The sequence below is a fragment of the Chiloscyllium punctatum genome, chromosome 28 (assembly GCF_047496795.1).
Source record: "Chiloscyllium punctatum isolate Juve2018m chromosome 28, sChiPun1.3, whole genome shotgun sequence".
Lineage (NCBI taxonomy): Eukaryota > Metazoa > Chordata > Chondrichthyes > Orectolobiformes > Hemiscylliidae > Chiloscyllium > Chiloscyllium punctatum.
In genome coordinates this window covers 2,005,913-2,078,001 of record NC_092766.1, presented here as the reverse complement: position 1 = coordinate 2,078,001, position 72,089 = coordinate 2,005,913, and positions in this window count along the sequence as shown.

The following is a 72,089-nucleotide window of genomic DNA, read 5'->3' as shown; positions in this document are numbered from 1 at the left end:
ACACCGACACTGACAGAGACACACTCACATTCACACTCACACACACAGATACTCACATTGACACAGAGACACACTCACATTCACACTCACACACACAGATACTCACATCGACACAGACAGAGACACACTCACATTCACACTCACACACACAGATACTCACATTGACACAGAGACACACTCACATTCACACACTCACACACACAGATACTCACATCGACACAGACAGAGACACACTCAAATTCACACTCACACACACACAGATACGCACATCGACACTTACAGAGACACACTCACATTCACACTCACACACACAGATACTCACATTGACACAGAGACACACTCACATTCACGCTCACACACACACAGATACTCACATCGACACACACAGAGGCACACTCACATTCACACTCACACACACAGATACTCACACCGACACAGACAGAGACACACTCACATTCACACTCACACACACAGATACTCACACCGACACAGACAGAGACACACTCACATTCACACTCACACACACACAGATACTCACATTGACACAGACAGAGACACTCACATTCACACTCACACACACAGATACTCACATCGACACAGACAGAGACACACTCACATTCACACTCACAGACACAGATACTCACATTGACACAGACAGAGACACACTCACTTTCACACTCACACACACAGATACTCACATTGACACAGACAGACAGAGACACACACACATTCACACTCACACACACAGATACTCACATTGACACAGACAGAGACACACTCACATTCACACTCACACACACAGATACTCACATTGACACAGACAGAGACACACTCACATTCACACTCACACACACAGACACTCCCATTGACACAGACAGACAGAGACACACTCACATTCACACTCACACACACAGATACTCACACCGACACAGACAGAGACACACACACATTCACACTCACACACACAGATACTCACACCGACACAGACAGAGACACACCCACATTCACACTCACCCACAGATACTCACACCGACACAGACAGAAACACACTCACATTCACACTCACACACACAGATACTCACATCGACACAGAGACACACTCACATTCACACTCACACATACAGATACTCACATCAACACAGACAGAGACACACTCACATTCACACTCACACACACAGATACTCACACCGACACAGACAGAGACACACACACATTCACACTCACACACACAGATACTCACACCGACACAGACAGAGACACACTCACATTCACACTCACACACACAGATACTCACACCGACACAGACAGAGACACACTCACATTCACACTCACACACACACAGATACTCACATTGACACAGACAGAGACACTCACATTCACACTCACACACACAGATACTCACATCGACACAGACAGAGACACACTCACATTCACACTCACAGACACAGATACTCACATTGACACAGACAGAGACACACTCACTTTCACACTCACACACACAGATACTCACATTGACACAGACAGACAGAGACACACACACATTCACACTCACACACACAGATACTCACATTGACACAGACAGAGACACACTCACATTCACACTCACACACACAGATACTCACATTGACACAGACAGAGACACACTCACATTCACACTCACACACATAGACACTCCCATTGACACAGACAGACAGAGACACACTCACATTCACACTCACACACACAGATACTCACACCGACACAGACAGAGACACACACACATTCACACTCACACACACAGATACTCACACCGACACAGACAGAGACACACCCACATTCACACTCACCCACAGATACTCACACCGACACAGACAGAAACACACTCACATTCACACTCACACACACAGATACTCACATCGACACAGAGACACACTCACATTCACACTCACACATACAGATACTCACATCAACACAGACAGAGACACACTCACATTCACACTCACACACACAGATACTCACACCGACACAGACAGAGACACACACACATTCACACTCACACACACAGATACTCACACCGACACAGACAGAGACACACCCACATTCACACTCACCCACAGATACTCACACCGACACAGACAGAAACACACTCACATTCACACTCACACACACAGATACTCACATTGACACAGAGACACACTCACATTCACACTCACACACACACAGATACTCACATCGACACAGACAGAGACACACTCACATTCACACTCACACACACAGATACTCACATTGACACAGAGACACACGCACATTCACACACTCACACACACAGATACTCACATCGACACAGACAGAGACACACTCACATTCACACTCACAAACACAGATACGCACATCGACACTTACAGAGACACACTCACATTCACACTCACACACACAGATACTCACATTGACACAGAGACACACTCACATTCACACTCACACACACACAGATACTCACATCGACACAGGCAGAGACACACTCACTTTCACACTCACACACACAGATACTCACATTGACACAGAGACACACTCACATTCACACTCACACACAGATACTCACATCGACACAGACAGACAGAGACACACTCACATTCACACTCACACACACAGATACTCACACCGACACAGAGACACACTCACATTCACACTCACACACACACAGATACTCACATCGACACAGACAGAGACACACTCACATTCACACTCACACACACAGATACTCACACCGACACAGAGACACACTCACATTCACACTCACACACACACAGATACTCACACCGACACAGACAGAGACACACTCACATTCACACTCACACACACACAGATACTCACATTATAACAGACAGACAGAGACACACTCACATTGACACTCACACACACAGATACTCACATTGACACAGACAGAGATACCCTCACATTCACACTCACACACACAGATACTCACACCGACACAGAGACACACTCACATTCACACTCACACACACACAGATACTCACACCGACACAGACAGAGACACACTCACATTCACACTCACACACACACAGATACTCACATTATAACAGACAGACAGAGACACACTCACATTGACACTCACACACACAGATACTCACATTGACACAGACAGAGATACCCTCACATTCACACTCACACACACAGATACTCACACCGACACAGACAGAGACACACTCACATTCACACTCACACACACAGATACTCACATTGACACAGAGACACACTCACATTCACACTCACACACACAGATACTCACATCGACACAGACAGAGACACACTCACATTCACACTCACACACACAGATACTCACATTGACACAGAGACATACTCACATTCACACACTCACACACACAGATACTCACATCGACACAGACAGAGGCACACTCACATTCACACTCACACACACACAGATACGCACATCGACACTTACAGAGACACACTCACATTCACACTCACACACACAGATACTCACATTGACACAGAGACACACTCACATTCACACTCACACACACACAGATACTCACATCGACACACACAGAGGCACACTCACATTCACACTCACACACACAGATACTCACACCGACACAGACAGAGACACACTCACATTCACACTCACACACACAGATACTCACACCGACACAGACCGAGACACACTCACATTCACACTCACACACACACAGATACTCACATTGACACAGACAGAGACACTCACATTCACACTCACACACACAGATACTCACATCGACACAGACAGAGACACACTCACATTCACACTCACACACACAGATACTCACATTGACACAGACAGAGACACACTCACATTCACACTCACACACACAGATACTCACATTGACACAGACAGACAGAGACACACACACATTGACACTCACACACACAGATACTCACATTGACACAGACAGAGACACACTCACATTCACACTCACACACACAGATACTCACATTGACACAGACAGAGACACACTCACATTCACACTCACACACACACAGATACTCACATTGACACAGACAGAGACACTCACATTCACACTCACACACACAGATACTCACATCGACACAGACAGAGACACACTCACATTAACACTCACACACACACAGATACTCACATTATAACAGACAGACAGAGACACACTCACATTCACACTCACACACACAGATACTCACATTGACACAGACAGAGACACCCTCACATTGACACTCACACACACAGATACTCACACCGACACTGACAGAGACACACTCACATTCACACTCACACACACAGATACTCACATTGACACAGAGACACACTCACATTCACACTCACACACACAGATACTCACATCGACACAGACAGAGACACACTCACATTCACACTCACACACACAGATACTCACATTGACACAGAGACACACTCACATTCACACACTCACACACACAGATACTCACATCGACACAGACAGAGACACACTCAAATTCACACTCACACACACACAGATACGCACATCGACACTTACAGAGACACACTCACATTCACACTCACACACACAGATACTCACATTGACACAGAGACACACTCACATTCACGCTCACACACACACAGATACTCACATCGACACACACAGAGGCACACTCACATTCACACTCACACACACAGATACTCACACCGACACAGACAGAGACACACTCACATTCACACTCACACACACAGATACTCACACCGACACAGACAGAGACACACTCACATTCACACTCACACACACACAGATACTCACATTGACACAGACAGAGACACTCACATTCACACTCACACACACAGATACTCACATCGACACAGACAGAGACACACTCACATTCACACTCACAGACACAGATACTCACATTGACACAGACAGAGACACACTCACTTTCACACTCACACACACAGATACTCACATTGACACAGACAGACAGAGACACACACACATTCACACTCACACACACAGATACTCACATTGACACAGACAGAGACACACTCACATTCACACTCACACACACAGATACTCACATTGACACAGACAGAGACACACTCACATTCACACTCACACACACAGACACTCCCATTGACACAGACAGACAGAGACACACTCACATTCACACTCACACACACAGATACTCACACCGACACAGACAGAGACACACACACATTCACACTCACACACACAGATACTCACACCGACACAGACAGAGACACACCCACATTCACACTCACCCACAGATACTCACACCGACACAGACAGAAACACACTCACATTCACACTCACACACACAGATACTCACATCGACACAGAGACACACTCACATTCACACTCACACATACAGATACTCACATCAACACAGACAGAGACACACTCACATTCACACTCACACACACAGATACTCACACCGACACAGACAGAGACACACACACATTCACACTCACACACACAGATACTCACACCGACACAGACAGAGACACACCCACATTCACACTCACCCACAGATACTCACACACCGACACAGACAGAAACACACTCACATTCACACTCACACACACAGATACTCACATTGACACAGAGACACACTCACATTCACACTCACACACACACAGATACTCACACCGACACAGACAGAGACACACTCACATTCACACTCACACACACAGATACTCACATTGACACAGAGACACACTCACATTCACACACTCACACACACAGATACTCACATCGACACAGACAGAGACACACTCACATTCACACTCACACACACAGATACTCACATTGACACAGAGACACACGCACATTCACACACTCACACACACAGATACTCACATCGACACAGACAGAGACACACTCACATTCACACTCACAAACACAGATACGCACATCGACACTTACAGAGACACACTCACATTCACACTCACACACACAGATACTCACATTGACACAGAGACACACTCACATTCACACTCACACACACACAGATACTCACATCGACACAGGCAGAGACACACTCACTTTCACACTCACACACACAGATACTCACATTGACACAGAGACACACTCACATTCACACTCACACACAGATACTCACATCGACACAGACAGACAGAGACACACGCACATTCACACTCACACACACACAGATACTCACATTGGCACAGACAGAGACACACTCACATTCACACTCACACACACAGATACTCACACCGACACAGAGACACACTCACATTCACACTCACACACACACAGATACTCACATCGACACAGACAGAGACACACTCACATTCACACTCACACACACAGATACTCACACCGACACAGAGACACACTCACATTCACACTCACACACACACAGATACTCACACCGACACAGACAGAGACACACTCACATTCACACTCACACACACACAGATACTCACATTATAACAGACAGACAGAGACACACTCACATTCACACTCACACACACAGATACTCACATTGACACAGACAGAGATACCCTCACATTCACACTCACACACACAGATACTCACACCGACACAGACAGAGACACACTCACATTCACACTCACACACACAGATACTCACATTGACACAGAGACACACTCACATTCACACTCACACACACAGATACTCACATCGACACAGACAGAGACACACTCACATTCACACTCACACACACAGATACTCACATTGACACAGAGACACACTCACATTCACACACTCACACACACAGATACTCACATCGACACAGACAGAGACACACTCACATTCACACTCACACACACACAGATACGCACATCGACACTTACAGAGACACACTCACATTCACACTCACACACACAGATACTCACATTGACACAGAGACACACTCACATTCACACTCACACACACACAGATACTCACATCGACACACACAGAGGCACACTCACATTCACACTCACACACACAGATACTCACACCGACACAGACAGAGACACACTCACATTCACACTCACACACACAGATACTCACACCGACACAGACCGAGACACACTCACATTCACACTCACACACACACAGATACTCACATTGACACAGACAGAGACACTCACATTCACACTCACACACACAGATACTCACATCGACACAGACAGAGACACACTCACATTCACACTCACACACACAGATACTCACATTGACACAGACAGAGACACACTCACATTCACACTCACACACACAGATACTCACATTGACACAGACAGACAGAGACACACACACATTGACACTCACACACACAGATACTCACATTGACACAGACAGAGACACACTCACATTCACACTCACACACACAGATACTCACATTGACACAGACGGAGACACACTCACATTCACACTCACACACACACAGATACTCACATTGACACAGACAGAGACACTCACATTCACACTCACACACACAGATACTCACATCGACACAGACAGAGACACACTCACATTAACACTCACAGACACAGATACTCACATTGACACAGACAGAGACACACTCACTTTCACACTCACACACACAGATACTCACATTGACACAGACAGACAGAGACACACAAACATTCACACTCACACACACAGATACTCACATCAACACAGACAGAGACACACTCACATTCACACTCACACACACAGATACTCACATTGACACAGACAGAGACACACTCACATTCACACTCACACACACAGACACTCACATTGACACAGACAGACAGAGACACACTCACATTCACACTCACACACACAGATACTCACACCGACACAGACAGAGACACACACACATTCACACTCTCACACACAGATACTCACACCGACACAGACAGAGACACACCCACATTCACACTCACCCACAGATACTCACACCGACACAGACAGAAACACACTCACATTCAGACTCACACACACAGATACTCACATTGACACAGAGACACACTCACATTCACACACTCACACACACAGATACTCACATCGACACAGAGACACACTCACATTCACACTCACACATACAGATACTCACATCAACACAGACAGAGACACACTCACATTCACACTCACACACACAGATACTCACACCGACACAGACAGAGACACACACACATTCACACTCACACACACAGATACTCACACCGACACAGACAGAGACACACCCACATTCACACTCACCCACAGATACTCACACCGACACAGACAGAAACACACTCACATTCACACTCACACACACAGATACTCACATTGACACAGAGACCCACTCACATTCACACTCACACACTCACAGATACTCACACCGACACAGACAGAGACACACTCACATTCACACTCACACACACAGATACTCACATTGACACAGAGACACACTCACATTCACACACTCACACACACAGATACTCACATCGACACAGACAGAGACACACTCACATTCACACTCACACACACAGATACTCACATTGACACAGAGACACACGCACATTCACACACTCACACACACAGATACTCACATCGACACAGACAGAGACACACGCATATTCACACTCACAAACACAGATACGCACATCGACACTTACAGAGACACACTCACATTCACACTCACACACACAGATACTCACATTGACACAGAGACACACTCACATTCACACTCACACACACACAGATACTCACATCGACACAGGCAGAGACACACTCACTTTCACACTCACACACACAGATACTCACATTGACACAGAGACACACTCACATTCACACTCACACACAGATACTCACATCGAAACAGACAGACAGAGACACACGCACATTCACACTCACACACACACAGATACTCACATTGGCACAGACAGAGACACACTCACATTCACACTCACACACACAGATACTCACACCGACACAGAGACACACTCACATTCACACTCACACACACACAGATACTCACATCGACACAGACAGAGACACACTCACATTCACACTCACACACACAGATACTCACACCGACACTGACAGAGACACACTCACATTCACACTCACACACACACAGATACTCACACCGACAGAGACAGAGACACACTCACATTCACACTCACACACACAGATACTCACATTGACACAGACAGGGACACACTCACATTCACACTCACACACACGGATACTCACATTGACACAGACAGAGACACACTCACATTCACACACTCACACTCACAGAGATATTCACATCAACACAGACAGAGACACACTCACATTCACACTCACACACACAGATACTCACACCGACACAGACAGAGACACACTCACATTCACACTCACCCACACAGATACTCACATCAACACAGACAGAGGCACACTCACATTCACACTCACACACAGATACTCACATTGACACACACAGAGACACACTCACATTCACACTCACACACACAGATACTCACATCGACACAGACAGAGACACACTCACATTCACACTCACACACACACAGATACTCACACCGACACAGACAGAGACACACTCAGATTCACACTCACACACACACAGATACTCACATCGACACAGACAGAGACACACTCAGATTCACACTCACACACACAGATACTCACATCGACACAGACAGAGACACACTCACATTCACACTCACACACACAGATACTCACATCGACACAGACAGAGACACACTCACATTCACACACTCACACACACAGATACTCACATCGACACAGACAGAGACACACTCACATTCACACTCACACACACAGATACTCACATTGACACAGAGACACACTCACATTCACACTCACACACACACAGATACTCACACCAACACAGACAGAGACACACTCACATTCACACTCACACACACAGATACTCACATTGACACAGACAGAGACACACTCACATTCACACACTCACATACACAGATACTCACATCGACACAGAGACACACTCACATTCACACTCACACACACAGATACTCACATCAACACAGACAGAGACACATTCACATTTACACTCACACACACAGATACTCACATTGACACAGAGACACACTCACATTCACACTCACACACACAGATACTCACATCGACACAGACAGAGACACACTCACATTCACACTCACACACACAGATACTCACATTGACACAGAGACACACTCACATTCACACACTCACACACACAGATACTCACATCGACACAGACAGAGACACACTCACATTCACACTCACACACACACAGATACGCACATCGACACTTACAGAGACACACTCACATTCACACTCACACACACAGATACTCACATTGACACAGAGACACACTCACATTCACACTCACACACACACAGATACTCACATCGACACACACAGAGGCACACTCACATTCACACTCACACACACACAGATACTCACATTGACACAGACAGAGAAACTCACATTCACACTCACACACACAGATACTCACATCGACACAGACAGAGACACACTCACATTCACACTCACAGACACAGATACTCACATTGACACAGACAGAGACACACTCACTTTCACACTCACACACACAGATACTCACATTGACACTGACAGACAGAGACACACACACATTCACACTCACACACACAGATACTCACATTGACACAGACAGAGACACACTCACATTCACACTCACACACACAGATACTCACATTGACACAGACAGAGACACACTCACATTCACACTCACACACACAGACACTCACATTGACACAGACAGACAGAGACACACTCACATTCACACTCACACACACAGATACTCACACCGACACAGACAGAGACACACTCACATTCACACTCACACACACAGATACTCACACCGACACAGACAGAGACACACCCACATTCACACTCACCCACAGATAATCACACCGACACAGACAGAAACACACTCACATTCACACTCACACACACAGATACTCACATTGACACAGAGACACACTCACATTCACACACTCACACACAAGGATACTCACATCGACACAGAGACACACTCACATTCACACTCACACATACAGATACTCACATCGACACAGACAGAGACACACTCACATTCACACTCACACACACAGATACTCACATTGACACAGACAGAGACACACTCACATTCACACTCACACACACAGATACTCACATCGACACAGACAGAGACACACTCACATTCACACTCACACACACAGATACTCACATTCACACAGAGACACACTCACATTCACACTCACACACACACAGATACTCACACCGACACAGACAGAGACACACTCACATTCACACTCACACACACAGATACTCACATTGACACAGAGACACACTCACATTCACACACTCACACACACAGATACTCACATCGACACAGACAGAGACACACTCACATTCACACTCACACACATAGATACTCACATTGACACAGAGACACACTCACATTCACACACTCACACACACAGATACTCACATCGACACAGACAGAGACACACTCACATTCACACTCACAAACACAGATACGCACATCGACACTTACAGAGACACACTCACATTCACACTCACACACACAGATACTCACATTGACACAGAGACACACTCACATTCACACTCACACACACACAGATACTCACATCGACACAGGCAGAGACACACTCACTTTCACAATCACACACACAGATACTCACATTGACACAGAGACACACTCACATTCACACTCACACACAAATACTCACATCGACACAGATAGACAGAGACACACGCACATTCACACTCACTCACACACAGATACTCACATTGGCACAGACAGAGACAAACTCACATTCACACTCACACACACAGATACTCACACCGACACAGAGACACACTCACATTCACACTCACACACATACAGATACTCACATCGACACAGACAGAGACACACTCACATTCACACTCACACACACAGATACTCACACCGACACAGAGACACACTCACATTCACACTCACACACACACAGATACTCACACCGACAGAGACAGAGACACACTCACATTCACACTCACACACACAGATACTCATATTGACACAGACAGCGACACACTCACATTCACACTCACACACACAGATACTCACATTGACACAGACAGAGACACACTCACATTCACACACTCACACTCACAGAGATATTCACATCAACACAGACAGAGACACACTCACATTCACACTCACACACACAGATACTCACACCGACACAGACAGAGACACACTCACATTCACACTCACCCACACAGATACTCACATCAACACAGACAGAGGCACACTCACATTCACACTCACACACAGATACTCACATTGACACACACAGAGACACACTCACATTCACACTCATACACACAGATACTCACATTGACACAGACAGAGACACACTCACATTCACACTCACACACACAGATACTCACATCAACACAGACAGAGACACACTCACATTCACACTCGCACACACAGAGACTCACATTGACACACACAGAGACACACTCACATTCACACTCACACACACAGATACTCACATCGACACAGACAGAGACACACTCACATTCACACTCACACACACAGATACTCACATTGACACAGACAGAGACACACTCACATTCACACTCACACACACAGATACTCACATTGACACAGACAGAGACACACTCACATTCACACTCACACACACTGATACTCACATTGACACAGACAGACAGAGACACACTCACATTCACAGTCACACACACAGATACTCACACCGACACAGACAGAGACACACTCACATTCACACTCACACACACACAGATACTGACACCGACACAGACAGAGCCACACTCACATTCACACTCACACACACAGATACTCACATCGACACAGACAGAGACACACTCACATTCACATTCACACGCACAGATACTCACATTGACACAGAGACACACTCACATTCACACTCACACACACAGATACTCACATCGACACAGACAGAGACACACTCACATTCACACTCACACACACACAGATACTCACACCGACACAGACAGAGACACACTCAGATTCACACTCACACACACACAGATACTCACATCGACACAGACAGAGACACACTCAGATTCACACTCACACACACAGATACTCACATCGACACAGACAGAGACACACTCACATTCACACTCACACACACAGATACTCACATCGACACAGACAGAGACACACTCACATTCACACACTCACACACACAGATACTCACATCGACACAGACAGAGACACACTCACATTCACACTCACACACACAGATACTCACATTGACACAGAGACACACTCACATTCACACTCACACACACACAGACACTCACACCAACACAGACAGAGACACACTCACATTCACACTCACACACACAGATACTCACATTGACACAGACAGAGACACACTCACATTCACACACTCACATACACAGATACTCACATCGACACAGAGACACACTCACATTCACACTCACACACACAGATACTCACATCAACACAGACAGAGACACACTCACATTCACACTCACACACACAGATACTCACATTGACACAGAGACACACTCACATACACACACTCACACACACAGATACTCACATCGACACAGACAGAGACACACTCACATTCACACTCACACACACAGATACTCACATTGACACAGAGACACACTCAAATTCACACACTCACACACACAGATACTCACATCGACACAGAGACACACTCACATTCACACTCACACACACACAGATACTCACATCGACACAGACAGAGACATACTCACATTCACACTCACACACACAGATACTCACATTGACACAGAGACACACTCACATTCACACTCACACACACACAGATACTCACTTCGACACAGACAGAGATACACTAACATTCACACTCACACACACACAGATACTCACATCGACACAGACAGAGACACACTCACATTCACACTCACACACACACATACTCACACCGACACAGAGACACACTCACATTCACACTCACACACACACAGATACTCACACCGACACAGACAGAGACACACTCACATTCACACTCACACACACACAGATACTCACATTATAACAGACAGACAGAGACACACTCACATTCACACTCACACACACAGATACTCACATTGACACAGACAGAGACACACTCACATTCACACTCACACACACAGATACTCACACCGACACAGACAGACACACTCACATTCACACTCACACACACAGATACTCACATTGACACAGAGACACACTCACATTCACACTCACACACACAGATACTCACATCGACACAGACAGAGACACACTCACATTCACACTCACACACACAGATACTCACATTGACACAGAGACACACTCACATTCACACACTCACACACACAGATACTCACATCGACACAGACAGAGACACACTCACATTCACACTCACACACACACAGATACGCACATCGACACTTACAGAGACACACTCACATTCATACTCACACACACAGATACTCACATTGACACAGAGACACACTCACATTCACACTCACACACACACAGATACTCACATCGACACACACAGAGGCACACTCACATTCACACTCAGACACACAGATACTCACACCGACACAGACAGAGACACACTCACATTCACACTCACACACACAGATACTCACACCGACACAGACAGAGACACACTCACATTCACACTCACACACACACAGATACTCACATTGACACAGACAGAGAAACTCACATTCACACTCACACACACAGATACTCACATCGACACAGACAGAGACACACTCACATTCACACTCACAGACACAGATACTCACATTGACACAGACAGAGACACACTCACTTTCACACTCACACACACAGATACTCACATTGACACTGAAAGACAGAGACACACACACATTCACACTCACACACACAGATACTCACATTGACACAGACAGAGACACACTCACATTCACACTCACACACACAGATACTCACATTGACACAGACAGAGACACACTCACATTCACACTCACACACACAGACACTCACATTGACACAGACAGACAGAGACACACTCACATTCACACTCACACACACAGATACTCACACCGACACAGACAGAGACACACTCACATTCACACTCACACACACAGATACTCACACCGACACAGACAGAGACACACCCACATTCACACTCACCCACAGATAATCACACCGACACAGACAGAAACACACTCACATTCACACTCACACACACAGATACTCACATTGACACAGAGACACACTCACATTCACACACTCACACACACAGATACTCACATCGACACAGAGACACACTCACATTCACACTCACACATACAGATACTCACATCGACACAGACAGAGACACACTCACATTCACACTCACACACACAGATACTCACATTGACACAGACAGAGACACACTCACATTCACACTCACACACACAGATACTCACATCGACACAGACAGAGACACACTCACATTCACACTCACACACACAGATACTCACACCGACACAGACCGAGACACACTCACATTCACACTCACACACACACAGATACTCACACCGACACAGACAGAGACACACTCACATTCACACTCACACACACAGATACTCACATTGACACAGAGACACACTCACATTCACACACTCACACACACAGATACTCACATCGACACAGACAGAGACACACTCACATTCACACTCACACACACAGATACTCACATTGACACAGAGACACACTCACATTCACACACTCACACACACAGATACTCACATCGACACAGACAGAGACACACTCACATTCACACTCACAAACACAGATACGCACATCGACACTTACAGAGACACACTCACATTCACACTCACACACACAGATACTCACATTGACACAGAGACACACTCACATTCACACTCACACACACACAGATACTCACATCGACACAGGCAGAGACACACTCACTTTCACACTCACACACACACAGATACTCACATTGGCACAGACAGAGACAAACTCACATTCACACTCACACACACAGATACTCACACCGACACAGAGACACACTCACATTCACACTCACACACATACAGATACTCACATCGACACAGACAGAGACACACTCACATTCACACTCACACACACAGATACTCACACCGCCACAGAGACACACTCACATTCACACTCACACACACACAGATACTCACACCGACAGAGACAGAGACACACTCACATTCACACTCACACACACAGATACTCATATTGACACAGACAGGGACACACTCACATTAACACTCACACACACAGATACTCACATTGACACAGACAGAGACACACTCACATTCACACACTCACACTCACAGAGATATTCACATCAACACAGACAGAGACACACTCACATTCACACTCACACACACAGATACTCACACCGACACAGACAGAGACACACTCACATTCACACTCACACACACAGATACTCACATCAACACAGACAGAGACACACTCACATTCACACTCACACACAGATACTCACATTGAAACACACAGTGACACACTCACATTCACACTCACACACACAGATACTCACATTGACACAGACAGAGACACACTCACATTCACACTCACACACACAGATACTCACATCAACACAGACAGAGACACACTCACATTCACACTCGCACACACAGAGACTCACATTGACACACACAGAGACACACTCACATTCACACTCACACACACAGATACTCACATCGACACAGACAGAGACACACTCACATTCACACTCACACACACAGATACTCACATTGACACAGACAGAGACACACTCACATTCACACTCACACACACAGATACTCACATTGACACAGACAGAGACACACTCACATTCACACTCACACACACAGATACTCACATTGACACAGACAGACAGAGATACACTCACATTCACAGTCACACACACAGATACTCACACCGACACAGACAGAGACACACTCACATTCACACTCACACACACAGATACTCACACCGACCCAGACAGAGACACACTCACATTCACACTCACACACACACAGATACTGACATCGACACAGACACAGCCACACTCACATTCACACTCACACACACAGATACTCACATCGACACAGACAGAGACACACTCACATTCACATTCACACACACAGATACTCACATTGACACAGAGACACACTCACATTCACACTCATACACACAGATACTCACATCGACACAGACAGAGACACACTCCCATTCACACTCACACACACACAGATACTCACACCGACACAGACAGAGACACACTCACATTCACACTCACACACACACAGATACTCACATCGACACAGACAGAGACACACTCAGATTCACACTCACACACACAGATACTCACATCGACACAGACAGAGACACACTCACATTCACACTCACACACACAGATACTCACATCGACACAGACAGAGACACACTCACATTCACACACTCACACACACAGATACTCACATCGACACAGACAGAGACACACTCACATTCACACTCACACACACAGATACTCACACCGACACAGAGACACACTCACATTCACACTCACACACACACAGATACTCACACCGACAGAGACAGAGACACACTCACATTCACACTCACACACACAGATACTCATATTGACACAGACAGCGACACACTCACATTCACACTCACACACACAGATACTCACATTGACACAGACAGAGACACACTCACATTCACACACTCACACTCACAGAGATATTCACATCAACACAGACAGAGACACACTCACATTCACACTCACACACACAGATACTCACACCGACACAGACAGAGACACACTCACATTCACACTCACCCACACAGATACTCACATCAACACAGACAGAGGCACACTCACATTCACACTCACACACAGATACTCACATTGACACACACAGAGACACACTCACATTCACACTCATACACACAGATACTCACATTGACACAGACAGAGACACACTCACATTCACACTCACACACACAGATACTCACATCAACACAGACAGAGACACACTCACATTCACACTCGCACACACAGAGACTCACATTGACACACACAGAGACACACTCACATTCACACTCACACACACAGATACTCACATCGACACAGACAGAGACACACTCACATTCACACTCACACACACAGATACTCACATTGACACAGACAGAGACACACTCACATTCACACTCACACACACAGATACTCACATTGACACAGACAGAGACACACTCACATTCACACTCACACACACTGATACTCACATTGACACAGACAGACAGAGACACACTCACATTCACAGTCACACACACAGATACTCACACCGACACAGACAGAGACACACTCACATTCACACTCACACACACACAGATACTGACACCGACACAGACAGAGCCACACTCACATTCACACTCACACACACAGATACTCACATCGACACAGACAGAGACACACTCACATTCACATTCACACGCACAGATACTCACATTGACACAGAGACACACTCACATTCACACTCACACACACAGATACTCACATCGACACAGACAGAGACACACTCACATTCACACTCACACACACACAGATACTCACACCGACACAGACAGAGACACACTCAGATTCACACTCACACACACACAGATACTCACATCGACACAGACAGAGACACACTCAGATTCACACTCACACACACAGATACTCACATCGACACAGACAGAGACACACTCACATTCACACTCACACACACAGATACTCACATCGACACAGACAGAGACACACTCACATTCACACACTCACACACACAGATACTCACATCGACACAGACAGAGACACACTCACATTCACACTCACACACACAGATACTCACATTGACACAGAGACACACTCACATTCACACTCACACACACACAGACACTCACACCAACACAGACAGAGACACACTCACATTCACACTCACACACACAGATACTCACATTGACACAGACAGAGACACACTCACATTCACACACTCACATACACAGATACTCACATCGACACAGAGACACACTCACATTCACACTCACACACACAGATACTCACATCAACACAGACAGAGACACACTCACATTCACACTCACACACACAGATACTCACATTGACACAGAGACACACTCACATACACACACTCACACACACAGATACTCACATCGACACAGACAGAGACACACTCACATTCACACTCACACACACAGATACTCACATTGACACAGAGACACACTCAAATTCACACACTCACACACACAGATACTCACATCGACACAGAGACACACTCACATTCACACTCACACACACACAGATACTCACATCGACACAGACAGAGACATACTCACATTCACACTCACACACACAGATACTCACATTGACACAGAGACACACTCACATTCACACTCACACACACACAGATACTCACTTCGACACAGACAGAGATACACTAACATTCACACTCACACACACACAGATACTCACATCGACACAGACAGAGACACACTCACATTCACACTCACACACACACATACTCACACCGACACAGAGACACACTCACATTCACACTCACACACACACAGATACTCACACCGACACAGACAGAGACACACTCACATTCACACTCACACACACACAGATACTCACATTATAACAGACAGACAGAGACACACTCACATTCACACTCACACACACAGATACTCACATTGACACAGACAGAGACACACTCACATTCACACTCACACACACAGATACTCACACCGACACAGACAGACACACTCACATTCACACTCACACACACAGATACTCACATTGACACAGAGACACACTCACATTCACACTCACACACACAGATACTCACATCGACACAGACAGAGACACACTCACATTCACACTCACACACACAGATACTCACATTGACACAGAGACACACTCACATTCACACACTCACACACACAGATACTCACATCGACACAGACAGAGACACACTCACATTCACACTCACACACACACAGATACGCACATCGACACTTACAGAGACACACTCACATTCATACTCACACACACAGATACTCACATTGACACAGAGACACACTCACATTCACACTCACACACACACAGATACTCACATCGACACACACAGAGGCACACTCACATTCACACTCAGACACACAGATACTCACACCGACACAGACAGAGACACACTCACATTCACACTCACACACACAGATACTCACACCGACACAGACAGAGACACACTCACATTCACACTCACACACACACAGATACTCACATTGACACAGACAGAGAAACTCACATTCACACTCACACACACAGATACTCACATCGACACAGACAGAGACACACTCACATTCACACTCACAGACACAGATACTCACATTGACACAGACAGAGACACACTCACTTTCACACTCACACACACAGATACTCACATTGACACTGAAAGACAGAGACACACACACATTCACACTCACACACACAGATACTCACATTGACACAGACAGAGACACACTCACATTCACACTCACACACACAGATACTCACATTGACACAGACAGAGACACACTCACATTCACACTCACACACACAGACACTCACATTGACACAGACAGACAGAGACACACTCACATTCACACTCACACACACAGATACTCACACCGACACAGACAGAGACACACTCACATTCACACTCACACACACAGATACTCACACCGACACAGACAGAGACACACCCACATTCACACTCACCCACAGATAATCACACCGACACAGACAGAAACACACTCACATTCACACTCACACACACAGATACTCACATTGACACAGAGACACACTCACATTCACACACTCACACACACAGATACTCACATCGACACAGAGACACACTCACATTCACACTCACACATACAGATACTCACATCGACACAGACAGAGACACACTCACATTCACACTCACACACACAGATACTCACATTGACACAGACAGAGACACACTCACATTCACACTCACACACACAGATACTCACATCGACACAGACAGAGACACACTCACATTCACACTCACACACACAGATACTCACACCGACACAGACCGAGACACACTCACATTCACACTCACACACACACAGATACTCACACCGACACAGACAGAGACACACTCACATTCACACTCACACACACAGATACTCACATTGACACAGAGACACACTCACATTCACACACTCACACACACAGATACTCACATCGACACAGACAGAGACACACTCACATTCACACTCACACACACAGATACTCACATTGACACAGAGACACACTCACATTCACACACTCACACACACAGATACTCACATCGACACAGACAGAGACACACTCACATTCACACTCACAAACACAGATACGCACATCGACACTTACAGAGACACACTCACATTCACACTCACACACACAGATACTCACATTGACACAGAGACACACTCACATTCACACTCACACACACACAGATACTCACATCGACACAGGCAGAGACACACTCACTTTCACACTCACACACACACAGATACTCACATTGGCACAGACAGAGACAAACTCACATTCACACTCACACACACAGATACTCACACCGACACAGAGACACACTCACATTCACACTCACACACATACAGATACTCACATCGACACAGACAGAGACACACTCACATTCACACTCACACACACAGATACTCACACCGCCACAGAGACACACTCACATTCACACTCACACACACACAGATACTCACACCGACAGAGACAGAGACACACTCACATTCACACTCACACACACAGATACTCATATTGACACAGACAGGGACACACTCACATTAACACTCACACACACAGATACTCACATTGACACAGACAGAGACACACTCACATTCACACACTCACACTCACAGAGATATTCACATCAACACAGACAGAGACACACTCACATTCACACTCACACACACAGATACTCACACCGACACAGACAGAGACACACTCACATTCACACTCACACACACAGATACTCACATCAACACAGACAGAGACACACTCACATTCACACTCACACACAGATACTCACATTGACACACACAGAGACACACTCACATTCACACTCACACACACAGATACTCACATTGACACAGACAGAGACACACTCACATTCACACTCACACACACAGATACTCACATCAACACAGACAGAGACACACTCACATTCACACTCGCACACACAGAGACTCACATTGACACACACAGAGACACACTCACATTCACACTCACACACACAGATACTCACATCGACACAGACAGAGACACACTCACATTCACACTCACACACACAGATACTCACATTGACACAGACAGAGACACACTCACATTCACACTCACACACACAGATACTCACATTGACACAGACAGAGACACACTCACATTCACACTCACACACACAGATACTCACATTGACACAGACAGACAGAGATACACTCACATTCACAGTCACACACACAGATACTCACACCGACACAGACAGAGACACACTCACATTCACACTCACACACACAGATACTCACACCGACCCAGACAGAGACACACTCACATTCACACTCACACACACACAGATACTGACATCGACACAGACACAGCCACACTCACATTCACACTCACACACACAGATACTCACATCGACACAGACAGAGACACACTCACATTCACATTCACACACACAGATACTCACATTGACACAGAGACACACTCACATTCACACTCATACACACAGATACTCACATCGACACAGACAGAGACACACTCCCATTCACACTCACACACACACAGATACTCACACCGACACAGACAGAGACACACTCACATTCACACTCACACACACACAGATACTCACATCGACACAGACAGAGACACACTCAGATTCACACTCACACACACAGATACTCACATCGACACAGACAGAGACACACTCACATTCACACTCACACACACAGATACTCACATCGACACAGACAGAGACACACTCACATTCACACACTCACACACACAGATACTCACATCGACACAGACAGAGACACACTCACATTCACACTCACACACACAGATACTCACATTGACACAGAGACACACTCACATTCACACTCACACACACACAGATACTCACACCAACACAGACAGAGACACACTCACATTCACACTCACACACACAGATACTCACATTGACACAGACAGAGACACACTCACATTCACACACTCACATATACAGATACTCACATCGACACAGAGACACACTCACATTCACACTCACACACACAGATACTCACATCAACACAGACAGAGACACACTCACATTCACACTCACACACACAGATACTCACATTGACACAGAGACACACTCACATACACACACTCACACACACAGATACTCACATCGACACAGACAGAGACACACTCACATTCACACTCACACACACAGATACTCACATTGACACAGAGACACACTCAAATTCACACACTCACACACACAGATACTCACATCGACACAGAGACACACTCACATTCACACTCACACACACACAGATACTCACATCGACACAGACAGAGACACACTCACATTCACACTCACACACACAGATACTCACATTGACACAGAGACACACTCACATTCACACTCACACACACACAGATACTCACTTCGACACAGACAGAGACACACTCACATTCACACTCACACACACGGATACTCACATTGACACAGAGACACACTTACATTCACACTCACACACAGATACTCACATCGACACAGACAGACAGAGACACACTCACATTCACACTCACACAGATACTCACATTGTCACAGACAGAGACACACTCACATTCACACTCACACACACAGATACTCACACCGACACACAGACACACTCACATTCACACTCACACACACATAGATACTCACATCGACACAGACAGAGACACACTCACGTTCACACTCACACACACAGATACTCACACCGACACAGAGACACACTCACATTCACACTCACACACACACAGATACTCACACCGACACAGACAGAGACACACTCACATTCACACTCACACACACACAGATACTCACATTGACACAGACAGACAGAGACACACTCACATTCACACTCACACACACAGATACTCACATTGACACAGACAGAGACACACTCACATTCACACTCACACACAGATACTCACATTGACACAGAGACACACTCACATTCACACTCACACACACAGATACTCACATCGACACAGACAGAGACACACTCACATTCACACTCACACACACAGATACTCACATTGACACAGAGACACACTCACATTCACACACTCACACACACAGATACTCACATCGACACAGACAGAGACACACTCAAATTCACACTCACACACTCACAGATACGCACATCGACACTTACAGAGACACACTCACATTCACACTCACACACACAGATACTCACATTGACACAGAGACACACTCACATTTACACTCACACACACACAGATACTCACATTGACACAGACAGACAGAGACACACTCACATTCACACACTCACACACACAGATACTCACATCGACACAGACAGAGACACACTCACATTCACACTCACACACACACAGATACGCACATCGACACTTTCAGAGACACACTCACATTCACACTCACACACACAGATACTCACATTGACACAGAGACACACTCAAATTCACACTCACACACACACAGATACTCACATTGACACAGACAGACAGAGACACACTCACATTCACACACACACACACAGATACTCACACCGACACAGACAGAGACACACTCACATTCACACTCACACACACAGATACTCACATTGACACAGAGACACACTCACATTCACACTCACACACACAGATACTCACATCGACACAGACAGAGACACACTCACATTCACACTCACACACACAGATACTCACATTGACACAGAGACACACTCACATTCACACACTCACACACACAGATACTCACATCGACACAGACAGAGACACACTCACATTCACACTCACACACACACAGATACGCACATCGACACTTACAGAGACACACTCACATTCACACTCACACACACAGATACTCACATTGACACAGACAGAGACACACTCACATTCACACTCACACACACACAGATACTCACACCGACACAGACAGAGATACCCTCACATTCACACTCACACACACACAGATACTCACATTATAACAGACAGACAGAGACACACTCACATTCACACTCAAACACACAGATACTCACATTGACACAGACAGAGACACACTCACATTCACACTCACACACACAGATACTCGCACCGACACAGACAGAGACACACTCACATTCACACTCACACACACAGATACTCACATTGACACAGAGACACACTCACATTCACACTCACACACACAGATACTCACATCGACACAGACAGAGACACACTCACATTCACACTCACACACACAGATACTCACATTGACACAGAGACACACTCACATTCACACACTCACACACACAGATACTCACATCGACACAGACAGAGACACACTCACATTCACACTCACACACACACAGATACGCACATCGACACTTAGAGACACACTCACATTCACACTCACACACACACAGATACTGACACCGACACAGACAGAGCCACACTCACATTCACACTCACACACACAGATACTCACATCGACACAGACAGAGACACACTCACATTCACATTCACACACACAGATACTCACATTGACACAGAGACACACTCACATTCACACTCACACACACAGATACTCACATCGACACAGACAGAGACACACTCACATTCACACTCACACACACACAGATACTCACACCGACACAGACAGAGACACACTCAGATTCACACTCACACACACACAGATACTCACATCGACACAGACAGAGACACACTCAGATTCACACTCACACACACAGATACTCACATCGACACAGACAGAGACACACTCACATTCACACTCACACACAAAGATACTCACATCGACACAGAGACACACTCACATTCACACACTCACACACACAGATACTCACATCGACACAGACAGAGACACACTCACATTCACACTCACACACACAGATACTCACATTGACACAGAGACACACTCACATTCACACTCACACACACACAGATACTCACATTGACACAGACAGAGACACTGACATTCACACTCACACACACAGATACTCACATTGACACAGACAGAGACACACTCACATTCACACACTCACATACACAGATACTCACATCGACACAGAGACACACTCACATTCACACTCACACACACAGATACTCACATCAACACAGACAGAGACACACTCACATTCACACTCACACACACAGATACTCACATTGACACAGAGACACACTCACATACACACACTCACACACACAGATACTCACATCGACACAGACAGAGACACACTCACATTCACACTCACACACACAGATACTCACATTGACACAGAGACACACTCAAATTCACACACTCACACACACAGATACTCACATCGACACAGAGACACACTCACATTCACACACACACACACAGATACTCACATCGACACAGACAGAGACATACTCACATTCACACTCACACACTCAGATACTCACATTGACACAGAGACACACTCACATTCACACTCACACACACACAGATACTCACTTCGACACAGACAGAGATACACTAACATTCACACTCACACACACACAGATACTCACATCGACACAGACAGAGACACACTCACATTCACACTCACACACACAGATACTCACACCGACACAGAGACACACTCACATTCACACTCACACATACACAGATACTCACACCGACACAGACAGAGACACACTCACATTCACACTCACACACACACAGATACTCACATTATAACAGACAGACAGAGACACACTCACATTCACACTCACACACACAGATACTCACATTGACACAGACAGAGACACACTCACATTCACACTCACACACACAGATACTCACACCGACACAGACAGACACACTCACATTCACACTCACACACACAGATACTCACATTGACACAGAGACACACTCACATTCACACTCACACACACAGATACTCACATCGACACAGACAGAGACACACTCACATTCACACTCACACACACAGATACTCACATTGACACAGAGACACACTCACATTCACACACTCACACACACAGATACTCACATCGACACAGACAGAGACACACTCACATTCACACTCACACACACACAGATACGCACATCGACACTTACAGAGACACACTCACATTCACACTCACACACACAGATACTCACATTGACACTGACAGACAGAGACACACACACATTCACACTCACACACACAGATACTCACATTGACACAGACAGAGACACACTCACATTCACACTCACACACACAGATACTCACATTGACACAGACAGAGACACACTCACATTCACACTCACACACACAGACACTCACATTGACACAGACAGACAGAGACACAATCACATTCACACTCACACACACAGATACTCACACTGACACAGACAGAGACACACTCACATTCACACTCACACACACAGATACTCACACCGACACAGACAGAGACACACCCACATTCACACTCACACACACAGATACTCACATTGACACAGAGACCCACTCACATTCACACTCACACACACACAGATACTCACACCGACACAGACAGAGACACACTCACATTCACACTCACACACACAGATACTCACATTGACACAGACAGAGACACACTCACATTCACACTCACACACACAGACACTCACATTGACACAGACAGACAGAGACACAATCACATTCACACTCACACACACAGATACTCACACTGACACAGACAGAGACACACTCACATTCACACTCACACACACAGATACTCACACCGACACAGACAGAGACACACCCACATTCACACTCACCCACAGATAATCACACCGACACAGACAGAAACACACTCACATTCACACTCACACACACAGATACTCACATTGACACAGAGACACACTCACATTCACACACTCACACACACAGATACTCACATCGACACAGAGACACACTCACATTCACACTCACACATACAGATACTCACATCGACACAGACAGAGACACACTCACATTCACACTCACACACACAGATACTCACATTGACACAGACAGAGACACACTCACATTCACACTCACACACACAGATACTCACATCGACACAGACAGAGACACACTCACATTCACACTCACACACACAGATACTCACATTGACACAGAGACCCACTCACATTCACACTCACACACACACAGATACTCACACCGACACAGACAGAGACACACTCACATTCACACTCACACACACAGATACTCACATTGACACAGAGACACACTCACATTCACACACTCACACACACAGATACTCACATCGACACAGACAGAGACACACTCACATTCACACTCACACACACAGACACTCACATTGACACAGAGACACACTCACATTCACACACTCACACACACAGATACTCACATCGACACAGACAGAGACACACTCACATTCACACTCACAAACACAGATACGCACATCGACACTTACAGAGACACACTCACATTCACACTCACACACACAGATACTCACATTGACACAGAGACACACTCACATTCACACTCACACACACAGATACTCACATTGACACAGACAGAGACACACTCACATTCACACACTCACATACACAGATACTCACATCGACACAGAGACACACTCACATTCACACTCACACACACAGATACTCACATCAACACAGACAGAGACACACTCACATTCACACTCACACACACAGATACTCACATTGACACAGAGACACACTCACATTTACACTCACACACACAGATACTCACATCGACACAGACAGAGACACACTCACATTCACACTCACACACACAGATACTCACATTGACACAGAGACACACTCAAATTCACACACTCACACACACAGATACTCACATCGACACAGAGACACACTCACATTCACACTCACACACACACAGATACTCACATCGACACAGACAGAGACATACTCACATTCACACTCACACACACAGATACTCACATTGACACAGAGACACACTCACATTCACACTCACACACACACAGATACTCACTTCGACACAGACAGAGATACACTAACATTCACACTCACACACACACAGATACTCACATCGACACAGACAGAGACACACTCACATTCACACTCACACACACAGATACTCACACCGACACAGAGACACACTCACATTCACACTCACACACACACAGATACTCACACCGACACAGACAGAGACACACTCACATTCACACTCACACACACACAGATACTCACATTATAACAGACAGACAGAGACACACTCACATTCACACTCACACACACAGATACTCACATTGACACAGACAGAGACACACTCACATTCACACTCACACACACAGATACTCACACCGACACAGACAGACACACTCACATTCACACTCACACACACAGATACTCACATTGACACAGAGACACACTCACATTTACACTCACACACACAGATACTCACATTGACACAGACAGAGACACACTCACATTCACACTCACACACACAGATACTCACATTGACACAGAGACACACTCACATTCACACACTCACACACACAGATACTCACATCGACACAGACAGAGACACACTCACATTCACACTCACACACACACAGATACGCACATCGACACTTACAGAGACACACTCACATTCACACTCACACACACAGATACTCACATTGACACAGAGACACACTCACATTCACACTCACACACACAGATACTCACATTGACACAGAGACACACTCACATTCACACTCACACCCACAGATAATCACACCGACACAGACAGAAACACACTCACATTCACACTCACACACACAGATACTCACATTGACACAGAGACACACTCACATTCACACACTCACACACACAGATACTCACATCGACACAGAGACACACTCACATTCACACTCACACATACAGATACTCACATCGACACAGACAGAGACACACTCACATTCACACTCACACACACAGATACTCACATTGACACAGACAGAGACACACTCACATTCACACTCACACACACAGATACTCACATCGACACAGACAGAGACACACTCACATTCACACTCACACACACAGATACTCACATTGACACAGAGACCCACTCACATTCACACTCACACACACACAGATACTCACACCGACACAGACAGAGACACACTCACATTCACACTCACACACACAGATACTCACATTGACACAGAGACACACTCACATTCACACACTCACACACACAGATACTCACATCGACACAGACAGAGACACACTCACATTCACACTCACACACACAGACACTCACATTGACACAGAGACACACTCACATTCACACACTCACACACACAGATACTCACATCGACACAGACAGAGACACACTCACATTCACACTCACAAACACAGATACGCACATCGACACTTACAGAGACACACTCACATTCACACTCACACACACAGATACTCACATTGACACAGAGACACACTCACATTCACACTCACACACACAGATACTCACATTGACACAGACAGAGACACACTCACATTCACACACTCACATACACAGATACTCACATCGACACAGAGACACACTCACATTCACACTCACACACACAGATACTCACATCAACACAGACAGAGACACACTCACATTCACACTCACACACACAGATACTCACATTGACACAGAGACACACTCACATTTACACTCACACACACAGATACTCACATCGACACAGACAGAGACACACTCACATTCACACTCACACACACAGATACTCACATTGACACAGAGACACACTCAAATTCACACACTCACACACACAGATACTCACATCGACACAGAGACACACTCACATTCACACTCACACACACACAGATACTCACATCGACACAGACAGAGACATACTCACATTCACACTCACACACACAGATACTCACATTGACACAGAGACACACTCACATTCACACTCACACACACACAGATACTCACTTCGACACAGACAGAGATACACTAACATTCACACTCACACACACACAGATACTCACATCGACACAGACAGAGACACACTCACATTCACACTCACACACACAGATACTCACACCGACACAGAGACACACTCACATTCACACTCACACACACACAGATACTCACACCGACACAGACAGAGACACACTCACATTCACACTCACACACACACAGATACTCACATTATAACAGACAGACAGAGACACACTCACATTCACACTCACACACACAGATACTCACATTGACACAGACAGAGACACACTCACATTCACACTCACACACACAGATACTCACACCGACACAGACAGACACACTCACATTCACACTCACACACACAGATACTCACATTGACACAGAGACACACTCACATTCACACTCACACACACAGATACTCACATCGACACAGACAGAGACACACTCACATTCACACTCACACACACAGATACTCACATTGACACAGAGACACACTCACATTCACACACTCACACACACAGATACTCACATCGACACAGACAGAGACACACTCACATTCACACTCACACACACACAGATACGCACATCGACACTTACAGAGACACACTCACATTCACACTCACACACACAGATACTCACATTGACACAGAGACACACTCACATTCACACTCACACACACACAGATACTCACATCGACACACACAGAGGCACACTTACATTCACACTCACACACACAGATACTCACACCGACACAGACAGAGACACACACACATTCACACTCACACACACAGATACTCACACCGACACAGACAGAGACACACTCACATTCACACTCACACACACACAGATACTCACATTGACACAGACAGAGACACTGACATTCACACTCACACACACAGATACTCACATCGACACAGACAGAGACACACTCACATTCACACTCACAGACACAGATACTCACATTGACACAGACAGAGACACACTCACTTTCACACTCACACACACAGATACTCACATTGACACTGACAGACAGAGACACACACACATTCACACTCACACACACAGATACTCACATTGACACAGACAGAGACACACTCACATTCACACTCACACACACAGATACTCACATTGACACAGACAGAGACACACTCACATTCACACTCACACACACAGACACTCACATTGACACAGACAGACAGAGACACACTCACATTCACACTCACACACACAGATACTCACACCGACACAGACAGAGACACACTCACATTCACACTCACACACACAGATACTCACACCGACACAGACAGAGACACACCCACATTCACACTCACCCACAGATAATCACACCGACACAGACAGAAACACACTCACATTCACACTCGCACACACAGATACTCACATTGACACAGAGACACGCTCACATTCACACACTCACACACACAGATACACACATCGACACAGAGACACACTCACATTCACACACTCACACACACAGATACTCACATCGACACAGACAGAGACACACTCACATTCACACTCACACACACAGACACTCACATTGACACAGAGACACCCTCACATTCACACACTCACACACACAGATACTCACATTGACACTGACAGACAGAGACACACACACATTCACACTCACACACACAGATACTCACATTGACACAGACAGAGACACACTCACATTCACACTCACACACACAGATACTCACATTGACACAGACAGAGACACACTCACATTCACACTCACACACACAGACACTCACATTGACACAGACAGACAGAGACACACTCACATTCACACTCACACACACAGATACTCACACCGACACAGACAGAGACACACTCACATTCACACTCACACACACAGATACTCACACCGACACAGACAGAGACACACCCACATTCACACTCACCCACAGATAATCACACCGACACAGACAGAAACACACTCACATTCACACTCGCACACACAGATACTCACATTGACACAGAGACACGCTCACATTCACACACTCACACACACAGATACACACATCGACACAGAGACACACTCACATTCACACACTCACACACACAGATACTCACATCGACACAGACAGAGACACACTCACATTCACACTCACACACACAGACACTCACATTGACACAGAGACACCCTCACATTCACACACTCACACACACAGATACTCACATCGACACAGACAGAGACACACTCACATTCACACTCACAAACACAGATACGCACATCGACACTTACAGAGACACACTCACATTCACACTCACACACACAGATACTCACATTGACACAGAGACACACTCACATTCACACTCACACACACAGATACTCACATTGACACAGACAGAGACACACTCACATTCACACACTCACATACACAGATACTCACATCGACACAGAGACACACTCACATTCACACTCACACACACAGATACTCACATCAACACAGACAGAGACACACTCACATTCACACTCACACACACAGATACTCACATTGACACAGAGACACACTCACATTTACACTCACACACACAGATACTCACATCGACACAGACAGAGACACACTCACATTCACACTCACACACACAGATACTCACATTGACACAGAGACACACTCAAATTCACACACTCACACACACAGATACTCACATCGACACAGAGACACACTCACATTCACACTCACACACACACAGATACTCACATCGACACAGACAGAGACATACTCACATTCACACTCACACACACAGATACTCACATTGACACAGAGACACACTCACATTCACACTCACACACACACAGATACTCACTTCGACACAGACAGAGATACACTAACATTCACACTCACACACACACAGATACTCACATCGACACAGACAGAGACACACTCACATTCACACTCACACACACAGATACTCACACCGACACAGAGACACACTCACATTCACACTCACACACACACAGATACTCACACCGACACAGACAGAGACACACTCACATTCACACTCACACACACACAGATACTCACATTATAACAGACAGACAGAGACACACTCACATTCACACTCACACACACAGATACTCACATTGACACAGACAGAGACACACTCACATTCACACTCACACACACAGATACTCACACCGACACAGACAGACACACTCACATTCACACTCACACACACAGATACTCACATTGACACAGAGACACACTCACATTCACACTCACACACACAGATACTCACATCGACACAGACAGAGACACACTCACATTCACACTCACACACACAGATACTCACATTGACACAGAGACACACTCACATTCACACACTCACACACACAGATACTCACATCGACACAGACAGAGACACACTCACATTCACACTCACACACACACAGATACGCACATCGACACTTACAGAGACACACTCACATTCACACTCACACACACAGATACTCACATTGACACAGAGACACACTCACCTTCACACTCACACACACACAGATACTCACATCGACACACACAGAGGCACACTCACATTCACACTCACACACACAGATACTCACACCGACACAGACAGAGACACACTCACATTCACACTCACACACACAGATACTCACACCGACACAGACAGAGACACACTCACATTCACACTCACACACACACAGATACTCACATTGACACAGACAGAGACACTGACATTCACACTCACACACACAGATACTCACATCGACACAGACAGAGACACACTCACATTCACACTCACAGACACAGATACTCACATTGACACAGACAGAGACACACTCACTTTCACACTCACACACACAGATACTCACATTGACACTGACAGACAGAGACACACACACATTCACACTCACACACACAGATACTCACATTGACACAGACAGAGACACACTCACATTCACACTCACACACACAGATACTCACATTGACACAGACAGAGACACACTCACATTCACACTCACACACACAGACACTCACATTGACACAGACAGACAGAGACACACTCACATTCACACTCACACACACAGATACTCACACCGACACAGACAGAGACACACTCACATTCACACTCACACACACAGATACTCACACCGACACAGACAGAGACACACCCACATTCACACTCACCCACAGATAATCACACCGACACAGACAGAAACACACTCACATTCACACTCGCACACACAGATACTCACATTGACACAGAGACACACTCACATTCACACACTCACACACACTGATACTCACATCGACACAGAGACACACTCACATTCACACTCACACATACAGATACTCACATCGACACAGACAGAGACACACTCACATTCACACTCACACACACAGATACTCACATTGACACAGACAGAGACACACTCACATTCACACTCACACACACAGATACTCACATCGACACAGACAGAGACACACTCACATTCACACTCACACACACAGATACTCACATTCACACAGAGACCCACTCACATTCACACTCACACACACACAGATACTCACACCGACACAGACAGAGACACACTCACATTCACACTCACACACACAGATACTCACATTGACACAGAGACACACTCACATTCACACACTCACACACACAGATACTCACTACGACACAGACAGAGACACACTCACATTCACACTCACACACACAGATACTCACATTGACACAGAGACACACTCACATTCACACACTCACACACACAGATACTCACATCGACACAGACAGAGACACACTCACATTCACACTCACAAACACAGATACGCACATCGACACTTACAGAGACACACTCACATTCACACTCACACACACAGATACTCACATTGACACAGAGACACACTCACATTCACACTCACACACACACAGATACTCACATCGACACAGGCAGAGACACACTCACTTTCACAATCACACACACAGATACTCACATTGACACAGAGACACACTCACATTCACACTCACACACAAATACTCACATCGACACAGATAGACAGAGACACACGCACATTCACACTCACACACACACAGATACTCACATTGGCACAGACAGAGACAAACTCACATTCACACTCACACACACAGAAACTCACACCGACACAGAGACACACTCACATTCACACTCACACACATACAGATACTCACATCGACACAGACAGAGACACACTCACATTCACACTCACACACACAGATACTCACACCGACACAGAGACACACTCACATTCACACTCACACACACACAGATACTCACACCGACAGAGACAGAGACACACTCACATTCACACTCACACACACAGATACTCATATTGACACAGACAGGGACACACTCACATTCACACTCACACACACAGATACTCACATTGACACAGACAGAGACACACTCACATTCACACACTCACACTCACAGAGATATTCACATCAACACAGACAGAGACACACTCACATTCACACTCACACACACAGATACTCACACCGACACAGACAGAGACACACTCACATTCACACTCACACACACAGATACTCACATCAACACAGACAGAGACCCACTCACATTCACACTCACACACAGATACTCACATTGACACACACAGAGACACACTCACATTCACACTCACACACACAGATACTCACATTGACACAGACAGAGACACACTCACATTCACACTCACACACACAGATACTCACATCAACACAGACAGAGACACACTCACATTCACACTCGCACGCACAGAGACTCACATTGACACACACAGAGACACACTCACATTCACACTCACACACACAGATACTCACATCGACACAGACAGAGACACACTCACATTCACACTCACACACACAGATACTCACATTGACACAGACAGAGACACACTCACATTCACACTCACACACACAGATACTCACATTGACACAGACAGAGACACACTCACATTCACACTCACACACACAGATACTCACATTGACACAGACAGACAGAGACACACTCACATTCACAGTCACACACACAGATACTCACACCGACACAGACAGAGACACACTCACATTCACACTCACACACACAGATACTCACACCGACACAGACAGAGACACACTCACATTCACACTCACACACACACAGATACTCACATTGACACAGACAGAGACACTGACATTCACACTCACACACACAGATACTCACATCGACACAGACAGAGACACACTCACATTCACACTCACAGACACAGATACTCACATTGACACAGACAGAGACACACTCACTTTCACACTCACACACACAGATACTCACATTGACACTGACAGACAGAGACACACACACATTCACACTCACACACACAGATACTCACATTGACACAGACAGAGACACACTCACATTCACACTCACACACACAGATACTCACATTGACACAGACAGAGACACACTCACATTCACACTCACACACACAGACACTCACATTGACACAGACAGACAGAGACACACTCACATTCACACTCACACACACAGATACTCACACCGACACAGACAGAGACACACTCACATTCACACTCACACACACAGATACTCACACCGACACAGACAGAGACACACCCACATTCACACTCACCCACAGATAATCACACCGACACAGACAGAAACACACTCACATTCACACTCGCACACACAGATACTCACATTGACACAGAGACACACTCACATTCACACACTCACACACACAGATACTCACATCGACACAGAGACACACTCACATTCACACTCACACATACAGATACTCACATCGACACAGACAGAGACACACTCACATTCACACTCACACACACAGATACTCACATTGACACAGACAGAGACACACTCACATTCACACTCACACACACAGATACTCACATCGACACAGACAGAGACACACTCACATTCACACTCACACACACAGATACTCACATTCACACAGAGACCCACTCACATTCACACTCACACACACACAGATACTCACACCGACACAGACAGAGACACACTCACATTCACACTCACACACACAGATACTCACATTGACACAGAGACACACTCACATTCACACACTCACACACACAGATACTCACATCGACACAGACAGAGACACACTCACATTCACACTCACACACACAGATACTCACATTGACACAGAGACACACTCACATTCACACACTCACACACACAGATACTCACATCGACACAGACAGAGACACACTCACATTCACACTCACACACACAGATACGCACATCGACACTTACAGAGACACACTCACATTCACACTCACACACACAGATACTCACATTGACACAGAGACACACTCACATTCAGAGACACACTCACATTCACACTCACACACACACAGATACTCACATCGACACAGGCAGAGACACACTCACTTTCACAATCACACACACAGATACTCACATTGACACAGAGACACACTCACATTCACACTCACACACAAATACTCACATCGACACAGATAGACAGAGACACACGCACATTCACACTCACACACACACAGATACTCACATTGGCACAGACAGAGACAAACTCACATTCACACTCACACACACAGAAACTCACACCGACACAGAGACACACTCACATTCACACTCACACACATACAGATACTCACATCGACACAGACAGAGACACACTCACATTCACACTCACACACACAGATACTCACACCGACACAGAGACACACTCACATTCACACTCACACACACACAGATACTCACACCGACAGAGACAGAGACACACTCACATTCACACTCACACACACAGATACTCATATTGACACAGACAGGGACACACTCACATTCACACTCACACACACAGATACTCACATTGACACAGACAGAGACACACTCACATTCACACACTCACACTCACAGAGATATTCACATCAACACAGACAGAGACACACTCACATTCACACTCACACACACAGATACTCACACCGACACAGACAGAGACACACTCACATTCACACTCACACACACAGATACTCACATCAACACAGACAGAGACCCACTCACATTCACACTCACACACAGATACTCACATTGACACACACAGAGACACACTCACATTCACACTCACACACACAGATACTCACATTGACACAGACAGAGACACACTCACATTCACACTCACACACACAGATACTCACATCAACACAGACAGAGACACACTCACATTCACACTCGCACACACAGAGACTCACATTGACACACACAGAGACACACTCACATTCACACTCACACACACAGATACTCACATCGACACAGACAGAGACACACTCACATTCACACTCACACACACAGATACTCACATTGACACAGACAGAGACACACTCACATTCACACTCACACACACAGATACTCACATTGACACAGACAGAGACACACTCACATTCACACTCACACACACAGATACTCACATTGACACAGACAGACAGAGACACTCTCACATTCACAGTCACACACACAGATACTCACACCGACACAGACAGAGACACACTCACATTCACGCTCACACACACAGATACTCACACCGACACAGACAGAGACACACTCACATTCACACTCACACACACACAGATACTGACATCGACACAGACACAGCCACACTCACATTCACACTAACACACACAGATACTCACTTCGACACAGACAGAGACACACTCACATTCACATTCACACACACAGATACTCACATTGACACAGAGACACACTCACATTCACACTCATACACACAGATACTCACATCGACACAGACAGAGACACACTCCCATTCACACTCACACACACACAGATACTCACACCGACACAGACAGAGACACACTCACATTCACACTCACACACACACAGATACTCACATCGACACAGACAGAGACACACTCAGATTCACACTCACACACACAGATACTCACATCGACACAGACAGAGACACACTCACATTCACACTCACACACACAGATACTCACATCGACACAGACAGAGACACACTCACATTCACACACTCACACACACAGATACTCACATCGACACAGACAGAGACACACTCACATTCACACTCACACACACAGATACTCACATTGACACAGAGACACACTCACATTCACACTCACACACACACAGATACTCACACCAACACAGACAGAGACACACTCACATTCACACTCACACACACAGATACTCACATTGACACAGACAGAGACACACTCACATTCACACACTCACATATACAGATACTCACATCGACACAGAGACACACTCACATTCACTCTCACACACACAGATACTCACACCGACAAAGACAAAGACACACTCACATTCACACTCACACACAGATACTCACATCAACACAGACAGAGACACACTCACATTCACACTCGCACACACAGAGACTCACATTGACACACACAGAGACACACTCACATTCACACTCACACACACAGATACTCACATCGACACAGACAGAGACACACTCACATTCACACTCACACACACAGATACTCACATTGACACAGACAGAGACACACTCACATTCACACTCACACACACAGATACTCACATTGACACAGACAGAGACACACTCACATTCACACTCACACACACAGATACTCACATTGACACAGACAGACAGAGACACACTCACATTCACAGTCACACACACAGATACTCACACCGACACAGACAGAGACACACTCACATTCACACTCACACACACAGATACTCACACCGACACAGACAGAGACACACTCACATTCACACTCACACACACACAGATACTCACATTGACACAGACAGAGACACTGACATTCACACTCACACACACAGATACTCACATCGACACAGACAGAGACACACTCACATTCACACTCACAGACACAGATACTCACATTGACACAGACAGAGACACACTCACTTTCACACTCACACACACAGATACTCACATTGACACTGACAGACAGAGACAGACACACATTCACACTCACACACACAGATACTCACATTGACACAGACAGAGACACACTCACATTCACACTCACACACACAGATACTCACATTGACACAGACAGAGACACACTCACATTCACACTCACACACACAGACACTCACATTGACACAGACAGACAGAGACACACTCACATTCACACTCACACACACAGATACTCACACCGACACAGACAGAGACACACTCACATTCACACTCACACACACAGATACTCACACCGACACAGACAGAGACACACCCACATTCACACTCACCCACAGATAATCACACCGACACAGACAGAAACACACTCACATTCACACTCGCACACACAGATACTCACATTGACACAGAGACACACTCACATTCACACACTCACACACACAGATACTCACATCGACACAGAGACACACTCACATTCACACTCACACATACAGATACTCACATCGACACAGACAGAGACACACTCACATTCACACTCACACACACAGATACTCACATTGACACAGACAGAGACACACTCACATTCACACTCACACACACAGATACTCACATCGACACAGACAGAGACACACTCACATTCACACTCACACACACAGATACTCACATTCACACAGAGACCCACTCACATTCACACTCACACACACACAGATACTCACACCGACACAGACAGAGACACACTCACATTCACACTCACACACACAGATACTCACATTGACACAGAGACACACTCACATTCACACACTCACACACACAGATACTCACATTGACACAGACAGAGACACACTCACATTCACACTCACACACACAGATACTCACATTGACACAGAGACACACTCACATTCACACACTCACACACACAGATACTCACATCGACACAGACAGAGACACACTCACATTCACACTCACAAACACAGATACGCACATCGACACTTACAGAGACACACACACATTCACACTCACACACACAGATACTCACATTGACACAGAGACACACTCACATTCAGAGACACACGCACATTCACACTCACACACACACAGATACTCACATCGACACAGGCAGAGACACACTCACTTTCACAATCACACACACAGATACTCACATTGACACAGAGACACACTCACATTCACACTCACACACAAATACTCACATCGACACAGATAGACAGAGACACACGCACATTCACACTCACACACACACAGATACTCACATTGGCACAGACAGAGACAAACTCACATTCACACTCACACACACAGAAACTCACACCGACACAGAGACACACTCACATTCACACTCACACACATACAGATACTCACATCGACACAGACAGAGACACACTCACATTCACACTCACACACACAGATACTCACACCGACACAGAGACACACTCACATTCACACTCACACACACACAGATACTCACACCGACAGAGACAGAGACACACTCACATTCACACTCACACACACAGATACTCATATTGACACAGACAGGGACACACTCACATTCACACTCACACACACAGATACTCACATTGACACAGACAGAGACACACTCACATTCACACACTCACACTCACAGAGATATTCACATCAACACAGACAGAGACACACTCACATTCACACTCACACACACAGATACTCACACCGACACAGACCGAGACACACTCACATTCACACTCACACACACAGATACTCACATCAACACAGACAGAGACACACTCACATTCACACTCACACACAGATACTCACATTGACACACACAGAGACACACTCACATTCACACTCACACACACAGATACTCACATTGACACAGACAGAGACACACTCACATTCACACTCACACACACAGATACTCACATCAACACAGACAGAGACACACTCACATTCACACTCGCACACACAGAGACTCACATTGACACACACAGAGACACACTCACATTCACACTCACACACACAGATACTCACATCGACACAGACAGAGACACACTCACATTCACACTCACACACACAGATACTCACATTGACACAGACAGAGACACACTCACATTCACACTCACACACACAGATACTCACATTGACACAGACAGAGACACACTCACATTCACACTCACACACACAGATACTCACATTGACACAGACAGACAGAGACACACTCACATTCACAGTCACACACACAGATACTCACACCGACACAGACAGAGACACACTCACATTCACACTCACACACACAGATACTCACACCGACACAGACAGAGACACACTCACATTCACACTCACACACACACAGATACTGACATCGACACAGACACAGCCACACTCACATTCACACTAACACACACAGATACTCACTTCGACACAGACAGAGACACACTCACATTCACATTCACACACACAGATACTCACATTGACACAGAGACACACTCACATTCACACTCATACACACAGATACTCACACCGACACAGACCGAGACACACTCACATTCACACTCACACACACAGATACTCACATCAACACAGACAGAGACACACTCACATTCACACTCACACACAGATACTCACATTGACACACACAGAGACACACTCACATTCACACTCACACACACAGATACTCACATTGACACAGACAGAGACACACTCACATTCACACTCACACACACAGATACTCACATCAACACAGACAGAGACACACTCACATTCACACTCGCACACACAGAGACTCACATTGACACACACAGAGACACACTCACATTCACACTCACACACACAGATACTCACATCGACACAGACAGAGACACACTCACATTCACACTCACACACACAGATACTCACATTGACACAGACAGAGACACACTCACATTCACACTCACACACACAGATACTCACATTGACACAGACAGAGACACACTCACATTCACACTCACACACACAGATACTCACATTGACACAGACAGACAGAGACACACTCACATTCACAGTCACACACACAGATACTCACACCGACACAGACAGAGACACACTCACATTCACACTCACACACACAGATACTCACACCGACACAGACAGAGACACACTCACATTCACACTCACACACACACAGATACTGACATCGACACAGACACAGCCACACTCACATTCACACTAACACACACAGATACTCACTTCGACACAGACAGAGACACACTCACATTCACATTCACACACACAGATACTCACATTGACACAGAGACACACTCACATTCACACTCATACACACAGATACTCACATCGACACAGACAGAGACACACTCCCATTCACACTCACACACACACAGATACTCACACCGACACAGACAGAGACACACTCACATTCACACTCACACACACACAGATACTCACATCGACACAGACAGAGACACACTCAGATTCACACTCACACACACAGATACTCACATCGACACAGACAGAGACACACTCACATTCACACTCACACACACAGATACTCACATCGACACAGACAGAGACACACTCACATTCACACACTCACACACACAGATACTCACATCGACACAGACAGAGACACACTCACATTCACACTCACACACACAGATACTCACATTGACACAGAGACACACTCACATTCACACTCACACACACACAGATACTCACACCAACACAGACAGAGACACACTCACATTCACACTCACACACACAGATACTCACATTGACACAGACAGAGACACACTCACATTCACACACTCACATATACAGATACTCACATCGACACAGAGACACACTCACATTCACACTCACACACACAGATACTCACATCAACACAGACAGAGACACACTCACATTCACACTCACACACACAGATACTCACATTGACACAGAGACACACTCACATACACACACTCACACACACAGATACTCACATCGACACAGACAGAGACACACTCACATTCACACTCACACACACAGATACTCACATTGACACAGAGACACACTCAATTTCACACACTCACACACACAGATACTCACATCGACACAGAGACACACTCACATTCACACTCACACACACACAGATACTCACATCGACACAGACAGAGACACACTCACATTCACACTCACACACACAGATACTCACATTGACACAGAGACACACTCACATTCACACTCACACACACACAGATACTCACTTCGACACAGACAGAGACACACTCACATTCGCACTCACACACACGGATACTCACATTGACACAGAGACACACTTACATTCACACTCACACACAGATACTCACATCGACACAGACAGACAGAGACACACTCACATTCACACTCACACAGATACTCTCATTGTCACAGACAGAGACACACTCACATTCACACTCACACACACAGATACTCACACCGACACAGAGACACACTCACATTCACACTCACACACACATAGATACTCACATCGACACAGACAGCGACACACTCACGTTCACACTCACACACACAGATACTCACACCGACACAGAGACACACTCACATTCACACTCACACACACACAGATACTCACACCGACACAGACAGAGACACACTCACATTCACACTCACACACACACAGATTCTCACATTGACACAGACAGACAGAGACACACTCACATTCACACACACACACACAGATACTCACATTGACACAGACAGAGACACACTCACATTCACACTCACACACAGATACTCACATTGACACAGAGACACACTCACATTCACACTCACACACACAGATACTCACATCGACACAGACAGAGACACACTCACATTCACACTCACAAACACAGATACTCACATTGACACAGAGACACACTCACATTCACACACTCACACACACAGATACTCACATCGACACAGACAGAGACACACTCAAATTCACACTCACACACTCACAGATACGCACATCGACACTTACAGAGACACACTCACATTCACACTCACACACACAGATACTCACATTGACACAGAGACACACTCACATTTACACTCACACACACACAGATACTCACATTGACACAGACAGACAGAGACACACTCACATTCACACACTCACACACACAGATACTCACATCGACACAGACAGAGACACACTCACATTCACACTCACACACACACAGATACGCACATCGACACTTTCAGAGACACACTCACATTCACACTCACACACACAGATAATCACATTGACACAGAGACACACTCACATTCACACTCACACACACACAGGTACTCACATTGACACAGACAGACAGAGACACACTCACATTCACACACACACACACAGATACTCACACCGACACAGACAGAGACACACTCACATTCACACTCACACACACAGATACTCACATTGACACAGAGACACACTCACATTCACACTCACACACACAGATACTCACATCGACACAGACAGAGACACACTCACATTCACACTCACACACACAGATACTCACATTGACACAGAGACACACTCACATTCACACACTCACACACACCGATACTCACATCGACACAGACAGAGACACACTCACATTCCCACTCACACACACACAGATACGCACATCGACACTTACAGAGACACACTCACATTCACACTCACACACACAGATACTCACATTGACACAGACAGAGACACACTCACATTCACACTCACACACACACAGATACTCACACCGACACAGACAGAGACACCCTCACATTCACACTCACACACACACAGATACTCACATTATAACAGACAGACAGAGACACACTCACATTCACACTCAAACACACAGATGCTCACATTGACACAGACAGAGACACACTCACATTCACACTCACACACACAGATACTCACACCGACACAGACAGAGACACACTCACATTCACACTCACACACACAGATACTCACATTGACACAGAGACACACTCACATTCACACTCACACACACAGATACTCACATCGACACAGACAGAGACACACTCACATTCACCCTCACACACACAGATACTCACATTGACACAGAGACACACTCACATTCACACACTCACACACACAGATACTCACATCGACACAGACAGAGACACACTCACATTCACACTCACACACACACAGATACGCACATCGACACTTAGAGACACACTCACATTCACACTCACACACACAGATACTCACATTGACACAGAGACACACTCACATTCACACTCACACACACACAGATACTCACATCGACACACACAGAGGCACACTCACATTCACACTCACACACACAGATACTAACACCGACACAGACAGAGACACACTCACATTCACACTCACACACACAGATACTCACACCGACACAGACAGAGACACACTCACATTCACACTCACACACACACAGATACTCACATTGACACAGACAGAGACACTCACATTCACACTCACACACACAGATACTCACATCGACACAGACAGAGACACACTCACATTCACACTCACAGACACAGATACTCACATTGACACAGACAGAGACACACTCACTTTCACACTCACACACACAGATACTCACATTGACACAGACAGACAGAGACACACACACATTCACACTCACACACACAGATACTCACATTGACACAGACAGAGACACACTCACATTCACACTCACACACACAGATACTCACATTGACACAGACAGAGACACACTCACATTCACACTCACACACACAGACACTCACATTGACACAGACAGACAGAGACACACTCATATTCACACTCACACACACAGATACTCACACCGACACAGACAGAGACACACTCACATTCACACTCACACACACAGATACTCACACCGACACAGACAGAGACACACCCACATTCACACTCACCCACAGATACTCACACCGACACAGACAGAAACACACTCACATTCACACTCACACACACAGATACTCACATTGACACAGAGACACACTCACATTCACACACTCACACACACAGATACTCACATCGACACAGGGACACACTCACATTCACACTCACACATACAGATACTCACATCGACACAGACAGAGACACACTCACATTCACACTCACACACACAGATACTCACATTGACACAGACAGAGACACACTCACATTCACACTCACACACACAGATACTCACATCGACACAGACAGAGACACACTCACATTCACACTCACACACACAGATACTCACATTGACACAGAGACACACTCACATTCACACTCACACACACACAGATACTCACACCGACCCAGACAGAGACACACTCACATTCACACTCACACACACAGATACTCACATTGACACAGAGACACACTCACATTCACACACTCACAAACACAGATACTCACATCGACACAGACAGAGACACACTCACATTCACACTCACACACACAGATACTCACATTGACACAGAGACATACGCACATTCACACACTCACACACACAGATACTCACATCGACACAGACAGAGACACACTCACATTCACACTCACAAACACAGATACGCACATCGACACTTACAGAGACACACTCACATTCACACTCACACACACAGATACTCACATTGACACAGAGGCACACTCACATTCACACTCACACACACACAGATACTCACATCGACACAGGCAGAGACACACTCACTTTCACACTCACACACACAGATACTCACATTGACACAGAGACACACTCACATTCACACTCACACACAAATACTCACATCGACACAGATAGACAGAGACACACGCACATTCACACTCACACACACACAGATACTCACATTGGCACAGACAGAGACACACTCACATTCACACTCACACACACAGATACTCACACCGACACAGAGACACACTCACATTCACACTCACACACACACAGATACTCACATCGACACAGACAGAGACACACTCACATTCACACTCACACACACAGATACTCACACCGACACAGAGACACACTCACATTCACACTCACACACACATAGATACTCACACCGAGAGAGACAGAGACACACTCACATTCACACTCACACACACAGATACTCACATTGACACAGACAGGGACACACTCACATTCACACTCACACACACAGATACTCACATTGACACAGACAGAGACACACTCACATTCACACACTCACACTCACAGAGATATTCACATCAACACACACAGAGACACACTCACATTCACACTCACACACACAGATACTCACACCGACACAGACCGAGACACACTCACATTCACACTCACACACACAGATACTCACATCAACACAGACAGAGACACACTCACATTCACACTCACACACAGATACTCACATTGACACACACAGAGACACACTCACATTCACACTCACACACACAGATACTCACATTGACACAGACAGAGACACACTCACATTCACACTCACACACACAGATACTCACATCAACACAGACAGAGACACACTCACATTCACACTCGCACACACAGAGACTCACATTGACACACACAGAGACACACTCACATTCACACTCACACACACAGATACTCACATCGACACAGACAGAGACACACTCACATTCACACTCACACACACAGATACTCACATTGACACAGACAGAGACACACTAACATTCACAATCACACACACAGATACTCACATTGACACAGACAGAGACACACTCACATTCACACTCACACACACAGATACTCACATTGACACAGACAGACAGAGACACACTCACATTCACAGTCACACACATAGATACTCACACCGACACAGACAGAGACACACTCACATTCACACTCACACACACAGATACTCACACCGACACAGACAGAGACACACTCACATTCACACTCACACACACACAGATACTGACATCGACACAGACAGAGCCACACTCACATTCACACTCACACACACAGATACTCACATCGACACAGACATAGACACACTCACATTCACATTCACACACACAGATACTCACATTGACACAGAGACACACTCACATTCACACTCATACACACAGATACTCACATCGACACAGACAGAGACACACTCACATTCACACTCACACACACACAGATACTCACACCGACACAGACAGAGACACACTCACGTTCACACTCACACACACACAGATACTCACATCGACACAGACAGAGACACACTCAGATTCACACTCACACACACAGATACTCACATCGACGCAGACAGAGACACACTCACATTCACACTCACACACACAGATACTCACATCGACACAGACACAGACACACTCACATTCACACACTCACACACACAGATACTCACATCGACACAGACAGAGACACACTCACATTCACACACTCACACACACAGATACTCACATTGACACAGACAGACAGAGACACACTCACATTCACAGTCACACACACAGATACTCACACCGACACAGACAGAGACACACTCACATTCACACTCACAGACACAGATACTCACACCGACACAGACAGAGACACACTCACATTCACACTCACACACACACAGATACTGACATCGACACAGACACAGCCACACTCACATTCACACTCACACACACAGATACTCACATCGACACAGACAGAGACACACTCACATTCACATTCACACACACCGATACTCACATTGACACAGAGACACACTCACATTCACACTCATACACACAGATACTCACATCGACACAGACAGAGACACACTCCCATTCACACTCACACACACACAGATACTCACACCGACACAGACAGAGACACACTCACATTCACACTCACACACACACAGATACTCACATCGACACAGACAGAGACACACTCAGATTCACACTCACACACACAGATACTCACATCGACACAGACAGAGACACACTCACATTCACACTCACACACACAGATACTCACATCGACACAGACAGAGACACACTCACATTCACACACTCACACACACAGATACTCACATCGACACAGACAGAGACACACTCACATTCACACTCATACACACAGATACTCACATTGACACAGAGACACACTCACATTCACACTCACACACACACAGATACTCACACCAACACAGACAGAGACACACTCACATTCACACTCACACACACAGATACTCACATTGACACAGACAGAGACACACTCACATTCACACACTCACATATACAGATACTCACATCGACACAGAGACACACTCACATTCACACTCACACACACAGATACTCACATCAACACAGACAGAGACACACTCACATTCACACTCACACACACAGATACTCACATTGACACAGAGACACACTCACATACACACACTCACATACACAGATACTCACATCGACACAGACAGAGACACACTCACATTCACACTCACACACACAGATACTCACATTGACACAGACAGACAGAGACACACTCACATTCACAGTCACACACATAGATACTCACACCGACACAGACAGAGACACACTCACATTCACACTCACACACACAGATACTCACACCGACACAGACAGAGACACACTCACATTCACACTCACACACACACAGATACTGACATCGACACAGACAGAGCCACACTCACATTCACACTCACACACACAGATACTCACATCGACACAGACATAGACACACTCACATTCACATTCACACACACAGATACTCACATTGACACAGAGACACACTCACATTCACACTCATACACACAGATACTCACATCGACACAGACAGAGACACACTCACATTCACACTCACACACACACAGATACTCACACCGACACAGACAGAGACACACTCACGTTCACACTCACACACACACAGATACTCACATCGACACAGACAGAGACACACTCAGATTCACACTCACACACACAGATACTCACATCGACGCAGACAGAGACACACTCACATTCACACTCACACACACAGATACTCACATCGACACAGACACAGACACACTCACATTCACACACTCACACACACAGATACTCACATCGACACAGACAGAGACACACTCACATTCACACACTCACACACACAGATACTCACATTGACACAGACAGACAGAGACACACTCACATTCACAGTCACACACACAGATACTCACACCGACACAGACAGAGACACACTCACATTCACACTCACAGACACAGATACTCACACCGACACAGACAGAGACACACTCACATTCACACTCACACACACACAGATACTGACATCGACACAGACACAGCCACACTCACATTCACACTCACACACACAGATACTCACATCGACACAGACAGAGACACACTCACATTCACATTCACACACACCGATACTCACATTGACACAGAGACACACTCACATTCACACTCATACACACAGATACTCACATCGACACAGACAGAGACACACTCCCATTCACACTCACACACACACAGATACTCACACCGACACAGACAGAGACACACTCACATTCACACTCACACACACACAGATACTCACATCGACACAGACAGAGACACACTCAGATTCACACTCACACACACAGATACTCACATCGACACAGACAGAGACACACTCACATTCACACTCACACACACAGATACTCACATCGACACAGACAGAGACACACTCACATTCACACACTCACACACACAGATACTCACATCGACACAGACAGAGACACACTCACATTCACACTCATACACACAGATACTCACATTGACACAGAGACACACTCACATTCACACTCACACACACACAGATACTCACACCAACACAGACAGAGACACACTCACATTCACACTCACACACACAGATACTCACATTGACACAGACAGAGACACACTCACATTCACACACTCACATATACAGATACTCACATCGACACAGAGACACACTCACATTCACACTCACACACACAGATACTCACATCAACACAGACAGAGACACACTCACATTCACACTCACACACACAGATACTCACATTGACACAGAGACACACTCACATACACACACTCACATACACAGATACTCACATCGACACAGACAGAGACACACTCACATTCACACTCACACACACAGATACTCACATTGACACAGAGACACACTCAAATTCACACACTCACACACACAGATACTCACATCGACACAGAGACACACTCACATTCACACTCACACACACACAGATACTCACATCGACACAGACAGAGACACACTCACATTCACACTCACACACACAGATACTCACATTGACACAGAGACACACTCACATTCACACTCACACACACACTGATACTCACTTCGACACAGACAGAGACACACTCACATTCACACTCACACACACGGATACTCACATTGACACAGAGACACACTTACATTCACACTCACACACAGATACTCACATCGACACAGACAGACAGAGACACACTCACATTCACACTCACACAGATACTCACATTGTCACAGACAGAGACACACTCACATTCACACTCACACACACAGATACTCACACCGACACAGAGACACACTCACATTCACACTCACACACACATAGATACTCACATCGACACACACAGAGACACACTCACGTTCACACTCACACACACAGATACTCACACCGACACAGAGACACACTCACATTCACACTCACACACACACAGATACTCACACCGACACAGACAGAGACACACTCACATTCACACTCACACACACACAGATTCTCACATTGACACAGACAGACAGAGACACACTCACATTCACACTCACACACACAGATACTCACATTGACACAGACAGAGACACACTCACATTCACAGTCACACACAGATACTCACATTGACACAGAGACACACTCACATTCACACTCACACACACAGATACTCACATCGACACAGACAGAGACACACTCACATTCACACTCACACACACAGATACTCACATTGACACAGAGACACACTCACATTCACACACTCACACACACAGATACTCACATCGACACAGACAGAGACACACTCAAATTCACACTCACACACTCACAGATACGCACATCGACACTTACAGAGACACACTCACATTCACACTCACACACACAGATACTCACATTGACACAGAGACACACTCACATTTACACTCACACACACACAGATACTCACATTGACACAGACAGACAGAGACACACTCACATTCACACACTCACACACACAGATACTCACATCGACACAGACAGAGACACACTCACATTCACACTCACACACACACAGATACACACATCGACACTTTCAGAGACACACTCACATTCACACACACACACAGATACTCACATTGACACAGAGACACACTCACATTCACACTCACACACACACAGATACTCACATTGACACAGACAGACAGAGACACACTCACATTCACACACACACACACAGATACTCACACCGACACAGACAGAGACACACTCACATTCACACTCACACACACAGATACTCACATTGACACAGAGACACACTCACATTCACACTCACACACACAGATACTCACATCGACACAGACAGAGACACACTCACATTCACACTCACACACACAGATACTCACATTGACACAGAGACACACTCACATTCACACACTCACACACACAGATACTCACATCGACACAGACAGAGACACACTCACATTCACACTCACACACACACAGATACGCACATCGACACTTACAGAGACACACTCACATTCACACTCACACACACAGATACTCACATTGACACAGACAGAGACACACTCACATTCACACTCACACACACACAGATACTCACACCGACACAGACAGAGACACCCTCACATTCACACTCACACACACACAGATACTCACATTATAACAGACAGACAGAGACACACTCACATTCACACTCAAACACACAGATACTCACATTGACACAGACAGAGACACACTCACATTCACACTCACACACACAGATACTCACACCGACACAGACAGAGACACACTCACATTCACACTCACACACACAGATACTCACATTGACACAGAGACACACTCACATTCACACTCACACACACAGATACTCACATCGACACAGACAGAGACACACTCACATTCACACTCACACACACAGATACTCACATTGACACAGAGACACACTCACATTCACACACTCACACACACAGATACTCACATCGACACAGACAGAGACACACTCACATTCACACTCACACACACACAGATACGCACATCGACACTTAGAGACACACTCACATTCACACTCACACACACAGATACTCACATTGACACAGAGACACACTCACATTCACACTCACACACACACAGATACTCACATCGACACACACAGAGGCACACTCACATTCACACTCACACACACAGATACTCACACCGACACAGACAGAGACACACTCACATTCACACTCACACACACAGATACTCACACCGACACAGACAGAGACACACTCACATTCACACTCACACACACACAGATACTCACATTGACACAGACAGAGACACTCACATTCACACTCACACACACAGATACTCACATCGACACAGACAGAGACACACTCACATTCACACTCACAGACACAGATACTCGCATTGACACAGACAGAGACACACTCACTTTCACACTCACACACACAGATACTCACATTGACACAGACAGACAGAGACACACACACATTCACACTCACACACACAGATACTCACATTGACACAGACAGAGACACACTCACTTTCACACTCACACACACAGATACTCACATTGACACAGACAGAGACACACTCACATTCACACTCACACACACAGACACTCACATTGACACAGACAGACAGAGACACACTCACATTCACACTCACACACACAGATACTCACACCGACACAGACAGAGACACACTCACATTCACACTCACACACACAGATACTCACACCGACACAGACAGAGACACACCCACATTCACACTCACCCACAGATACTCACACCGACACAGACAGAAACACACTCACATTCACACTCACACACACAGATACTCACATTGACACAGAGACACACTCACATTCACACACTCACACACACAGATACTCACATCGACACAGAGACACACTCACATTCACACTCACACATACAGATACTCACATCGACACAGACAGAGACACACTCACATTCACACTCACACACACAGATACTCACATTGACACAGACAGAGACACACTCACATTCACACTCACACACACAGATACTCACATCGACACAGACAGAGACACACTCACATTCACACTCACACACACAGATACTCACATTGACACAGAGACACACTCACATTCACACACTCACAAACACAGATACTCACATCGACACAGACAGAGACACACTCACATTCACACTCACACACACAGATACTCACATTGACACAGAGACATACGCACATTCACACACTCACACACACAGATACTCACATCGACACAGACAGAGACACACTCACATTCACACTCACAAACACAGATACGCACATCGACACTTACAGAGACACACTCACATTCACACTCACACACACAGATACTCACATTGACACAGAGGCACACTCACATTCACACTCACACACACACAGATACTCACATCGACACAGGCAGAGACACACTCACTTTCACACTCACACACACAGATACTCACATTGACACAGAGACACACTCACATTCACACTCACACACAAATACTCACATCGACACAGATAGACAGAGACACACGCACATTCACACTCACACACACACAGATACTCACATTGGCACAGACAGAGACACACTCACATTCACACTCACACACACAGATACTCACACCGACACAGAGACACACTCACATTCACACTCACACACACACAGATACTCACATCGACACAGACAGAGACACACTCACATTCACACTCACACACACAGATACTCACATTGACACAGAGACACACTCACATTCACACACTCACACACACAGATACTCACATCGACACAGAGACACACTCACATTCACACTCACACACACAGATACTCACATCGACACAGACAGAGACACACTCACATTCACACTCACACACACAGATACTCACATTGACACAGACAGAGACACACTAACATTCACAATCACACACACAGATACTCACATTGACACAGACAGAGACACACTCACATTCACACTCACACACACAGATACTCACATTGACACAGACAGACAGAGACACACTCACATTCACAGTCACACACATAGATACTCACACCGACACAGACAGAGACACACTCACATTCACACTCACACACACAGATACTCACACCGACACAGACAGAGACACACTCACATTCACACTCACACACACACAGATACTGACATCGACACAGACAGAGCCACACTCACATTCACACTCACACACACAGATACTCACATCGACACAGACATAGACACACTCACATTCACATTCACACACACAGATACTCACATTGACACAGAGACACACTCACATTCACACTCATACACACAGATACTCACATCGACACAGACAGAGACACACTCACATTCACACTCACACACACACAGATACTCACACCGACACAGACAGAGACACACTCACGTTCACACTCACACACACACAGATACTCACATCGACACAGACAGAGACACACTCAGATTCACACTCACACACACAGATACTCACATCGACGCAGACAGAGACACACTCACATTCACACTCACACAGATACTCACATCGACACAGACAGAGACACACTCAGATTCACACTCAAACACACAGATACTCACATCGACACAGACAGAGACACACTCACATTCACACTCACACACACAGATACTCACATCGACACAGACAGAGACACACTCACATTCACACTCACACACACAGATACTCACATCAACACAGACAGAGACACACTCACATTCACACTCACACACACAGATACTCACATTGACACAGAGACACACTCACATACACACACTCACACACACAGATACTCACATCGACACAGACAGAGACACACTCACATTCACACTCACACACACAGATACTCACATTGACACAGAGACACACTCAAATTCAAACACTCACACACACAGATACTCACATCGACACAGAGACACACTCACATTCACACTCACACACACACAGATACTCACATCGACACAGACAGAGACACACTCACATTCACACTCACACACACAGATACTCACATTGACACAGAGACACACTCACATTCACACTCACACACACACTGATACTCACTTCGACACAGACAGAGACACACTCACATTCACACTCACACACACGGATACTCACATTGACACAGAGACACACTTACATTCACACTCACACACAGATACTCACATCGACACAGACAGACAGAGACACACTCACATTCACACTCACACAGATACTCACATTGTCACAGACAGAGACACACTCACATTCACACTCACACACACAGATACTCACACCGACACAGAGACACACTCACATTCACACTCACACACACATAGATACTCACATCGACACAGACAGAGACACACTCACGTTCACACTCACACACACAGATACTCACATCGACACAGACAGAGACACACTCACATTCACACTCACACACACACAGATACTCACATTGACACAGACAGACAGAGACACACTCACATTCACACTCACACACACAGATACTCACATTGACACAGACAGAGACACACTCACATTCACACTCACACACAGATACTCACATTGACACAGAGACACACTCACATTCACACTCACACACACAGATACTCACATCGACACAGACAGAGACACACTCACATTCACACTCACACACACAGATACTCACATTGACACAGAGACACACTCACATTCACACACTCACACTCACAGATACTCACATCGACACAGACAGAGACACACTCAAATTCACACTCACACACTCACAGATACGCACATCGACACTTACAGAGACACACTCACATTCACACTCACACACACAGATACTCACATTGACACAGAGACACACTCACATTTACACTCACACACACACAGATACTCACATTGACACAGACAGACAGAGACACACTCACATTCACACACTCACACACACAGATACTCACATCGACACAGACAGAGACACACTCACATTCACACTCACACACACACAGATACACACATCGACACTTTCAGAGACACACTCACATTCACACACACACACAGATACTCACATTGACACAGAGACACACTCACATTCACACTCACACACACACAGATACTCACATTGACACAGACAGACAGAGACACACTCACATTCACACACACACACACAGATACTCACACCGACACAGACAGAGACACACTCACATTCACACTCACACACACAGATACTCACATTGACACAGAGACACACTCACATTCACACTCACACACACAGATACTCACATCGACACAGACAGAGACACACTCACATTCACACTCACACACACAGATACTCACATTGACACAGAGACACACTCACATTCACACACTCACACACACAGATACTCACATCGACACAGACAGAGACACACTCACATTCACACTCACACACACACAGATACGCACATCGACACTTACAGAGACACACTCACATTCACACTCACACACACAGATACTCACATTGACACAGACAGAGACACACTCACATTCACACTCACACACACACAGATACTCACACCGACACAGACAGAGACACCCTCACATTCACACTCACACACACACAGATACTCACATTATAACAGACAGACAGAGACACACTCACATTCACACTCAAACACACAGATACTCACATTGACACAGACAGAGACACACTCACATTCACACTCACACACACAGATACTCACACCGACACAGACAGAGACACACTCACATTCACACTCACACACACAGATACTCACATTGACACAGAGACACACTCACATTCACACTCACACACACAGATACTCACATCGACACAGACAGAGACACACTCACATTCACACTCACACACACAGATACTCACATTGACACAGAGACACACTCACATTCACACACTCACACACACAGATACTCACATCGACACAGACAGAGACACACTCACATTCACACTCACACACACACAGATACGCACATCGACACTTAGAGACACACTCACATTCACACTCACACACACAGATACTCACATTGACACAGAGACACACTCACATTCACACTCACACACACACAGATACTCACATCGACACACACAGAGGCACACTCACATTCACACTCACACACACAGATACTCACACCGACACAGACAGAGACACACTCACATTCACACTCACACACACAGATACTCACACCGACACAGACAGAGACACACTCACATTCACACTCACACACACACAGATACTCACATTGACACAGACAGAGACACTCACATTCACACTCACACACACAGATACTCACATCGACACAGACAGAGACACACTCACATTCACACTCACAGACACAGATACTCGCATTGACACAGACAGAGACACACTCACTTTCACACTCACACACACAGATACTCACATTGACACAGACAGACAGAGACACACACACATTCACACTCACACACACAGATACTCACATTGACACAGACCGAGACACACTCACATTCACACTCACACACACAGATACTCACATTGACACAGACAGAGACACACTCACATTCACACTCACACACACAGACACTCACATTGACACAGACAGACAGAGACACACTCACATTCACACTCACAAACACAGATACTCACACCGACACAGACAGAGACACACTTACATTCACACTCACACACAGATACTCACATCGACACAGACAGACAGAGACACACTCACATTCACACTCACACAGATACTCACATTGTCACAGACAGAGACACACTCACATTCACACTCACACACACAGATACTCACACCGACACAGAGACACACTCACATTCACACTCACACACACATAGATACTCACATCGACACACACAGAGACACACTCACGTTCACACTCACACACACAGATACTCACACCGACACAGAGACACACTCACATTCACACTCACACACACACAGATACTCACACCGACACAGACAGAGACACACTCACATTCACACTCACACACACACAGATACTCACATTGACACAGACAGACAGAGACACACTCACATTCACACTCACACACACAGATACTCACATTGACACAGACAGAGACACACTCACATTCACACTCACACACAGATACTCACATTGACACAGAGACACACTCACATTCACACTCACACACACAGATACTCACATCGACACAGACAGAGACACACTCACATTCACACTCACACACACAGATACTCACATTGACACAGAGACACACTCACATTCACACACTCACACACACAGATACTCACATCGACACAGACAGAGACAGACTCAAATTCACACTCACACACTCACAGATACGCACATCGACACTTACAGAGACACACTCACATTCACACTCACACACACAGATACTCACATTGACACAGAGACACACTCACATTTACACTCACACACACACAGATACTCACATTGACACAGACAGACAGAGACACACTCACATTCACACACTCACACACACAGATACTCACATCGACACAGACAGAGACACACTCACATTCACACTCACACACACACAGATACACACATCGACACTTTCAGAGACACACTCACATTCACACACACACACAGATACTCACATTGACACAGAGACACACTCACATTCACACTCACACACACACAGATACTCACATTGACACAGACAGACAGAGACACACTCACATTCACACACACACACACAGATACTCACACCGACACAGACAGAGACACACTCACATTCACACTCACACACACAGATACTCACATTGACACAGAGACACACTCACATTCACACTCACACACACAGATACTCACATCGACACAGACAGAGACACACTCACATTCACACTCACACACACAGATACTCACATTGACACAGAGACACACTCACATTCACACACTCACACACACAGATACTCACATCGACACAGACAGAGACACACTCACATTCACACTCACACACACACAGATACGCACATCGACACTTACAGAGACACACTCACATTCACACTCACACACACAGATACTCACATTGACACAGACAGAGACACACTCACATTCACACTCACACACACACAGATAATCACACCGACACAGACAGAGACACCCTCACATTCACACTCACACACACACAGATACTCACATTATAACAGACAGACAGAGACACACTCACATTCACACTCAAACACACAGATACTCACATTGACACAGACAGAGACACACTCACATTCACACTCACACACACAGATACTCACACCGACACAGACAGAGACACACTCACATTCACACTCACACACACAGATACTCACATTGACACAGAGACACACTTACATTCACACTCACACACACAGATACTCACATCGACACAGACAGAGACACACTCACATTCACACTCACACACACAGATACTCACATTGACACAGAGACACACTCACATTCACACACTCACACACACAGATACTCACATCGACACAGACAGAGACACACTCACATTCACACTCACACACACACAGATACGCACATCGACACTTAGAGACACACTCACATTCACACTCACACACACAGATACTCACATTGACACAGAGACACACTCACATTCACACTCACACACACACAGATACTCACATCGACACACACAGAGGCACACTCACATTCACACTCACACACACAGATACTCACACCGACACAGACAGAGACACACTCACATTCACACTCACACACACAGATACTCACACCGACACAGACAGAGACACACTCACATTCACACTCACACACACACAGATACTCACATTGACACAGACAGAGACACACTCACTTTCACACTCACACACACAGATACTCACATTGACACAGACAGACAGAGACACACACACATTCACACTCACACACACAGATACTCACATTGACACAGACCGAGACACACTCACATTCACACTCACACACACAGATACTCACATTGACACAGACAGAGACACACTCACATTCACACTCACACACACAGACACTCACATTGACACAGACAGACAGAGACACACTCACATTCACACTCACACACACAGATACTCACACCGACACAGACAGAGACACACTTACATTCACACTCACACACAGATACTCACATCGACACAGACAGACAGAGACACACTCACATTCACACTCACACAGATACTCACATTGTCACAGACAGAGACACACTCACATTCACACTCACACACACAGATACTCACACCGACACAGAGACACACTCACATTCACACTCACACACACATAGATACTCACATCGACACACACAGAGACACACTCACGTTCACACTCACACACACAGATACTCACACCGACACAGAGACACACTCACATTCACACTCACACACACACAGATACTCACACCGACACAGACAGAGACACACTCACATTCACACTCACACACACACAGATACTCACATTGACACAGACAGACAGAGACACACTCACATTCACACTCACACACACAGATACTCACATTGACACAGACAGAGACACACTCACATTCACACTCACACACAGATACTCACATTGACACAGAGACACACTCACATTCACACTCACACACACAGATACTCACATCGACACAGACAGAGACACACTCACATTCACACTCACACACACAGATACTCACATTGACACAGAGACACACTCACATTCACACACTCACACACACAGATACTCACATCGACACAGACAGAGACACACTCAAATTCACACTCACACACTCACAGATACGCACATCGACACTTACAGAGACACACTCACATTCACACTCACACACACAGATACTCACATTGACACAGAGACACACTCACATTTACACTCACACACACACAGATACTCACATTGACACAGACAGACAGAGACACACTCACATTCACACACTCACACACACAGATACTCACATCGACACAGACAGAGACACACTCACATTCACACTCACACACACACAGATACACACATCGACACTTTCAGAGACACACTCACATTCACACACACACACAGATACTCACATTGACACAGAGACACACTCACATTCACACTCACACACACACAGATACTCACATTGACACAGACAGACAGAGACACACTCACATTCACACACACACACACAGATACTCACACCGACACAGACAGAGACACACTCACATTCACACTCACACACACAGATACTCACATTGACACAGAGACACACTCACATTCACACTCACACACACAGATACTCACATCGACACAGACAGAGACACACTCACATTCACACTCACACACACAGATACTCACATTGACACAGAGACACACTCACATTCACACACTCACACACACAGATACTCACATCGACACAGACAGAGACACACTCACATTCACACTCACACACACACAGATACGCACATCGACACTTACAGAGACACACTCACATTCACACTCACACACACAGATACTCACATTGACACAGACAGAGACACACTCACATTCACACTCACACACACACAGATAATCACACCGACACAGACAGAGACACCCTCACATTCACACTCACACACACACAGATACTCACATTATAACAGACAGACAGAGACACACTCACATTCACACTCAAACACACAGATACTCACATTGACACAGACAGAGACACACTCACATTCACACTCACACACACAGATACTCACACCGACACAGACAGAGACACACTCACATTCACACTCACACACACAGATACTCACATTGACACAGAGACACACTTACATTCACACTCACACACACAGATACTCACATCGACACAGACAGAGACACACTCACATTCACACTCACACACACAGATACTCACATTGACACAGAGACACACTCACATTCACACACTCACACACACAGATACTCACATCGACACAGACAGAGACACACTCACATTCACACTCACACACACACAGATACGCACATCGACACTTAGAGACACACTCACATTCACACTCACACACACAGATACTCACATTGACACAGAGACACACTCACATTCACACTCACACACACACAGATACTCACATCGACACACACAGAGGCACACTCACATTCACACTCACACACACAGATACTCACACCGACACAGACAGAGACACACTCACATTCACACTCACACACACAGATACTCACACCGACACAGACAGAGACACACTCACATTCACACTCACACACACACAGATACTCACATTGACACAGACAGAGACACTCACATTCACACTCACACACACAGATACTCACATCGACACAGACAGAGACACACTCACATTCACACTCACAGACACAGATACTCGCATTGACACAGACAGAGACACACTCACTTTCACACTCACACACACAGATACTCACATTGACACAGACAGACAGAGACACACACACATTCACACTCACACACACAGATACTCACATTGACACAGACAGAGACACACTCACTTTCACACTCACACACACAGATACTCACATTGACACAGACAGAGACACACTCACATTCACACTCACACACACAGACACTCACATTGACACAGACAGACAGAGACACACTCACATTCACACTCACACACACAGATACTCACACCGACACAGACAGAGACACACTCACATTCACACTCACACACACAGATACTCACACCGACACAGACAGAGACACACCCACATTCACACTCACCCACAGATACTCACACCGACACAGACAGAAACACACTCACATTCACACTCACACACACAGATACTCACATTGACACAGAGACACACTCACATTCACACACTCACACACACAGATACTCACATCGACACAGAGACACACTCACATTCACACTCACACATACAGATACTCACATCGACACAGACAGAGACACACTCACATTCACACTCACACACACAGATACTCACATTGACACAGACAGAGACACACTCACATTCACACTCACACACACAGATACTCACATCGACACAGACAGAGACACACTCACATTCACACTCACACACACAGATACTCACATTGACACAGAGACACACTCACATTCACACACTCACAAACACAGATACTCACATCGACACAGACAGAGACACACTCACATTCACACTCACACACACAGATACTCACATTGACACAGAGACATACGCACATTCACACACTCACACACACAGATACTCACATCGACACAGACAGAGACACACTCACATTCACACTCACAAACACAGATACGCACATCGACACTTACAGAGACACACTCACATTCACACTCACACACACAGATACTCACATTGACACAGAGGCACACTCACATTCACACTCACACACACACAGATACTCACATCGACACAGGCAGAGACACACTCACTTTCACACTCACACACACAGATACTCACATTGACACAGAGACACACTCACATTCACACTCACACACAAATACTCACATCGACACAGATAGACAGAGACACACGCACATTCACACTCACACACACACAGATACTCACATTGGCACAGACAGAGACACACTCACATTCACACTCACACACACAGATACTCACACCGACACAGAGACACACTCACATTCACACTCACACACACACAGATACTCACATCGACACAGACAGAGACACACTCACATTCACACTCACACACACAGATACTCACACCGACACAGAGACACACTCACATTCACACTCACACACACACAGATACTCACACCGAGAGAGACAGAGACACACTCACATTCACACTCACACACACAGATACTCACATTGACACAGACAGGGACACACTCACATTCACACTCACACACACAGATACTCACATTGACACAGACAGAGACACACTCACATTCACACACTCACACTCACAGAGATATTCACATCAACACAGACAGAGACACACTCACATTCACACTCACACACACAGATACTCACACCGACACAGACCGAGACACACTCACATTCACACTCACACACACAGATACTCACATCAACACAGACAGAGACACACTCACATTCACACTCACACACAGATACTCACATTGACACACACAGAGACACACTCACATTCACACTCACACACACAGATACTCACATTGACACAGACAGAGACACACTCACATTCACACTCACACACACAGATACTCACATCAACACAGACAGAGACACACTCACATTCACACTCGCACACACAGACACTCACATTGACACACACAGAGACACACTCACATTCACACTCACACACACAGATACTCACATCGACACAGACAGAGACACACTCACATTCACACTCACACACACAGATACTCACATTGACACAGACAGAGACACACTAACATTCACAATCACACACACAGATACTCACATTGACACAGACAGAGACACACTCACATTCACACTCACACACACAGATACTCACATTGACACAGACAGACAGAGACACACTCACATTCACAGTCACACACATAGATACTCACACCGACACAGACAGAGACACACTCACATTCACACTCACACACACAGATACTCACACCGACACAGACAGAGACACACTCACATTCACACTCACACACACACAGATACTGACATCGACACAGACAGAGCCACACTCACATTCACACTCACACACACAGATACTCACATCGACACAGACATAGACACACTCACATTCACATTCACACACACAGATACTCACATTGACACAGAGACACACTCACATTCACACTCATACACACAGATACTCACATCGACACAGACAGAGACACACTCACATTCACACTCACACACACACAGATACTCACACCGACACAGACAGAGACACACTCACGTTCACACTCACACACACACAGATACTCACATCGACACAGACAGAGACACACTCAGGTTCACACTCACACACACAGATACTCACATCGACGCAGAGACACACTCACATTCACACTCACACAGCTACTCACATCGACACAGACAGAGACACACTCAGATTCACACTCACACACACAGATACTCACATCGACACAGACAGAGACACACTCACATTCACACTCACACACACAGATACTCACATCGACACAGACAGAGACACACTCACATTCACACACTCACACACACAGATACTCACATCGACACAGACAGAGACACACTCACATTCACACTCACACACACAGATACTCACATTGACACAGAGACACACTCACATTCACACTCACACACACACAGATACTCACACCAACACAGACAGAGACACACTCACATTCACACTCACACACACAGATACTCACATTGACACAGACAGAGACACACTCACATTCACACACTCACATATACAGATACTCACATCGACACAGAGACACACTCACATTCACACTCACACACACAGATACTCACATCAACACAGACAGAGACACACTCACATTCACACTCACACACACAGATACTCACATTGACACAGAGACACACTCACATACACACACTCACACACACAGATACTCACATCGACACAGACAGAGACACACTCACATTCACACTCACACACACAGATACTCACATTGACACAGAGACACACTCAAATTCACACACTCACACACACAGATACTCACATCGACACAGAGACACACTCACATTCACACTCACACACACACAGATACTCACATCGACACAGACAGAGACACACTCACATTCACACTCACACACACAGATACTCACATTGACACAGAGACACACTCACATTCACACTCACACACACACTGATACTCACTTCGACACAGACAGAGACACACTCACATTCACACTCACACACACGGATACTCACATTGACAAAGAGACACACTTACATTCACACTCACACACAGATACTCACATCGACACAGACAGACAGAGACACACTCACATTCACACTCACACAGATACTCACATTGTCACAGACAGAGACACACTCACATTCACACTCACACACACAGATACTCACACCGACACAGAGACACACTCACATTCACACTCACACACACATAGATACTCACATCGACACAGACAGAGACACACTCACGTTCACACTCACACACACAGATACTCACACCGACACAGAGACACACTCACATTCACACTCACACACACACAGATACTCACACCGACACAGACAGAGACACACTCACATTCACACTCACACACACACAGATACTCACATTGACACAGACAGACAGAGACACACTCACATTCACACTCACACACACAGATACTCACATTGACACAGACAGAGACACACTCACATTCACACTCACACACAGATACTCACATTGACACAGAGACACACTCACATTCACACTCACACACACAGATACTCACATCGACACAGACAGAGACACACTCACATTCACACTCACACACACAGATACTCACATTGACACAGAGACACACTCACATTCACACACTCACACACACAGATACTCAAATCGACACAGACAGAGACACACTCAAATTCACACTCACACACTCACAGATACGCACATCGACACTTACAGAGACACACTCACATTCACACTCACACACACAGATACTCACATTGACACAGAGACACACTCACATTTACACTCACACACACACAGATACTCACATTGACACAGACAGACAGAGACACACTCACATTCACACACTCACACACACAGATACTCACATCGACACAGACAGAGACACACTCACATTCACACTCACACACACACAGATACACACATCGATACTTTCAGAGACACACTCACATTCACACACACACACACAGATACTCACATTGACACAGAGACACACTCACATTCACACTCACACACACACAGATACTCACATTGACACAGACAGACAGAGACACACTCACATTCACACACACACACACAGATACTCACACCGACACAGACAGAGACACACTCACATTCACACTCACACACACAGATACTCACATTGACACAGAGACACACTCACATTCACACTCACACACACAGATACTCACATCGACACAGACAGAGACACACTCACATTCACACTCACACACACAGATACTCACATTGACACAGAGACACACTCACATTCACACACACACACACAGATACTCACATCGACACAGACAGAGACACACTCACATTCACACTCACACACACACAGATACGCACATCGACACTTACAGAGACACACTCACATTCACACTCACACACACAGATACTCACATTGACACAGACAGAGACACACTCACATTCACACTCACACACACACAGATACTCACACCGACACAGACAGAGACACCCTCACATTCACACTCACACACACACAGATACTCACATTATAACAGACAGACAGAGACACACTCACATTCACACTCAAACACACAGATACTCACATTGACACAGACAGAGACACACTCACATTCACACTCACACACACAGATACTCACACCGACACAGACAGAGACACACTCACATTCACACTCACACACACAGATACTCACATTGACACAGAGACACACTCACATTCACACTCACACACACAGATACTCACATCGACACAGACAGAGACACACTCACATTCACACTCACACACACAGATACTCACATTGACACAGAGACACACTCACATTCACACACTCACACACACAGATACTCACATCGACACAGACAGAGACACACTCACATTCACACTCACACACACACAGATACGCACATCGACACTTAGAGACACACTCACATTCACACTCACACACACAGATACTCACATTGACACAGAGACACACTCACATTCACACTCACACACACACAGATACTCACATCGACACACACAGAGGCACACTCACATTCACACTCACACACACAGATACTCACACCGACACAGACAGAGACACACTCACATTCACACTCACACACACACAGATACTCACATTGACACAGACAGAGACACTCACATTCACACTCACACACACAGATACTCACATCGACACAGACAGAGACACACTCACATTCACACTCACAGACACAGATACTCGCATTGACACAGACAGAGACACACTCACTTTCACACTCACACACACAGATACTCACATTGACACAGACAGACAGAGACACACACACATTCACACTCACACACACAGATACTCACATTGACACAGACAGAGACACACTCACATTCACACTCACACACACAGATACTCACATTGACACAGACAGAGACACACTCACATTCACACTCACACACACAGACACTCACATTGACACAGACAGACAGAGACACACTCACATTCACACTCACACACACAGATACTCACACCGACACAGACAGAGACACACTTACATTCACACTCACACACACAGATACTCACACCGACACAGACA